This window comes from Poecile atricapillus, chromosome 3 (assembly GCF_030490865.1).
Source record: "Poecile atricapillus isolate bPoeAtr1 chromosome 3, bPoeAtr1.hap1, whole genome shotgun sequence".
Lineage (NCBI taxonomy): Eukaryota > Metazoa > Chordata > Aves > Passeriformes > Paridae > Poecile > Poecile atricapillus.
The window spans coordinates 83,454,176-83,525,533 of record NC_081251.1 but is presented as its reverse complement, the minus strand read 5'-3'; the positions used below and the strand labels follow the sequence as shown (position 1 = coordinate 83,525,533).

The following is a 71,358-nucleotide window of genomic DNA, read 5'->3' as shown; positions in this document are numbered from 1 at the left end:
TCACTTCGCCAGAAACTCAAATACATCTAACTTGTCGAGTGATGACAGATCTCCCAAGACAAAGTGCCTCCTGCCCTGAACGCTTGCACAGCCTGGCCCTGAATTGTATGTTTGTATGTTTGTGACCATATGTTTGTCGAGATCACACGTGGCCCTATGACTTCATCATCAAGAATATTCCCAAGCATTAGAGCAAACTATTGCATTTGGGGAATAACAAAACACCCACAGCCCTCTACAAACACCATCACTGCTGGGAACCTCAGCAGCCAAGCAGACCATCATGCTCCCTGCCCCAGATGGCCCAGCATGCCTACAACACCATCCAGAACATGTGAGCAGCTCCACGTGTGTGCATCTGCACCCTATGGACTCTGTCTGGAAGTCCTGAACAGCCCCATGATCTGCCTGCCTTGGAGGAGCTGGTGTTCAGAGAGCCTGCGGAGCAAGTATCTGTCACTGTGAGGCATCTTCTGTCACAGGGGCTGCCAGAAGGTGTCACAACAGATTGGAAAGGTACAGTACACCATCTTCCTCAATTATCACTTGCAGCGAGCCTGAGTCAGTGACCGAGGTGATATGGGTGCCCAATGTTACCAAGCAGCAGCTGGCTCCCTAATATGTATGGCAACAATCAGAACAGCAGTGTGCAGATGCCCTGAGAAATATACCCAGGTCTCCTTTGTCCCTACAGTAAAGATCACCTTCTGCTTGCCAACAATGCCCAATCAAGCACAGGGCTCTCTGTGTCCTGTGTCTGCACTCTGCGTGAAGGAGACTCAGTGTGGCTTCACCTTGAGATCCTGAAAGCTTCAAGACTCATACAAGCTAATGCCAAATACTTCTTTGTGAAAACCAAACCCTTTGTGTTTGGAGTGTGAACAGCTTTTGAAAATTCTTGCTCTGGGTTTTGTTTGGTAGATAAATTCATATACAAGGAGAATGGTCCCATCTGTAGCCTTCAGACAGTAACAAGCTACCCAATGTCCTGTTGGAAAGTTCTCAAAAGTGATTTTATTATGGGTGGGTTAAAAGTCTCCAGAGATGAATCCTGAACCCTCATTCCTGACTAGGTAGGTCTTTCAGAACAAAAATAATACTAACTTTTCTTTAGACAAGACTAGCAGTCATTCCCATAGAAATCTGGAATAGATGTTTCAAGTCAGCGGAGAGGGAAGCGGCTTTTGCATTGACCTATGCATACCTGTATGGCTGCACATCACCAATGCTACAAACTGGCAGGGCTGTCAGTGCTGCATTTGCACCCTGGATTCTGGTTCTCAGCTGTATCCCCTTCACCTCCAGCCCAAGAAGCGCACGCAGCTGCTGGGATTTTCTTTTTAGTAACAGAGCATGCCCAAAGCTTGTTAGCAATCCCTTGAGATCAAGTATGTAATCAATCAATGATGTAAGATTGAGTATCTGCAGAAAGGGAGTGTGTGGCAGGCCTGTAGGTGCCCTAAGGACTGCACACACTCTCGGACAGGCTTGCCTCAGGGCATGGTTGCAGTGTAGTTGTCACCTCCACTGTATGCTGTTAGGTCCACCTACTCTGCATGGATTTTGTGCGGTTGAGTGACTTAGAGTTTTTTTCGTAGCTAAGGATGTTTCCTGTGTGTTCCCTCTGCTGGTATGTTGTTAGAAGGGTCAGGCATTAATTTGTGTGGTTTTGTAATTGATGTGCCCGCACCTGAAGGTCACAACAACAATTTGCACCAGGAAAAATGGAACACTGAGAGGAAAGCCTTGCTCATTTTCTGCACCACAAGGGAAGTCTCTAGACCCTGCATGTGACTCAGACATGGTCCACAGCAACTGCAGGATTCTGGCATGAGCCTGGTGATTTTGTAGGACTGCCTATTGTACTCTAATCACCTGCTCTCATGCGCAGCTGCGCCAGTGTGACAGGTTTTCCTGCCTCTTCAAAACACTACACTGGCCGATGGATATGGGCAGAACTTACTGTTTACATTTTTCTGCATGGCAGACATGTCCTGTTTTTCTGTGGGAAACTGCTGCCTGGGAGGAAGTAATGACTTCCTTGTGTTACCTTTTCATTCCATCTTCACGCTAAATCTCAGAACTGAGATTTTACAATTGACCAAAAGGTTTTGAAATTCATGCTCCCAGCATCTTCATGCAAGAACCACAAGCTAAAATGCTCCTTAATGCTTCTAACGTGCTTGGTTGCTTCAAAGCATGCTTCAGAGTGGGGATTATATCTGACAGCAGTGACCAGAAAAGCCAGTGTTGGCAGTAGGCACAACCCAAAGGATTGTTCACCCAACTTTGAGTAAAGCAGGTCTCGAGAAGAAGAAATCCTAACATGTATGTGTAGTCTGTCAACACCCAGAGGGTCCAGCAAGCCTCATTACCAGGGATCAGTGGACCTGGTCATTTCCTTGTCAATCACTGAACTTGGGAGCGAGGCCCAAAGGAAGGCACAAAGGTTCCATGGCAACTTTAGCCTCTGTCTGCTCACCAGGGTCAGTAGATCAACGTGCTGCAGTGGCAGTACCATGAGCAAACCAAAGGGCCTCTTAGCCTGCTGCCAAATACATGGTGGTAAATTAAATTACTCCAGCCCAAAAGCCAGCTTCATTTGCTTGGAGATTTTATGCTGATGCCAGGAAGCATGGCGCAGGAGATGGAAAGTTCCTCCACAGCCCTCAGGAAAGCCCCATCTTCCTAGACTACTTCCTGAGCTTCTCTGGGCCTCTATATGAGTGCATAGAATGGCCACCTGAGTAAAGAAGTTGTAGAGCATGGTGCTTTTATAACATCAAGGACACACAAATGCATACAAAGTTTATGGGTATCTTTCTAATGATCTGGTGTTTTCCTGCACCGAGTGGAATGTGGACGGGGAATCAGCAATCCTCTGGGGATTGCACAGACAGGGAGTTTCACTCATTTAGCATCTGTAAGGATGCAAAATGAGTGTGATAGTATCAAAAGAGGCTCTAATTAATGTTTTGTCTGCAAGACAGAACATTTCTGAAACTGAAAAGAGAGACCTGGGAATTCCAAAAGGCAAGGATGATACAGGGTGACAGCTGGAGAGAGAAAAATCCAGTCGACTGTAGACCTGATTTGTACAAGAATTGCACACATCCACTACCTGTCTCCAGCCAAGGAATGTGAAATTGTATGGGATGCCTGGCTCACCCAGCCTGATCCTCAGTTCTCACAGGCACTACATTTCAGGAATATATTGGATTCCATCTTAAAAGTGGCTTGGTATTTGCTTGGAGGTCTGTTTCAGAGCCGTTACTGAACACAACCCCTCCAGGGTTATGGCATGTTTAGCAGAGCTTACGAGCCTCATTGAAAAAGTTATTGCAGAAGTGGAGCTTTGGCTAGAGGTTGAAGAATGTCAAAGATATTGAGCTTCCTTCGAATTTCCCTCCAAATTTGCCATCATGCCCTCACATGCATCACCTTCATGCCTTTTAAGATGGAAAAGGCAGCATGCATGCTTCAGTAGCTACCCAGTGTTTATTTATTTTTTTATGACCCATTTGCCTTAAAATTATCTCAGTCTATTCCCAGTCTCCACAGATCAGCCTTAAAGTTGCCATGTAAGTCACAGATCTCCTCATTCTATACACAGAGACAGGGAGCAATAAAGAAGCTATAAAAAGAAATTTGGCACTTTTTCAGCTCATTATCTAAGTGTAATTGGTTGTTGTTTACACAAGAAAGAAGTTGATCTCTTGCCTATGTTATTTGCATGGAAGAAGTGAAGATAGATTGGGTTTTAAGGTGGAAAACTCCTGCAAAAGCAAGAAGTGAATGGCACAGAAAGGTCTATTGGCCCAGCTGTCATGTCTAGGTTTCACCTTGCTTCACCCCTGCATGGAAAGGAAAAACATGCCTCCTCTCTATGGTGGCTGGGTGGACGAAAGAGTTCAGAGCAGCAGGGACCCTGATTTACAGCCCAGCTGTCCTCACTCAGAGGACATGATCAAAGCATCCTGCAAACCCCCATTGAAGAGATGGGAAGAAACGGCCGACTGGCCATCTGCTTGGCATGTTCAGCTCTAGCATGAGGCCAAGGCAAGTGCTTTGTTTTCATGGACCAGAGCTTCTCACAGTGGCTGCTGAGAGGAAGTGGCTGAAAACTAATTCTCAATTAAGTTGTGGAACCAGTAGGTGGGAAGTTCCATGCAGGCCAAAAGCCCATAATCTCGTCTAGAGATGACTTTTGTTAAAAAAGAAAAGGGTTTGTGACGTCCTGTCCACAAATTTCCTGGTGTACCCTGGAGGAGGTCATGACCCCTGAAAACTTGTGCCACTCTCCCACTGAGGAATGATGCAGCCATCTGGAGACCCAGTTACCAGAACATGAGCAGGTCCCTAACCAGAGGTATAAAAGAGCAACATGGGATGCTGCTCTCTGCGTTGAACACAGCACCAGGCCAAGGCCCTCTGTAGTCATGGGATAAATGTGTACAAGGTCACAAGTCACAAGCCCAGGCTGAGCTCAGAGCAGAGATGACTGTGGTCTCCTCGGGCCTTCACTGCAGCATGAAGTGTGAGGTGTCTCCAGAAACATGGCCTGACAGGGACAGTCAGTTTATCATCCTGGAGAAATGGCGTAAGGCATAGGGCATGCCTGGTGCTGTACTATTTCCGGAATATAAGGTCAAAGGGGTTCCTTGGGATTTGAGGGTAGGGCTTGCACATATGTATACTGCCAACCTGATTTCCATGGTATGATGCCACAGAGCCCCTCACATGCACTGATGATGGCTGGGCCACCAGACCTGGCTCACCTTTTGATGCCTGCTTGGAAAAGGAAGGGTACTCATAGTAACCAGGTAAGAAAACTGGCTGAAGAGACTCTTGTGAGAGCAATCCCATCCCCTCCCTGCAACCCCAGCAGCACTTACTCCACCACAACATGATGTTGTGTGTGCAGGATTATTTGATCTTTGGGACTGTCTTGAGGGGAAAAGCAAAGAAGGGCCTTAGTGGAAATGTTACCCAGCTTGCCACCAAAGGGGCAGTTCTGGGGCAGCCTCAGGAGGTGTCGCTCTGTGGCTGGCGTGGCCACAGAGCATGTGGGCTGCACAAGGATACTGGGTCCTCCCACCTGGGGAAGGCTGCAAAGGAAGGTGATTAATGCCTGGAGGGGTGATTGTCCTTCCCTTATGAACCTGGAGAAGGGGTGGGTAGTGGAGAAAGGCACTGTGATTTGGGAACATATTTATATTGGCTATGGGAAATAAGGAATCCTTAAGTCCCTAAAATGACAGACCTGGGCAGAAGGGATGTGCAGAAGACAGTCACTGGGGCATATGTGGTATGGAGGTGGACTTTATGGACAGGAGTTCCATAACTTTATGGGCAGCTTCCACTTGGGTCAGTCCTACAAACCCAGCTGTGATTCCTCAGACTCATGAGTTGGAAAATACAGCAAAACAGGAAATTCCACCTCCAGCATGTTTATTCCTTCAGTTCCTCCAGCCACTTCCTCACCCTACTCTCTTAGCCCTAATCTTCAGGTTTACATCACACTGCTTACCAGGGGGACTAACTCTTGGCCTATCCAGGAGATTGCTTCTTTAGGCTTGCTCTCACCATTGGAGTCACACCCTAAGGCCCAAGCCACCTGCATGGCCATCCTTCCCTCACACTACTGCCAGCCTGAAGGAAGTGGTTTGAACCTGACATCCACACTCGGTCTTGACCTCTGGTGTTGTTACCATTTCCAGTTTTATTCAGCATGGCTTCCTGGATAAACAGATGAATTTTCCTCTCCTGACCCTTCATAAATATTATTTCAAGGGTGCCTTTGAAATTCTACAAACAATCACCTGTTTTCCACTTTCACACAATATTTTTACAGTCCTTCATTATGCAGATGGGTTTTTTTAGTCCCTGCCTGAGTTAACATTCCTCTCCAGTGGCTCTCACTTCTGTTTACCTCATAAGAAACATGTACCTTTTAGCCACAGCCCTGAATTTCTTGCATCCCAAATAATTTCACTGTATTTCAGTCACAGCAATGACTGAGGGATTCTTACATCATTGGAGGCCTGTGACTTCCTCACAGAGATATCAAGGATGCTATCAAAAAGGCCCAGCCTGACAATATTTTCTTCCTTGAAGAACTAAAATGCTAAATTTGGATGTCTTACATTACTGTAGAATATGGGCAAGTGAGGGAAAACCTGCCCTTACGTGCCTTAAAGCTAGTATTTTTTCCTAATTGTGTGTTTTGGTGCAAGCAAAAGGTATACTTTCTCCGCATGACACTTTATTTATATTATCTACCACAGATATAGTACAAATATGGAAGACTGTAAACGTGAAGGGCTGGGGTGAGGCAGCAGAAGCAGTCACCCCATCTGTATTTCAGAATTTAGTGCAACCATAAAAACCATTCCTGATAAAATACTGGAAGGAAAATCAGCAATGAATGCATCATCACCATCATAAAGGCACTGAGAAGTCAACCACAAACAACCACAAAGGGGAGTCTTGGAGGCCTCCAAATTTTGCCAATTTACTGCTACTGCTCTTTTTTTTTACTTAGTTATTAGCTGCCACCCATCTTGAGTAACACCTCTGAAGCAAGCCCTGGAGAAGTGTGGTAGCCAGAGGCTGTTTTTCCTCTGTTCTCATCTTCTGCTTGAAGACCTTTGCTCCCTCAGCAAATCCTAACAAACTTATATGGCACTTGAATGAACAGCTTAACTGTAAACACAGAGCAGGACCAAAGGTGAGATAAACAAAGGCCCAGCAGCTCTCAATGATCCGGGAACAAGGGGCAGAGTTGACGTTCAAGAATTGGACTGAGACTGATGTTTGCTTGCCCCTGAGATCACAGGATGTTGTTTTGAGGACCTTTTCCATGGGGTTCCTGTAGGAAATTCACTACCTCTTAAAAGCAAAGTGGAAGAGAAGAACAAAATGAACTCCATAGCTCAGACCATTGACTGACCCTTTGACGTGCTCATCCGCTGCCTGGTCATCCATCAGACAGACCTCACTAGCAGCAATGGGGTCCTCCTGCAGTTTATGCTCCCTCTGCTAGTACAGCTCCCTGGGACAGGAGTTTCCCTTCACCAGGTTTGCACAACACACAGAGCTGAGGAGAATCAGTGGAAATACAGATAGATAACCACTGTTTTTCTAGGAGCAGACTTGCATTGCTTTTGGCAACATTTGACATAGCCAGCTTCAAAACACTTGCCCTGGACCAGGAACGTGAAAAAGCTCAGCAGGATTGCACTAAGACGGTGTCTTGTTCCTTGAAGAGAAGACTGGTATTAGTTACTGCTTCCTAACAGCCAGCACTGTCTGTGAGACCTCAGCTCATCTGCCTTCCCCCAACACCTCCAGGAATGCATGTGGCTTCATGGTGCAGGGAAGAGGGTGCCAAGAGCCAAACTGTAAGGCCAGAGTGACTTCACCAGGTGACATGTGCTTGGAGTGCTGTGCTGCACCTGTCTGCAGATGTGCCAGAAGCATGGTGGTGAAGCTGCTTCTGCATTGTGTTATTTACCTTCACACCCCACCCAGCATGGCTACACCTGAAACCCGTATCTGCAGACAGAGCAGGCTGAAATGTTTTTAAACACAGCTTTTTGCCCTAAAAGATTTTTATATTAAATGCATTGCTTTTAATAAACAGATATGAATATTGGTGGAAATTCTCCTGGCAAAATATGTCAATATGGGCATCTTCTTTATTGCTGAAAAATACATATTTATAAATTTTTTAAAAAATCTAAATTTTATTGCAGTTCTCATTGTAATGCTTTTTAACTTAATGAGAACCCCAGCATGCACAGCACCATATGAAAGACTTGAAATATTGCTGGTTTATTTCCTTTCTTAAATCATGATGGACAATTCTATTTAGTACCAATTAAAACACCTTATCTTTTTTTCACAGATCAAAGTGTCTCCTGTTTGTTTTGTAATGAAGCAGTGTGACACTTTCTTTTTGTCAGACTGTTTCATTACAAACAAAAGTCACTTTGATCTGTAGAGAAAGATTTTTTTTAATTAGTACTATATAACATGCTGCCTTTTTTTTGTCCTAAAACAGGCAGCAAGCATTGTAAAACACAAAAAGGACATGAATTAGGACTTTTAGCTGATGCTTTGAAATTCCAAGATGTAAATGAAATACAAAATGTAAATCCCCAAATCCCCAAACTGGAAACACTATGAGAATCAATTTTGTAAGAAAATAATAATTTAAAAAAAAATTATTTGATATGCAAATATCTTTCAGAATTACTCTTCACATGAAAAAGTTGAGGGTCTTATCCTGAAAATCAGCAGACAAGGGCTGAGAAGAAAATCACTAATTTTTTGACATGTTAGGACAACTTGCAGCCTCGGTGTTCCCCTGTCTCCTCTCCACTTCAAGACACTGAAATAGCCACATCTGTTAGATTCGTATCTGCTGCTCTGTGTGAACATTGCCTTGAGCAGCAGTCCCATTCTTGACTGATCATACTGCAGATGAAGAGTAATAAAGCATCTTTTGGCAAGGAGACAGCACTTCTTTCCTGTTGCACCCACATTTTGAATCAGCCTTTCCAGAGATGACTGCTCACAAATTTATTGCCCCTAACTCAAGGTCAGGCACCAGCTTCAAATATCAGAAGCTTTGGTTCTCTGCACTAGTTCTGTACCAAATTTTGGGCCAAAGCCAGACTTCCAGCCCTTCTCTCCAGACCAACTTGCAGTCTGGGTGCTGGCTGCCTACAGGAACTGTTTCATGCTATCTGGTGGTGGCCGCTCACCGCAGCAGTGAACCCTAGAACTTTCTGTCTCAAGGGAATACCGATGTCTGCAGCAGATGGGCATCTTCTCTGCAGCTGACTCCTACCCATGGAGCTTGCTGCTGCAGGCAACCAGAGGAATGACTCCCAGCTTTCCCATCTCCCAAGGCCAGAGGCATGTCTCATTTCACCCAACTCATGAGAGCAACACCACACATGCCAAATACAGCCCTCACTGCTGTGAGCACTGAAGAAGGTGGTCTATCCCACTGATGCAGAGATCCCAAGCACAGCTAAAGGACCTGCTCCAGAGAAAAAGCTGCAGGGTAACAGGAGGGATGGCAAGGGAAAACAGCAGCCTCCCTGCCAGCAGCACATCTCTACCAGCAGCCAGCACCACATGCTTCATGGGAGGTAGTAAAACCCTCGTAGTGGACAGTTATGCAATAAGCTTCCTCATCTAGCTCGTGGCAATTATTGTCATGCAAAATGAAGATTTATATCCCATGTAGGTTTTTAGCCCAGCTGGTGTAGGGGTGGATGATATTTTTATTGCTTCTGTATGGAAAATGTGAGAGTAATGTCTTCCCAAGCTCTTGGCCCCAGTTGTGCTTTCATACAGCAAATTCCACAGGTTACATACTGTGTAATGCAATGTGTTCCTTTATTAGTATTTCAGGTACAGTATTTTAAGTCATGATCATTTTCTTTCTCATTCTGGTATTTTAATAAAGAATAAATGCCAGGATTTTATGTGCCTTCTCCCTGCCAATATTCTTTTCATTCCCATGTCACATCTCTCTCACTAAATTAATAGTCCTAAACCTTTCTTCATTAAATCCTTTTAGGTCTTCTAATAATTTATATCAACTATCTTTAGACATCTTCTATTTCTGATATATCCTTCAGAAAAGTGACAAAATCTGAGTACATAATTTCTAATGTAGATATAATTTTGATTCATAGGAAGGTATCATAATACAGTATTTTCAGTGCTAGCTATTGTGATTGCTACCACTTAAGGAGCCTGAAAAGGGCATTGATGTTTTCCTGAGTAAGAAATAAATTATTTAGGACCTGTCATGTTACATAAGTTGCTTCAATTGACTTTTCATGTTGCATTACCTTCTACCTACCCCTGCTGAAATTAAACTGCCAGCTGCCTATTCTGGAGATCCTCACGCCCTCCTCTTTTTGAGTGCTCTCAGCAACACCAATACCGAGGGCCCAGGCAGGGGCAGCAGATGCCACACAGCCCTCTGGCAAGTCTTGTGTGGTGGGTAACATACCCACCATCCTCCACCCACTGCTGAGTGCTGCTGCTACACCACAGACGGGACTGCAGAGAAGGTGATGTGAGCCCACAAAGAATGGCTACTGTCTGAGGGGCTAAATACTTACCTCTGCATGCCCACAGGACTCCTCAGGCACTGTTCATCCAGCTTTCTTCTTAACACCTGCTCAATACTAGCCAGAACTTTTCTTTCAGTCATCTCTTCTGCAAGCCTTGGTGATTCCTGAACAAGGTAACACCTTGCCTTGGGATGAACACCTATCTCTTGGAAAGACAGCCAGTCCCAAGTTGGGAGCATAAGGCTCAGTGATCCCATTCCATTGGTGTATTTCTCCGTGGATCAAACTAGAATTTGGCACATGACCCTAGCTCCATACACCGTCTCTCACCTGATGCAGCTGCTTGTGGGAATATCCATCTCTTTATGATTGCAGCTGGTTTTTTCATTGTGATCAGTGACTCAGCACAGGCTGGAGGAGGTGCATCAGTAAAGCTGAGAGCAATGGAAAGTGATTTGGCTGAACCTGGATCAGGAAAGCTCCATACATTCTCTACAGTTACAAGGAAGAACAGAGTTTGGAAGTCAATTGGCAAGGACTTACAGCTCTTCAAGATTTATCTCTTGGTACAGACTCTTGGTGCCTTGAAAGGGGCATCATTAGAGCTGTTTATGTAGAATTGTCTAAACCCTCAGTTATAAATCAGCATTGCTCCAATTAATTCAATGAAACTGACAACTGACACCAGATAAGCACATAGTTTGTAATACAGCCATGAATTCAACCAGATCACCTTTTCTCATAAATACCTGCCCAGTAATTTTCCCTCCAGGAGCCCTGCAGACCTTTCCTCCTGGAATCCAGCAGACTCCATGTCCTTGCTGTCTACCTGGGCACAAAGTAACATTTGAGTGTTAGCACCACTAAAAAAAAAAAAAAAAAAAGCACCCATGGGGTTTCTTTTTCAACAGGGACCTATTAGCAAGTCAAAGCAACAGCTTGGAATGGTGGAGGCACAAATGTAAGGAATCTGTGGTATTTGTAAGACATGCAGATAGCAGATGATTTGACTTATTTCCAAATACTAAGGGAAATGTTCCTCTTAATGCACAGGGCTGTGCTCAGGCTACTGCACTGCCTGAAGTAGCACTGTATTTATGGACAGCCAGAGGCAAATACACACACCTTCTTGTAAGAACTTCCTGAGCCATACAGCAAAGGGATAATGTTCCTCCTTTCAGCAGCAGATTTCTGGGCATTTGCAAACAGCAAATTCAGCATCAAGGAAACCCTCTGTGAGGCAACTGATTGCAGTTGCTGTAATAAGAGAGTGATTCAGTAGGTTACTGCAGGACAGTGGAAAAGGCAGAAATTAAACTCTACTAACCCACATTCAGGCTACACAGTCAATCACTTCTACAGTCTTGAATTAGAAGCCAAAATCCTGATTGCACTGGCTGCAGTCTTCCCTTTTCATTGGCAGAGTAATACCTACATCTATTGCACCCCTAGCCCACACTCTAAAGCTTACACTCTTGGTAGAAGGTCCTGCAGAAAGACTCACTTACTTTCTTTACAATTATGTAAAAGCAAAGTTCCCCTGGTTCTGTGACAGAGTGCGTTTTTCTGCTCTTTAGTTTCCTTTGGAAGTTTTCAGTGAAGATTCTTGAGGAGAGGAAGAAGTCCAGTTCTTAGTAAGAGACTTCTCAAAACTACTCTGCTCCTGCTCAGGCAAAACTTGGCTAAATCATTGCAGTTCAGTCTGAATCTCTGCTGTGTTTTGGTGGTGATATTTCAACTCAGCTCATTATTTCAAAACACTAATTCTCATTCCAGGTGATTTCTCCTTTGCCTGCCTTCCTCTTTCCTATTCTCTACATCACAGAGATATTTTTGCTGTTTTCCTACTGTTGGTTGCATATATCCCCCAGGTATTATCCATCTTATTCTACCTTTTTCCATTTTCTTTCTCAATATTTCTTCAAGTTCAGTCTGAATTCAGTGTAAACTCTCTTTCCCGACTCTAGGATGTCTGGATATTTTGTTTCTCCTGACACTGGTTGATGTATCTTTTCTTTCCTCATTGCTCACTTAACTGTAGGCGGCATTACCTGTGTCTGTTCTCTGAGGTGTAGGAGCATTTTCTGCCCTTACACATCTAAGTCCAAACCCTGGCCACATTCTGATTGCCTGGTGGGACAAATACTGGATATCCTTGATTCTCAGTCTCAGTGTTTCTATGGTGTGCCTTAATGTCCACAGGAAGAGGATCAAGGTGCCTTGCAACTTGCCGTGCAAGAAGACACATCTAAACCACCTCTTTGCTCTGGAGAGTCACAGGGCATGGAACCAGAGCCTGTACCATAGTGTACCCCTCTACCCAAAATGTAAACCAGGTTTTTCTGATTGTGTTCTGACTGAAAAATGCTGCAAAAGCTCCAGATATCCAAGTATCTTTACCATACCTTCTTACAGTAACTTAAACTAGACATTGCATGTGAGAAGTGCTCAGCACCTCTAAACTTACAATCAAATAGTTGCTGAGCCAGGTAATAAGATAAGAGATAAGAGAAGGCTTCCACAACCAAAAAATATGTGCAGAGATGGAGTCTATAATCACACAGCAAGTTGGCCATAGGTTAGGTACAGCACTAGGTCTCCTGATTGTCTCCACTGGTGCCCTCACCACAGACTATATGACATTTCCCTCTCCTCACTCCCTTCTCATAATTTTCTCCATCCCCCCTTAAGCCACTCCTTTTATTTTAAGAGCTGACTGTGCCATTTCCCATCTATAAGGTGACATATGAAAACTTTCTTAGAAAACAGTCATAAAAAGAAGAACAAAATGAAAAAGAAAGGCCCAATAGAGAGCAGAAAATTACAGTGTCTGGGCCGTATTTACAATAATTATAATTATTATAATGCACAATGGGGTATAGAAACCTGTAATTCTCCCAATGCTTTCTGATTTTTAGATCTATGTTTAGAAAGCACATGTCAGAGCAACAGTCAGAAAAGGAATGCCATGAAGTCATTTTCCTCTCTGTTTTGTAAAAGCATTGGGGAGAATATTTGTGTCTGCAGGAATACAGGGACAAGCAGCTTCACAAATGAAAACATCATTGTCCTTCCCAGGATAATGTGCTACCTGCTAAAGTGAAAAAATAAGCCCTCTCCTGACACCATTTCACAAAAAGAGGCCCTCCTTTTTCTTCCCCATCATGTGTCATTTTAATAGGACCAAACATTTCTCCACTTCTGAGGCTTTGATGACTCTTTTCCAAATGTCTGACTCCACACCAGCAGCCATGACCCCCATCCCACAGTAACGCAAACATGGAGTTGCTCCCTTCCTTAAAAAAACTATGGTGGTGGTATCTGAAGACCTTCTGGTATCACCTGAGGCAGTCTGACTAATATCTGCCTTTCCTCATTCCTCTCCCACAGGCAGAAGCATGAATGTAACACATTTTATTTTGCTCACCCGGTATCACAGGCAGAGAAAGCAGCTTTGAAGTGCCCTCATGTGTGAGACAGAAGATGGGAAGGCTTGTGATGCTCTTTTGCTCCTGCAGACAGTTATCTAGCCCACCAGACAGCTCTCATGGAAGCCCAGAGGAGCTCTACCTATTTGGCAGCAAATTCTGCTGCTCATTGCTGCAGTTTTTCTCTTAAAACTCATGCAATCTCTTTAAGGAAAGGGATGAGATCTTCAATTCTAGTCAGAGGTCTGTCATGAGAATAAGAGCTCATATTTCTACCTAATCCTCTACAGAGGCTAACCTTGGAGCCAAACCAGTCCATTCTGGTCTTCTCCTCAGATGCAGTGCGAGTCTTGTATCTACCAGAAGAAATAAAGAGGTGTCTCCATAATTGTAGTTTCTATTATGTCCACATGAGTCTGTGTTGGTGCGTATTTGCCTTCACTGGTCTTTGCACCCTCTCCTGGCTCAGACTCTGCCCTCTGTACTCTGTCTCTCAAGCTCTGTTTTCTGTTCTCCTAAGCATCACATTGCAGCTGCTGTGATATATGCCAACATCTCCTGCAGGGACACTTCCCAGCCAGTAGCAAAAGTGGTGTTTGAAGTGCTATGGAAGTGCCCACATCCCTTTCAGAGAGCTTGGGGCACCTTCTTAGGCTATTTAGCTGGAAGCAACTACCACACCATAACTTTTGCTGTGCCAAATGAACACTGAGGACCTTCTAACCAGCAAGATGGGTTAGAGGCATTTTCACTGGAAAGAGATTTATTTCTAAATACAGGCCTTTAGTTGTCTTTATTAATACATGAATGGGTGATAACAGCACCTGAATGTAAAAACCCTCAATGAGTTATTACTGGGAAAACTGTCTGAGTAGCAGAACGGTGCTTAGTGACATCTGGGTAAACAGGAAATCAAATGGGACCAGCTGTGAAGGAAGAGATGGTCTGTGGTTTTGGACAGGAGTGAATACACCCTGCCCTCAATCTCCAGTTGCTCCAGTTGCATTTGGGGATGGGTATATGGATCAGTTCTGTGCATTGCACAGGTGTGTATGAATGCGTGTACATGAATGCATCTGTATGTGTGTCTCTCTTTCTTTGAATGTTACACATTTTTTGCTGAAATAAGGGAGAGTGAGACTGCAGCATGGATATTCATAAGAAGAGAGCAGTCCATGCAATATTTATTCCAGTATGCATAACCCCTCCCAACACTGCAGTAAATGTCAAGATCAGGCTCAGATAAAAATTCACAGGATTATCCCAAAAGTGGAGTGTTTTACATGCCTTCCCCAGGCAACCCCTCTGCTCTAGTGCAGGCCTAGTGGAGAAGGTTGAAGAAGCACAAAGAATTCAAAGGAGTTCTCATCAACCCTTTTCAACCCTTGCTGTTTTCTAAGGGGCAGGTGGAGACTTTTGCATGGTGCATTCAGCAGCAAAGATGAGCTCTCTCCCTGACAGTGTGGAAGGTTGCCAGAACAAGGATTTCCATAAAGAGGGCTAAGAGTCACACCTGGCCAGGTGTTGCTCTCTTATAAGGCCAACTCCTACCCCACCTAAAATGAGACAACCTGAAGTAGAGAGGGAAGGTGATCAGATAGATGCACATAAAGGTATCCCAGATATGCACCTTTCACTCAGCCAGCGCCAGAGAGACGCCAGGCACTGAAGGAAAATTTTTTTTCCCCTGACATTTTTGGTGTGGATAACAGAGTTCAAGCAGAGCAGAGGAGCCCAGCAATAATGGCTTCTGTTGCCTTAAGCTAAGCTGCTTAATTGCATTGGACTGGTTCATCTTTCAGGGAGAAAGGTGAAATCCCTTGTTTCTTGCCCCAGCTGACTTTCCTAAATGAACAAAGCCCGTAAGCCAAATGCTGGGTGATCCCAAATATCAGAAATTGCTGAACAGGGCAAAAAAAGAGTTATACTAGGAGTCCTGTGGGCAATGATGCGTGAGCATGCATACACTGAAATGGCTTGCAAATCAGGCTGAATCTGAAGGCCTGTAGCCATGATCCTCCCAGCCTGCTGGAAACACATTGTTCCTAACTTACCTCCTCTCCCATTCTCTGGGCTCTGGGCAGCAGCAAGCAGCTCTCAAATGGTTATTGGTATCTAGAACAAGCTCTGTTGAAACAGTTGAAATAAGCATCTTTTTTCCATTCATTGTCTCCCAGATCAGGGTCATTTTCTCTCATTCCTTCCCTTCTCCTCCTTAGCAAGACCTTGGCTTGCTGTTTAAAGAACTTGCAGTCACCGTAAGCTATAAACTGTTCCTCCAGGATGTTAAACTAAAGATCTTGATGTATTCCAAATAATCATGGGTAGAAGGATAAAATCTCATCAAGAAGGGCCCTAACCTGGACCGGTCTCTTTCCATGTCCTGTCACTCAAACATCCCAACTCTGCAGCAAAACTGGACCATATGGGTCAGAGCCTTGGCGAGTGTGAAATTAGGACAGGACTGGGGGTGTCTCGGTGACCTATGAGAATGTGTCCCATAGCATACAGAGAAGCATTGGTAGTCTAGTTAATTTTACTTTGGAGCCATTCAAGGCAAGGCAGGTATCAAAGGAACAGTTTTGGTGTCAATCCAGCTTCTGTCACCCATGAAAAATTCCACATTAGGCAGGGAGAGAGTACAATGAAATCAGTGTCATATGTGGAGCCTGACCCTGGTCTTCTCTCTCTGGTGACTGATGCAGCATCAGACACCACAGCGTCAGAGAGGTGACCTCAGTGATCAGTGCTGTGATTGCTCTGGGAAAGGGACCCACCACCAGCACACGGGAAAGGCTCACCACATCACTCCCGTGGCTGCGTGTTTATCACCAGCATCAGCCACACCACCTTCAAGCCCTGGGTTCCAGGGCCACATATCTTTCATCTGCCCAGATATCACCACCCACTGCAGATAATGCTCCAAACCCTCCATCTGCTCTTGAGGGCTGCTGGCTGGCCAGGGATTACCTCCGTGTCCTTCCACCCACGCTCCCAGACAAGCCAGGGGTTTCCCTGCCAAGCTGGGGTTTGTGCCAGGAGAGGGAAGCTACCCTTATGCAGACCATGGGTGCAGGGGAAGGTGGACTGGAAGGTGGACCCTGGGATAGCTCTGATACCACACAGTGCCTGATCCCTGTGGTGGACGTAATGTGTATGCATAGTGCAAACGTCACGAGACCTGGCTGCACATCCTGCTGCCACAACTCACCCAACACGTGGCCCTGGGCAAGGCTTTTGCCACTTCCTTCTTTCTGTCTCCCTGCCTATCTGTCTTGTCTAATTAGGTAAAAGCTTTCCAGGGTAGAGATCGTTTCTCCCTGGGCAGTGACACAGAGTGGCTGGAAGTACTCCTAGACACAATTAACACCCTAGCAGAGCAGACCCTCTGGATATGACAGTGTCAGCAGGAACAGGCATCCCTAACACAAACTTATCTTGTCTCAATTAGCAGGCAGCAAAATGTGAGACCTTTTGTGGTTTGGTTGGAAAGTGAAGGGTCTCCCCTACAGAACCAGCCAGAGTGGCTCCCTACTCTCAACATGCCAGGAAAAGCATGGCTTTTGCAGACAGTGCAGGACACATATCCAAAAAGCCTTGCAGGCTTTACTCAAGCACAGAGCAGAAAGGCTTTCTTGATCTTTGTGCTGCTAAAGGAAAATCTTTGCCCACTGGCTGGAGACAGCTGAAAGACTTCTGAAGCTTAGCTTATCTTGCAGGTACACAGGCAAAGGGGAGACATTCAATACTCCTGTACAGGGCCAGGAGTAGGACTTGATGATCCTTGTGGGTCCCTTCCAACTCAGCATATTCTGTGATTCTGTGACCCTGGCATAGTTACCACAAGGGCTTAGGGCTGCTTGCCTGCGTCACAGTGGAGATAACATCAGCCTACTGAAGACAGTCTCAAGCAGCCTAATTGCTCCTGCAGAAGGAAAACATGGGCCACAGAAGCTGTTCTGGCTCTTGGCTAATTGTCAGGCAGTTGCGCACAGGGATTCTGTATCCTGGAGGAAAGGCTGCTGAAGATGGATGCTGTGGCAGCCAGCATGGAGATGAACCTTGTGTAAGCATCATGAGGGATGGGTGGACAAAGGAGTACACAAAGGAGCAGGCTCAGTTCACTGCCTTCTGCTCCTCCTTGGGGCTGTAGTTCCAGGTTGGGGTGTTATGCCAAGGATGGTGGTCACCATCTCAGATGAAAATGGTGAGGGCTCTGTTGAGGGCCAAAGGGGAGTAGGGAGCAGGGGTATGTCAGCTGCTGGGAGTTTAGACAGGGGCACTGCAAGGGATTCAAAAGCAGGGTCTTACTCAGTCCTTCACTACCTTATAATTTCACTGTTGTTTGCCAGCAGATTGAAGATATTGAGAAGAGAATGTCATGAGTCTAGCACCCCTACAGACATTGCTAACCTCAAATGCAATCACCACAGACAGCATTGCAGAATGGCAAACCTGAGGTGTGTGGACATACCAAACCCAGACTCTCCTCACTATAATCCATACGCTCAGGATGTTTCCGACATGGCTTATAAATAACACATTTGCCTTAAATATTCAGAAACCCACAATTACATCCTCTAGAATTCAGGCCAAACAAAATAAGCAAACATTTTGAGATAATATAAGGCAGTCTATGTGCTTGAGAGCTGGATACTAAAAATGGTAGTGGCAACAAATGCAGTGTTCTTACTCTTCCTGATGCACACTGGAAAAGTAAAGTGTGTGTCAGGTAGGGTTTTGGCTAAGGTGGAAACTAGGACTGGCTTGAGCATATGGTTCTGGCAGCCTTCTTCTCCTTCTGCCTGAAGTCTTCTCCTTTCTCTGAACACTTCATCAGTTTTGCTCATCACCCTGGCAAGAAGCGCAACAGAACCCAGCTACTCTGATGGGGATCCATCTACACTGACCAGGCTGATTGCAGGAGAGGGAGCCAAGCTTTGTGGAGTTTGAGAGGCAGCAAGAACTCAAGCAGTCTTCCCTTGAGCTCATTCACAAAACGGGAGCCCAGATCCCTGTGAATCCACATGCTCACCAAAAGGAGCCTGGAAATGATCTGAGTGAGAGCGCAGATGGGAATCATTGTCATCAGGGAGGCCAAGAGCTTTGCAGGAAGCACGAAAGGATAAGATGTTTCAATGGATAAAAAAGAACATCCAGAGCTACATGAGATAGAATAAAAATGTAAGAGATCTAAGCCCTCTTCCTCCAAAATACAAGACAGCCCTGACTGACAGTGACAAAATGATGCATCTGAGCAGGTTGTTTTGTAATTACCTGCAGCTACATTTCATGCCCCTTTTCCCTGCAATGTCTGGCACTGGCCCCATCCCAGATGTAACTCTGAATTTAACCACTGGGAAACTGGCAAGAGTGGAATGAGGTTCTGTGGAGGGGAGCAAGGAGATAAACTGAGAAACCTCAACTGAGGTAGAGTGCACACATCACCCTCTTTCTCTTTCCCTTATCCCCCCTTTCTCCCCCACCACTTCTGCCAAGAAAAGATCTTGCCTAAGCAAAGCTCTGAGACAGAACAGCCTGCCTTGGCTATTTAGTTAGGCAAGGGAAAAAATTAATTTTCAGACCATCTGTCCTGTCCAAAGAATATCAGTCTTTCCCAAACTGAGCTAACTACATGAAATGGCAGCAGTAAGCAATATGATATTAAACAATAATAAATCAAAGCTGACATAATTTGGAGCACATCCTGACCCTCCCCTCTGGGGGTATCACTCTTCTGTGTGTCAACAGCAGAAAGAGAAAAGCAGAAAGAAGCTTAATCTGAATCAGATAAAAGACAGTGGGCCTAAGATGGTATTTCTGAGAAAGAAGACCCCTCCAAAAGACTTGCTGTGGGTACTGTGAGAATTGAAAAGGGACACTGGGGTGGAAGGATGGGACAGGATTAACTGTCTCCTTTGCAGCAGCTAACGGTCTAGAATAGCAAAGCCACTCTCAGCTCAGAGGGCTGGGACCATCTGTCCCACACAGCACACCTCCAGAGCCTCTGCCTTTGCAGTGGGATCCCTTCTTCAAAATTGCAAGAGGGCTGCCCACCTTCATCCAGAGCAGCTAGCCCAAAAGCTCAGACATATTGGGAGCAGCAGGTCAGAAGGGGAACACTTGGGGTGGATTTGGAATAGAGGATGCAATGAGAGTTTGACAGTGACATAAAGTGACAAAAGAGCAGTTCAATATCACAGGAATGGCTTGAGAAGACATTCCTTTATCTTTAAACTAGATGGAGACTAATGGTAGAGTATGGGCAGCAGCAGACAGTCAAGCTTGGTCTAAGAGGAGTGTGCAGTCCAGACATCTCAGTGACATGCCACTACTGGGATCCACGCTGTGAGGCAGAAAACTAGGTTAAAACTCAGATTAAAACCCAAGCTCATCAGGGTGTGTTTACCAAAGTGCAATTCCCCTACCGGAATGCAATGCAGACATATGCAAGGGATGGTTGGGTTTAGCTATCACCCTGTAAAATACTAATGGAGTAGTGACTCAAGGGAGTTTTTCTCCACAGCCAGCACTACAGCTCTATACTAAGCACTTCAAAGCACATAAACCTATGTTTCATTGACTTTAATAGGAGCAGAAAAACGAAGCCATTTTCCCAGTGATGTACCAGCATGAGACACCACTGTCAGGTGTACTGCAGACATAGTTTCTTCTCGTGTCTCCACTCTGCACACATCCCCCAGGTCAAGGTTTTTATACCTAGACAATAGAGAAGTCTCCTCCCTCCCTAGTTCGATGCTTTCTCCAACAGTATGTCCAAGAAATCAGCCAGGAGGCAAGGGCAAGGTGGCAGGTGGATGGTGTTCAGAGAGGCCAGCTTGAACTCAAAAGCTGAGGGCATCTCCCAGGTGCGGATCTACACTTGCACTACCAGCCCAGTGCAGGATGTTTCACAGTGCAAGGGCAGTGCCGTTCTGCAGCTGCTTCGGCCTTCATAAGAGGCTGCAGACATCAGAGTGGATGGCTCTAAAGAAGGTAGAGTCCGCGGCAGTGGGTGAGAAATGGGCTTTGGATCACTCCACTGGCAAGTCAGTCTGGGGCAGCTCCGTGGGTCCCGGAGTTGGGCTTATAGGGGCCGTGAGGCAGGAGAGATGGGCCCGGGCAGAGCCGGGAGGTGATTACAATGCACGGTGCTGTTCTCTCTGGTGCCGACTCTGCAGACACCGAGATGTGCGTGTGATAAAAGAGATTATTTACAACAAAGGGAAGAAATACGGTACTCGAGTTTCTTCCTTTCAGTTTTAATGGGTTTCTCGCAGGTGTGCCGCTCCTAATGAGTGTCCAGTCATGCTGGCCAGAGCTTTATCTTGCACAACTTCTCCCTGCCTCCCCAGGTTGTTCTGTATCTGCCCACTGATAGCACTCTACCTGATGACTGGAGCAAGCACCACTGCCAGCAGCAGGTCTTACGCAGTATTTGCTGAGCTTTAGCAGAACGGGACCCGATTGTTTCACATTGGCCGCTGTTTGCTCGGCCAGCTCACTGTTTGCACGGCTATTCCTCTCCCACCGCCCCTCCAAAACCCTCCACGGCTGCTCTTGCGGGCGAAGCAGCCCGGGGGTGCAGCCGCAGCCAGCCCCAGAGCCCGGGGCCACACGAGCAGCAGCAGCAGCAGTGCTGGGGACGCCCTGCTCCCCTCCGGGATCACTTGCACCCCTCCCTGCCCCTGAGCTCTGCCTCACACCCACCACCCCGGCTCTGCTCTCAGGGCAAACACTGAGGCTGAAGGTGAAACCAGCCCAGCCGTGCAGGCCCGCCGCAGCTTGACACCAATGCCCTCCAGCACAGCCTGGGAACAGACTAACCCCAGCAGACAACACACCGGCTTGATGCAGGGATGGCTCACGCTGCAGCCAGCTGGAAGCAGCCAGCAGCTTCAGCACAACATGATCAACCCCCATAAACACTTCATTTTCCTTTTTCTTTCTATTTTTCTTCCAGGCTACCGGTGGAGAGGTCTCATGTGGCAGGCGGTATCCATGTGCTTCATTCAGAGGCACCAATCTCATGAGGGCTCTCTTGACAACCTCGGTGCACTGGGGAGCACTTCTCAAGGTCCGATGTGTGAAACCTCCTAGAGCAGGACTGTGAGTCCAAAGACACAGTGTGAGTAGACGGCATTCCCTTGCTGATTCAGCTGAATGTACTGGCACATTATCACTGGGAAAAAGCTGAAGTATTTTCACTGACTCACACAGGTCCAGAGATCCTGTTAGATCTATCCCAGCCTATGACAGTGGGTAGAGCCTGTCTGTGAGTGTCAGTGCTCTGGAATTGCAAAGGACAAGAAGGGAAATCCCTTGTGGGAGGAACTTGGATCCTGTCTAACACGCCAAGGAGAACAGAGACCTTCCACCCTGCAACAGGCATAAGCTGCAAGGCTGCACAATGGAGAACCTCGCTGCAGTTTAGGTTCATCTCTGAATCCGGCCTTCCGTCTCTGAGTGGCTCCACATGCCAGGGCACAGTGTCCCAGCATTAAAAATACCAAGGCTGACAGATAGTGTTTATTAATAGCATGAGTGGTGTTTATTGCTGAGCAACAGTCAGCAGCTTGGAGGTTACTGCTGTTACAAGCCAAGGTCTGAGAGCATTGCCACATTGCTCTGTTCTCAGGGGAGAAAGGCTCCATCTCTGGAGGCAGAACCCATGGGAAGAGGGGGCCTAGCTGCCTCGAGGACTTGCTGTGAATGCAGAGGAGCAGGTTACAGGTGTAGCATCCTGGCCTGCGACACAGGACAGCCCCCAAGGACTGGGGGACCCCAGCATCCCAGAGTGACTGCTGTAACAGCCAGTGCAGTTTGTGCAAATGGCCGCAGAGCAGACGTCAGCACTGAGCACCCACTTTCTTCCTGACACCTGTGCACAGCTGCCCTTGAGACACCATTCCCTACCTGTGAAGAGTCTTGGTGTCCTAGGGCCTCTCTCAGACGTACATGTGGCCCCCCTGCTCTGTCCCTGCCCCTGGCTCCTGCCCCATAATCCTTGCCAGGCTCTAGGCACCATGCTAAAACATTGGTTTTTAATATCCTTGTTTCACAGGAAAGGACAATTGAAGTATAGAGAGGAGAAATTATTCACCAACGGTGATCTACTACTTGCATTCTAGAGATATCCACAGATTTCATGACTACATCTTAGTGATCCAGAAGAACTGATGAAGTAGGACACTTGGCTGGGTGTTCTGCAAAGATCTACATACCCAACTTCCCTGAAAATCTCTGAAACAGCCTTGAAAGAGGGGCAGAGGTTCAGAGACTGAAAAAACTTGAAACCTAATAAGCTGTTGTCATTCCCCAGACTCACAGTGCATACTCTGGAGCTGGAGGCCAAATTCACTTTTCAGCAGACATTTCTTTCCAGTTTTTGATCTTACTGTCCCAGCAGACTTTATGTGATTCTTCCCACTCTCCAGGTTTCTCTCCTGAAGAGCTCTTCTTCCTTGTTTTCACCAGTTTATGGTTAAAACACTATACCATGAGTGCGCTGCAAGCAACATCCCACTTCACTCTGTTTCTCCTAATTTTTTCCCTTTCTCTTTGTCATCACAGGCAACATGCAGAGGTCTCCCAGAGAATGTTGGCCCTGGATTATCTCATTACATATTTCTTCAAAGGAAGATGAGTTGCAGCTGGGAAGCTGTTCCACCCTGCCCACACAGCCCGCAGCACACCTGGAAATAACATTACGTGACTGATGAGTGCTTGTCCTAATCAAAGCGTGAGTTTCCTTTGGAGTCAGGCAGCGAGGAGCAAAGGCCCAGGGACAGGCTGTGTTGTAAGTGGAAGTTGTGCATTGCACAGCACACAAAACTTCTGCTTGCCACTCACTGCCCGCTACTGAGGAATCTCTGAGGACTCAACAGAGGCAACCAATTAATCCTTCTTTAACTCCTCACTATTAATTCACTTACAGATCATGCCCCAGGGCAGCTCAGTACTGTTATCGTCACTGTACTTTTATCACCACTAACAGCTGAGGCACAGACCAGAGTAGTGATTGACACCACACTTATTAGGTGTGAAGGGACACCTAATAAGGGACGGAGCTGAGAAGACAACCCAAGACTCCCAGCTCTGGCAGAATATCAAGGTACGGAAACACCTGTAATGTACAACACCATAACTTTTAGTGAGCATCTTTTACACTAAGACAAAACAAAGGGTTTGATAAAAAGAATCCTCCATGGATGCTGAAGCTTTGGTTTGTCTTGGCTACAAGATCCTATCCAAAACTCCTTTCATTCTCTATAATATCCTCCAAGCAGGTTTCCCATCCTTACACTGCCTTCCATCTTTATTCATACCCTCTGATCCTTACTGAGTTAAAGATCAGTCATCCAGTACTAGCCAGCACCCCAGACTCAAAGGATTCACTGTTTCCTGGTGTCTTCCAAGCTGCTTGGACTGAAAGAGCCAAGGATCTAATTCAGAGGTATCCACAGAAAATATTTTTGTCGCTAGCATATTCACAGACTTATCATCTGAATGAGAAAATTATGGATGCATTCGCATCTGTTCACACAGGCAGGTCTGTGTGGAGATGCTGATCAAGCGCACAGACCTCTTGTGCTCTCAGCACAGCAAAAGCAAGGTGCCTTCTCTCCTCCCTCAAGGACCCTCAGTCTGGGTCAGGGAGCTGGCCCATGGATGTTTAGTCTGGAACGGTCTGTGGAACACGATTTGGTGGTGTTCCCGTGATATTTCACACAATAAGCTTAGGGAGGACAATGCAGTTGCTTTGTGAGACTTGGTGATGCTGTGTCTTGTGACACAGCCTATTAGCAGATTGGCTAATGCTGGGTGTGCAGCTGCTTTCTGTCACGGGAAAGGCTGAAAGCAGCCAGAATATACCTGTGAATCCTGCCTCTAATTATTTAGAGCAAAACACACTCTGCTCCCAGTTTTCCCTCATCTGTGTATCTTGCACACACATGAAAAATAACAGCCAATAACCTGAATAGAATTTCCCCTTTATGCCTTACTGAAACCCTGCTCAGTAAGCAGGATTACATTTGAAATAGGCTATAGTAGAGATACAAGAAAAGACACAAGGATGCCCACATTTCTTTTCATGAAGAGACTTGCTAACCAGCCAAATTAATTTTTCTACTTCTGCTTAACCTCAGCTGCCTCTACAGCCCTATTTAAAACATTTTGCCTCTTTACAGGATCTGTCTGGCAGCCCTCCATCACTGCCTAATTGTGCTGGGGTGGGATGTGAAACAGCCTGATGAGGGAACATAACATTTTTCCCTCAATTTCACCAAAGCAAAGATTTCCCCTTCTTGCTAAGGGTGGCTTGGTGCTAGCAAGAATCTCAGCAGTGAACTTCCTGTGAACTGATGGAAACAGCCCTTCTCCTGGAGCAAGGAGACAATATCTGAGAGCTGTGGATGGAAAAACGAGGTAGTCAGCTCATAAAGAAAATTAACCCAGTGGACATGATTTGCCTACATTCTCCAAGCTGGAGTTCCTTTATAAGGCTGGCCGCAGAAAGCTCTTAAGGATAACAACTAATCCCTGGATAAGGGTCAAAGTTCTTGCTGGGCATTAAAACTTGGTGATGTGATTAAAGAAAAAGTGAAAACTTACTGCTCAGAGCAGAGCCTCCAGTGAGGAATCTGCAGGGTGCCAGCACTCTGGTCGGTTCTGGGTGATCCCAGGACACTGGGGATGAGGAGCTAATGGGTTTGGCTCATGGTGCTGGGATGTCTGGGGTGCCTGAAGGGGATGTAAAGATACTTTGGTGTGAAGCAGTGTAACAGCCCTCTGAAATGGCCCCAGATAGGCAAAAGGTTAGTACCCTGGCACAGAACATCTGGAACTTCACCTCTTCACCAAGTTTCTTGAAGGTCCCCTCTGGAAAAACATACTTAGCAGTTGCTTTGGATGCTCCTGATTGGATGTCTGGGGTTTGTGTGTATTTACAGCCCAAGAGGCAAATAGAGCTCAAATGACTTAAAACTAGGTGAGAAACTGTAAAATATCCACAGGAAGACAAGGATGTATTTACAACTCCCTTCCAGGTATAGGAAAGGTCTGAGATTGACAGCACCAGAAGATGGGAAGTGAATTAAAAATAGGGTGGAACCTGGATGTAAAGGGATACGGCAAGAGCCTGAAGAGCAGAGTTTGAAGCATGCCTGAGGGGACTCATTGGCAGGATTCAAGGCAAGGAAGGAAAGTCATTGCTGCCAAACCACTTGCCCAGCTGAACCTCACAGCACTTTGAAAACTAATGCAATCTGGGCATGTTTGCCTTCTGAGCTTTTAAGTATACTTGGATCATACTGGATTTCATATCTTCAGGGGCATGAAAGACCAACATTTTTTTGGTTTTGCTAAAAGCAGTTCCTTTTTCACACCACACTGGTCATTTGCTAGCACAAGATTCTCACCATTTGCCATCTTGGGCTCTAGCAGGTGCCTCTTCATCTGCATAGTCAATAGCCACAGGATCTCATGACCCCCTTGTCTAGAGCAGGGCTCTCATGCCCTCTTGGCAGGGGGAGGCCAAGGGGCTGCCCAGGGAAGGTGCATCAGGTGCTGGGGAGGATGGAAGTTCAGGCCCTTCTGCAAGCCCTCACTGTGAGTTTTCCAGCACTCAAAGCAATTCACACCAGTGAGAAATGTGTCCATGGGAGTGCAGGAGGTTTCATAACTGGGAGGGTTCCCTTCACCTGGGGCTGCCAGATAATCTCAGACCTGCCCCACCCCACTCCTGAGACACATCCAGCCTACTCCTCCTCATCCTCCCACCTCACCTCACAGGGCATCCCTTACCTTCCATCCTCATCAACTTTGCACTATGTCCTACCTCTCCCAGCCAACAAAGCCCCTCCTGAGCTGTGTCTTGTTGTTCCTCCTCCCCCTCATCCCCCTATCCTGTTTGCTCTCATCTCCTTCCTAAATACCAGATGGAAGGAGATGCTCTTGGTACCCAAATACCTGTTGATGTTCTCTTTCTAACAATGGAGAGGAGCATGGAGATGTGACGGCCCCTGGGACTGAGTGGTGGGGGGCCAGTGACTTACCTGCTTTGGGAGAAGCTATACAGAGAACCCTAACCATTTCACCAAGATGGGAAGCCTTCTACTAACTGGAAATAAAATAAGAATTAGTAAATGGCACTTGGTGTCTGTCAAGGGTCCCAAAAAGAAGGATGGGATTTTTCTTATGCATGGAGGAATCAAGGCAAGGGAGGGAAAGCAAGGTATCAGTGATCCAGCTGGGAACTGAACTCAGCTCCCTCTCTTCCCACACCTCCACTCTGTTCTACAGACCAGGACTCGTTGACTCCCATGGTTCCTTCAGCTGTACTAGGCAATCCCTATCTGATGGTGAGGCAGAAACACAGCTCACCAGATGACTGAGCATAGCTACGTGCAGGACCGCACTGCATCCACTCTGTGGGCACCACCACCACTATCCCAGCACTGGCAGCCACAGCACCCTCCTGACTCAGCAGGACCAAGGAGAAGGTTCTCCTATGAACTCCCCCAGCTGGCACCTCCAGCAGAAGTGATTGCAAATTCCAGAGCAAACTGAGAAATCCTCCAAAAGGATTTAGAGAGATTAGAAATGAGCAGGAAACAAAATGAGATTTAACCCGGGAAAAGATAAGCTAATGTATCTGGGGCAAAGCTGCTTTGCAGTGGGAGGGGACACCCTGAAAAGCAGAACTGCCAGAAGAGGTTGAGAAAGAAAAACCATAGAGAGATGCATCTACAGAGAGACATAAGGGGATATGTTCAGAGTCAGCTGCCTCTTCTATGTTTTTGGAATTATTCACCTTTGAGCATGTTCAGCAGTAGACAACTTTTAAGGGAAAAGGAGTATTATTTTTATATATGAAAGGTGTTGGGATAGAAGAAAGAGAAATTATAGAGGGCAGAGCTTGGTGAGCTGACACCATGGGATTTAAAGATCCATTTTATGTCACTGGCCAAGAAATTACTCCAGAGGAGACGTAATCAGACTCGATAATCATATGAGGGTCTACGTCAGAGAGAAAGGGAACACACCTACTGACACATTTGCAAACTTAAGGGTGAAATTAAGTCAGAAAAGAGAAGGTAAAGATAACGATAGAGTCCAGGCAGTGCAACAGGTTAGGCTGTTCAGGACAGCAGCACGTGATTAACAAGACAACCTAAACCCACAAGTAGTTCCTCTTGGGATGTCTCTGAGTCTGTGACTGGTCCCAACAATTCAGCAAGGGTGTGGATCACACTCAGTCCCACAAAGTGACTCACAAAAGTCACAGCCACTTGCACTGAACATCCAGCCACCCCAGTGGGGTACTGGTGCAGAGGGCAGTGCCACTCCCTGACTCATCAGCACCTCCTCCAGCAGCTCAGCCAGTTCTTCCAGGTGCTGTGTATTGACTAGGTCTGCACTGCACATCCAAAATACAGAGCTCTGGGAAGCCAATGCTGCAACAAAAAATTGGCCCGCAGCCTCAAGACCAGCCTCAGATTAGTCACTGAATAACTCAGGATGATCCTATGACTCATAATTTATTATGCCTATGAAGACTGGAAACAATCAAATCCTGTGCCATTGACCCCCATTCACCACACTACCAGTAGTGAGATAAATCAAAGTAAGTAGGAGTTAGCTTCTTGTCCCCACGAGAAATAACACTTTTGAGCAAACATAATCTGCTCAGGAGTCTTCAGGCTGCTTCTCCCAGATGTGAGGTCCTTGGAGTGCAAAAAAGAGGACTTTAATCTTCCAGCAAGCTGCCCAACATAAGGAAGGGGACTTGGAGGGGGAATGGGCAAGTTGAAGCCGTGAAGAAAAAAAGGAGAGATGATCAACAGGAAGTTGCCTTTCCAGAAGTTAGTGTCTGCACAGGCATCTGAGCAACCAGATGAGGGGTCTCTTCGAAAGGAATAAGTCCATCATAAATCTCTACTGGGGCTTTTGCTTCTGAACTCATGGTGTCAGAGGACAGAAGGAAGGGCAGAGAGGGATGCTGGTGGGAGTCTTGCTTCTGGAGGAGAGACCAATGACACAAACATATACTCCCTGGTATCCTTATGTTTGTGGCACAGGCTGGATCCAGTGCCAGCAGGTTCTCTGTAGGTGAGAGGGACAGGAAGGCCACATAGTGAAATGGCAGCTTGTCCACCTTTCCAAAGTCTACACCATGGCTCAGAAAGGAGTTATGGGCAAATGAAGGTGAATTGCTCAGGCCTTAAAATCTCTGAAGAGGTGATGGAACTGAATTACTTGCATAAGTTGACCATTTTGCTCATCTTGTGCTGCCTCTTGTGAGCTGTCAGTAGGGTTTGCACCTAAGGGGTGAGGTCTCCCCCTTTTTATTTCCCCTTAGATAATGCTCCCACTGAAAAGTGTTGCAAAGGCACAAGGGTTTGCATCAGTCACACCCTTCCTCCACTACAGACCCATTTGACCAAGATTCAGACGTAATGCCATCTGCGGCCAAAGTTTTCACCTTGAAGCTACCACACAGCAGGTACAACACAGGTTGGGAGCAAGGCATCCTGACTTGCATCCCAGATTGTTTTGGGATTTTGTGAGCCTCCCTGGGGAATGTTCAGCAGGAACTGACACTCATCACCAGTCCTGGTAGGGGTCTGAGCAGAGCCAGATGCCCTCCCTAGCCTGGGTCCCAACACTCTCCAAGCATGGAGCGCACCAACAACTCAGAATAGCTGGCAAAGGAGGTGTCAAAGCAAGCCCTGAAGTAAAGCCCTCCTGTGCTGGCATCAGGCTTGCAGGATGCCTTCCCCCTGCTGCAGACACCAGGCTTGGCCAGGAGATGGGCAATGTGGTGGGCTGGGCAGCAGAGGCACCTGAGTGCTAAACACACAGAGAATCCTACAGCAGCTGGCTGTATGTAGTGGGCAGCCCTGATGCCTGAAGAGATGCTTGGGCAGGCCAGGGAAAGATGGGGCTTTTTTTTTTCATTCCCAATGAAGTGTCTGGGGCATCTGAAAAAGTGAGGTAAAAATATAGAGCCCAAACCAGCAAGATTAGCCCCATGTCACAATGTACAGGTATAGCCCAGAACTGCATCTCTCAGCTGTGGGCAGATAGCACTGCTTGCCTGGATGTATGGAGGCAGCTCAGGCAGCAAGTTTAAAGAAATCCTTATCAAAAGGCTTTTTTGGCCTTGGGAAGCCAGCCTTGGGCAGGTAAACAGGTGGCACTTGCCCAACAAGCCCACTTCCCTTTTGTAACTCTGTAATCACTTCACACAGACAGCGAGTTGCACCTCTGTAGAGATACTATCCTGAGGTAGGCAACCAGCAAACCTCTGACATTTGAAGGGGAACCTGACCTTTCTCCCCTTCATGATTCAAAGCCCCTGGGATCCTCCCACCTCCCCACACCAAAGGGCAAGCCTTCCCCACAGCTGTGGTCAGGCACTCTCTGCATTCCTTTTGCACTCTCCTTCACTTCTGTGCAGGGAATATTGCCTCCCTGCTCTTATCCACAGCTTGCCACCTCTTATGAGATATGGGGTACTTGGCTGCTCTGGGATGGCCAGCAGCTCAGCCACCCCATTGTGAAGGGTGTCAGGTGCTGTGGGGCACAGCAAGGGCCAGCAGCTGCTTGTGGGGTGGCACAGTGCCACCAGGGCCACCCTGGCCTGGCCCCAAATGGGGAGCTGGGAGCAAGCACGGTGCTTGCCCGGACCAGGACTGCAGACCTTGTGCTGGATGATCTGGATTATCCTTGAATTTCAGCCATCCCAAGCATAGAGAGACTGCCTGCACACTCATCACATGGACTACTATAAAAATACCTATCTCTCACTACCAAAGGTCCCACGAGCAGACAGTGGAGGACATGGCCTGTGAAATTAATTTCGTTTGGGCTTCTAAGGTCCTCTGTGGGACCATCCTGAAGGACAGGAGATTTATAGGGATTTCTAACACAGGCACTGTAGTGGTGGTGGAGCCCAAGCAGAGCCTGGCTGACTTACAGACCTGATAAGCAGTGCAAGACATCAACAACAAGTGGTTAAAACAGCTAGCAGGTGCCAAAAGGGAGAGACAGACAGGGTTTCCAACGAAAAGCACCCTTTATTCCATTGCTAGTGGGATTTTCTGTTGTGTCTCCCCAGGGCACCCTTTACCGCCTTTCATGGTGTCTCCACTCTCTGAATCACACAGTAAATGCAGCAGGCACGAGGAAAGCATCAGCTGGCTGCCTGAAGATAGCATTTTAGTTAGCCAGCAACCAAAACGTGGACGTGACCAGAAGCCTTTCAGGGAAAGTTCTCGTGCACAGGGTGAAAGGCTGTATGACGAGATCAGAGTGCCAACCTGAAAACCTGGCCTCCCTCCATGTGTCCTCACCTCACCTTGCGCCAGGGCACAGGCAAGCCAGGTGCAAACTCTGAGTAGGGTGAGGGGCAACTGCTCTCCTATGTCCCAGCCTCTCCAAAGGGTTCTCAATCATGTACAGCCTCTCCAACCAGCCTGAGCTCACTTCCAACACCAAGTTATGATCACCTTACTCACAAGAGATGACAGCCCAGTTACACTCACCCTGGAGAATAGAGTTGGACTGCTTCCAGGGCCCCAGGTAAACCCCATCAGAGCTGGCTTGGGCAGGGCCTTGCTGCAGTTTGAGCAAGCTACCTCAAACATCCAGCATCCACACAAACAAATTCTATGAGTTGTCCCATCTGAAATATGCTATCCAGCCACTGTCTCATGAAGAAGTGGCTATCAGGTCACCTTGATCTGCAGATATCCTACCTCTCATGAGCCCTTAGAGGAAGGAAAAGAGAAGAGCACCAGGAATAGCCAGCCCAGCTTGCCATTGGTGGGACAGGGTTTGATGCGTTGGGTTTGATGGGTTGATGAGGGTTTGATGTGTTGTGACTGACCGGAACATGCTGACTCATCCATCCAGGAGACCTGGGTCACTCCGTGCTGAGATTTCACATCCAGCTTAGCTCAGGGGAGAAGCACGTACCTGCTGGTTTCAATTTTTCCAATTTGATGACTTGTAAACATTTCCCAGGTCACAAACAGGCAGTGCAGGTCTCCTGAGGATAGGCTTGCTGTCTTCATCACCTTGCACAGCCACAAGCGAAAGAGCCCACAGATCCACACAGAACAAAAGCCAGTGATGAATATACAAGGGAAGCAACTCCTTGGGTTCTTCATGCAGAAACATCCAGATGGCTCACATTCTCACCTGACTGCTACAGTCCACAGACATTACTGAACACAGTGAACCAAAGTGTCCTCAGGTACTCATCCTCTTTCCTTCGCTCCACCCTCCTCTGAGGGAGTGACTGCAGGTCCACCTGTTGAGCTACCTGAGTCCACGCTAAATAGAAGCCAGATTCTTTACCTTTGCAAGAGCAGGAATGATGCAGCCATGAATTTAGTGGTCTGTATTACCCTATGTGAGACGCCTCCCAGACGTCCAGGAAACATCCTGCATGCTCCAGTGTGGATAGATGACTGATGCATGACACATTCATCTCCATGGATGACGAGGAAATTACACCACTGCCAAAGTTTTTCCTCCTAGACCCCAAAGGACATAAAGATGCAATGGTATCAAGATCCCTCATGAAGTCATAAACACTGTCAGAATTAAACAGTTTTTTGTTCAATGTTATCCAGAATGGCAAGGTCTGGCTGAGCCATCCGTGACAGTGAGTTACATACACACCAAGTCCATTACCAGAAAGGGCAGGCTCACAGCATTACTTTCACCTTGGATTGTAAATTCCACCAGGATTGCATCTACTCGTGCCTGTACAGTACCCAGCTCATGGGTCTTGGCTCCTGACAAGAAAGAAGCAGGGCTGGCACCATCACCACACTGCTCAGCATCAGGATGGGAAGGAACCCAGGAGTCCTTCCCCCTTGGTCCTGCCCATCACACCACCCTCTTCTCACCAAGCAGGGAACTTGGGCTGAGCACCATGCAAGGATTCTGGTGCCTACCTCCCTTTCATTTCAACAGGTTTTAGGTACCTAGATGCTTTTGGAGGCTCTGGGCCCAAATCTGAGAGTCCAATTGGTAGGTTGCTGATGCCCTGTAGCCTCCAGAGGCAATGCTGGAGAAAATGTCACACAATGGAAGAAAACCAGGATGCAAGGCAGAAGGAGAAGGCAAAGGAAATCAATGTCAGAATTAAATTCTTTAATACAAAAAAAAGTTTGTTTGTCGTCGTTGTCGTTGTTTTAAGATATATCTGTAATTTCTTTGTTTAAAAATAAATATGTACTAAGGAATATCTTGAAAAAATTCACTAGACACAATATGTAGTGTTAATATCTTTTTTCCCCGCAATTATTACAGATAAACAGTAGCACCAATAAATAAAATGATAACAAATATTAAAATTAAAAAGGAGAGAGATTCAAGATGTAGAATTTTCTATTTTTTCCTGTTTCTTCTTTTTACATATATAAAAAAATCGTAGTGTCTATTTAATCCGAATCACACATATACATAAACATATATATATATACAAACACATAGCCAAATATATATATATATAGTATGTAGATGTATATCTAACCGTTGTCTCAATAGGAATGTGTAGGGGTAGGTGTTAGAGAAATTAATTAAATAACTGCCCATAACATGCTACTGACTCTGCCAACAATTGGGGAGAGACGGGATGGGACAACAGGAAGGTTAAATTTATACACAACCAGTACAAAAAAAAAAAAAAAAAAAAAAAAAAAAAAAAAAAAAAAAAAGGTACGGCTTATAAATAGTTGAAATTAAATATTAACAAAGAATACTGAAAAATCCCTACTCTTTAATTAAATTATCTGTTTAATTTCTAATTTAAAAAGGGATATTAAATAAGTATATAAAACACTTTCTCTTCCCTCCCCCAATCGGAAGCCTCTGTCTTGCACACGATGCAGCATGAGTATTCTACATTGCAGATGCAAGCACCCACCCGTGTGTTTTCTCTCCTTCTGAAAGCCATCAGTTAATAGGGGAGATCCTAGTGGTTAGTAGTCACTTGTTGTGAGTCTGTTTTTAGACTGTCTTGTCTTTTTGGAAGCTTTCTGTGTTATACATTGTCAGGTGTTGAAAATTCAATTGCAGATGATGTTTGGCAGCATTCTGACACAGACTGAGTACCTTTTTGATTATTATTATTATTATTAATAATAATTTTAATCACAGAACTAGATTATATATATCCACATAGACGTACAAACACACTTTCAGGGGCGTGTGTGTGTGCGCGCGTGTGTAAGGTGGGTTTCACGTACACCACAGCCTACACTGCAGATACACACATAGCCAAGAACCTCAGGACACAGCTAAGGGACTCCAGCTGCCTTCACATTTGATTCCCCAGACCAAGACATGGAAAAGGGGCCTGATATTTACAGTACATCATTAAAAAAAAATCTTGACGTTCTTAAGGGTCATTCACACTGGGCACGCAAACTGAAGGCAGCAAAAGTTGCTTTCTTTTTTTCCCCCTTCAATCTTGGCATACATATATATTATTTTTTATATATATATATGTATAAAAATAAATATATATATATAAAAAAGAGATAAAAACACATACATACATATATACATACACACAAATTCATACATTCACATACATACACACACACCCCCACTACTGTGTATATACTTTTGATTAATATCCCTTTCCAGAAATGTTCCATAAGCATCTTGGATGCTCTTGAGTGGCAGCTCTGTGCATGAAGAAAGCAGACAGTGCTGAACAACTGTGTGGCTATGCACCGGTCCCCGTTCTTGCTTCAGCACACTGTAGACCTTGTGTCCTTCTGCAGCCACCAAGGGCGGGAAATCTAGACTCCTGTGATTATTCCTTGAACAGAAAGTCAGTGCGCGTCAGCTGCCCACCATCCTTAAGAGAGGCCAGCGTGTCTCTCTGGCAAAGGTTCTACAGCGAATAAAGTCAACGCAAAATGTACACTGACATCCCATGTCCCAGCAAGGCAGGCAGGTTATGAGACGAGTAAGGGCGAAGGTTGGGGGAAGAGAGGGGAGGAGGAATCCTTGATCACGGAGATGGCCATTTCCTTGGCCTCTGACCCATCGCACCCTAGGATGCCGCTCTTTGGAACTCCCTGCCCATCCTCTCCATCACCTCTCCTCCCTGTCCCAGGCAAAGAGAAGGTGGTTTGTGGTACAGCACACTCTACAGAGAAACAGCGGAGGCCACACAAGTCAGTTAGAGTTAAGAAGTTTACACCCAGCGCTTCTACTCAAGTCCAGTATCTTATGCCCCAAGTAGCCCGCTTGTGTCCACAGCAGTCGAGTATTATCCAGTGAAGACACCAATAATATTAGCAATGTTAAAAAAAATAATCAGTATATATATACATATATATATATATATTATATATATGTGTGTGTGTGTGTGGTTAAGATATACATATATGTATATATAGATGTGGTTAAAATATATATACATATATATATATGTATATGCATGTATACACACATATATATGTATGCATGGGAAAACCCATCAAATACACCCCTATAAGTCTTCCTGGCTCTGTTATTTAGCAGCATAAAAAGAGAAATAAAATAAAACAGTTCAAAACCCAAAGGTGAATTCTGTGCGGCGGGTGCCTTGGGGAATGTTCCTTCCGGAGTCCATCGTCCGTACTGAAAGTGCTGTGCTCTACCGATCCTTCATTTTTAGGGTTCATTTGGATTAGTGTTTTGTTTTGTTTTATTCTGTCCAGGCGAGAAATCAGGCTCCAGAAACAGGGCTGTTTCCCCTTCTTTTCCGCTACTCACCGTCTTGGTTTTTCACATCTGTCAAAGAGGAGAAGGAAGGAAAAAAAGAGAACAGGGGTTAATGTTTGTGATGGGAGTGCAACTAGGGCAGGGAAGGGAAGTAAGGGTGGTGGCTAATGTGTTTAAAAGCACATGGTGTTAAGACATGGCATGACCATCACTGGTGGGGTGAAGTGCTGTGCAGATGGGCAAATCAGCTGAGAATCTCTACCCCACAAATGGGTCAATGAATTGTATTCCACCAGGCTCACCTAGACAGAGCAGGGGGAATACTCAAACGGGTAAATTTAGGAGCAGAATCAGTGGCTTCCTCACAAAAAATCTGAGTGTCTTGTTTGCACCTTTGCACACCACACACACAAATACACACAAACACAGAAAAACAAGGCTAAGCAATACATGCAGAGACACACCCTCAGCTCTCCACCTAGCCTCTTGTTTAGAAGCAGTGCAGACAAGACCTCATGCAGGCAAGAAGTGCTTTTCATTCCACTAGCTGCTGTGAGTGGAGGTTAGCACCAGAGAACAGCTGTGCCCTGAAGAAGCAGCAGGAGAAATGAGAATTTACCCTCCCCTGTAGGTCCCAATTCTAATTCTACAAGAAAGAGCAAGACGAACTTCAGTTTAACCAGCTTTTTATCTGGAAACTGATAAGCTAACCACTCCTATCACTCCTTCCCATTTTTCTGGCCAACATATCACCTCTGGAAACCTCTTTTAGTGCCCATTATCCCATCACAGAGAGGGAATAGTAAGAGAAACTAGCAAACCCCTTCTATCATCATGACTTTTTCAGAGTATTTTTTGGCTTTTCATTGTATTTGTTACTGTTTCTCACCCTTCAAACTCTGTGGGGTAATTATCAGTTTCTCTGGACTTTGGAAAAGAAGAAGGAGGAAAAGGCCAACATTAAGTCTGGTCTCAGACTTCAGGGGTTTTGCTTGCTAGGAGAAGTTTAACTCTGGAAGTTGCTCTGTTCTGGCCCCTCCATCAATTACTTTCCCACTGAAATTAGAGCACCCCAGAAAAATTCTCTGTATACAGAGCAACTTCCATCACGCTAACAGTGCCAATGCCTCTCTGGCTTAGACACAAAGCATTTTTACACCCAAAGGAAGCACTTGCTACTTTTATCAGCCTTAGCCACCTAGCCAATGGATATCTCCTCTTTTCAGGATACAGCCACAAAGGACTCTGGATCTCTCCCTTGTATTCTCCCCTTGAGCTGCTGCCACTGCAATACTGCAGAAACAGGAACAATCTCCTAGACCTCTGTGAAAGGGATCTGAGCTCAGAGTCACAGCCAAGTGCTCATTAGCAACCCTATTTCTATATCTCACTCTATACAGGTAGGATGATCTCACACCAGAGGTGCACACATAGCTTGTTCGAATCAAGACACCCCACTGAGCTCACCAAAGTGCTCAGGTGAGAACTGGGAATCGGTTTTTTTATGTGTCTGTGCCACAGATGGTGTGTGACAGCATTCAGATGACACATGCACAGCATCGATCTCCAAACAGACACTAACCCCACAGTGCCTTTATGTCTCCCACCTCACACCTGAAATACGCACCTCTGCCTCCACCCAGAGTCAGACTTAAATCTGCTGTATTCCATTCACAGTCCTGAGTGCAGCCTCTGAAACCACAACTCTGGACAGGACATGGACAGGGAACTGTGACCACAGTACAAGAGGACAGGGTGCTCTCCCTGGCTTTTAGAAGAACAAAGAGGCAAAGGAGAATGTAGGCTCAGCCTTGAGGGAGGCTCCTACTGGCTTTCTTCATTCTGCACACACTAGAGCATCTACAAGCCACAGAAAAAGGGCTTGGAAGTCAGGGGTGGTCAAATTCTAGTCAGTTAAGGATTTGTCTTTGTCCAACGGTATGCTCAGAGTTGCGTACAGGTAAGGTGCAGAGGGATACAGACCCTCCCCCTGCCTACCTCAGCAACATGAACTCCATTATCCTATTGTATGGTAAAGAATACCTGAGATACGAAGGGCCTGTCTCTGGGAGCCATTCCCATTGAAGTCCTGAGAGCACACCTGAAACGCACAGCTGGCCTCTGACACAAGGAAACTGTCCTCACCCCAGTTAGCCCCTCTGCTCTCCGGCCCATGTAGGACAGAGAAAAGTAATCAAATAGCACTGGTGCCAGAAGTCAGCAGGAAGCAAGCTCCCCCCATCTTTCTCTTTCTCTCTCTTTCTCTTTGTGTGTTTCATCCTTCAGGACACAAACCTGCAAGTGCGCTCGTTTAACTCAAGCTGCCTCGACTTGCAACGTGAGTCTGTGAATTTGCAGGAACATTTACAGGTCTGGGGATCTTGTACAAACAAGTGCTTTCTCCTCTCTGAGCAAGGCTCACAGTGACTGCAAAAAGGCAAAAGGAAAGATGTCTAAGCTACAGCGCTTCAGCAGAAAGAAAATACACATGCAACACCCTGAACATCAAAGCAATCCCCTTGCCCCCTCCCGCAGCCCCCATGCTGCCCACTGGAGTGCCACGGGCTGATGGATTTTCCAGCAGCACCTCGACAGCCCCAGAACAGCAACCCCTTGCATTAGCGTAGAGAAAGAAAACAGGCCTTCTGCACAGTATTCACAAATGCTGCATTGGATCCATTGGCTCAGGCCAGAGGGAGTAAGAAGGGGAAAGCAAAGATGGGAAGGTGAGAGGTCCCAGCCAGCTAATGACACATCAGTGAAAGAAGTTCTCTGAAGTGGACTATTTGAGTAGAAAGAGGCCAGCAGCTAAACAAGTTTAAATACACAGGGTCTATCCTCCCCTGGAAAGCAGCTGGGCTCCAGTATCATATGCTAATCTCTGCAGCTGGCACTGCCCTCCTTTCTGTAAGCCCCATCCCAACTTCGCCACTTAAGCATCTCCTATGGAGGGGCCGTGAATTTACAATGCAGAATTTTGTGAACCACCATGAGAGAGGCAGAGCGAAAGAGACAGGGAGACAAGCCACCAAATCCAGCAGAAAGAGAGAAAAAAAACCAACAGACAGAGAGCCCCCCTGGCTCCCCAGCACCCCCTCTCTGGCTTCCCGCTGTCCCCCTTCTCCTTTCCACCTGTGACTCCACCAGACACGCACGCACATGTGCACACGCGCACACACACACATACACACATGCATGGCAGATGTCAGCCTGCCTGTCACCAGTCATCATAGCAGTGAGGGCACGAGACAAGTGGTGGAAAGCAGAAGACAGAGATGCAACTGAAGAGGTGCAGGGTACTCGTCCACCCACCACACTCTTGTGCCTTGGGACAATGGTCACCACTGATGATTAGAGAGCCAAGCAAGCTAAAGGCAGCTTCCCTGAGATAGCCTTAGTGCCAGAGCAGTGCCACCACCAGTGCTGCCCCTGCAGGATCTGCAGCCCACCAGTGACTGGGAGGGGAGGGTGAGATTTGAACGAGCAGCAAGCAGGCAGACTGGTTTGGGGAGAGGGAGGGAAGAGAGTCTACAAGCAGAGGACACAAACGTACAAGCTGAGTGGTTTGTACCGGCCTTTCTTGCGCTTTCTCTTTTGACCCTTCCCCCTTCCTCGCTTTGATTTTCTGGAAGAAAAACAAAAAAAAAAAAAAAAGAGAAAGAGAGAGAGGGGGAAAGAAAGGGAGAGATAGAGAGAAAACGGAAGAAAACGCAAGGAAGAAGAGGAAAAAAATACAGCCATGTGCCTTGCTGGGAGGGGAGAAGCACATGAGGCAGGACTGGAGAGTAAATCCCAGGGCCGAAGCACAGATCTCTACCTCGCACACACATTCACCGGCTCCGGCGCTGCTGTCAGCTCCGCAAACAGCCTGCCCACAGCCAAGCCAACACCAGGGAACTCAGCAGAGACTGTGTCCTGCAAGGCTGCTGCGAGCAGAGGTGGATCTGCTGGAGCCTCAGAGGGACACCTGCCCCCTCCAGAGAGGGGTAGTGGGAAAGGGGCAGGGGGTGAGAGGGAGAAGGAACAGAAGGCTTTGTGAAAGCATCACGCCACCGCAGTGAGTGCAGACAACCATTCCAGGCGACAAGCACAGGCGCACAACAACTGACAAAAGGCAACCAGAGTGAAAGGGCTCTCCTCAGGTTAGAGGAAACCACTCTGACCTGATGCATTGCCCAGCACTGGGCCTAACTGAAGGGGCAGCTGAGCTCCAACAGCTCTGCAGGGCGGGTGGCAATCCTGCCCTGAGATGGGAGCACTCCGCAGACAAGGGAAGAGATCTGATCTACACAGCACTGCTGTGTGGGAGAGGGTTATCCAACCTGAAGGTTTTGCTCATTCACCTCACCTCCTGCCTGTGGTTCAGAGGACTCCAGGAGACCTTACTTGGATGACTGTAACATCTCCTCTGGCAGCCTCCATTCTGAGTACTGAAGAGTAAAGAGGGGGAAGAGGAAGGCCTGACCTAGTTATTTTACCCAGGAGAAAACCAGCAAGCAGCTTTCAGTTCTTCCCTCCTTTCCCTCCTGTCACCTTCCACGTGGATCTGCCATACAAACAAGCAGATGGAGCCAAAGCACTGACTCCATTCTGAAAAATTCACCAGTTGCCTCATTCTTGGGCAGGAGCTGAGCAGGCAGGGGCTAGGACATGTAGTCCTGGACACTAACCATGGATCCCTATGGGCCATTGAGAGCACAGGGAGCGAGGGAGGCTGGAGCCTGTACTTCTCCTTGAGCCACATTAGCACAGGAGCAAGAGAGAGACATGCAAAGAGAAGGCCCTAGGCAAAGCACCAGGGCTTGTCAGGCAAATGAGTCCCATCTCCGAGGTGGTTCAGCAAAGGCTCCCTCGTTCCCTGGTGCAGCCCACCTCAGGAGAGAGCTGTCAAAGGGAACTGGGGGGACAGAAGAGACCATAGGTGTCTCCTAGGCCCTGTTCAAGTCGTCTCACTGGAACAAGCGTCAGAACATCAGCTCAGTCCCGGTTCTGCCCTACATGTCAGGCAGGAGTCACAGGGAGACGGTGAGGGGAAGAAAATCAACCTGAAGGGAGGAGAGGGGTACCAATATAACAAGACTTTCAATCCAGCACAAATCAAAGCACACCAGTCTCTCCCATCCCTTCCTTTCCCTTCCTTCCCTGGGGAGTGCAGAACCAGCAAAGAGCAGGCAAGGTGCTGTTAGAAAAGGAAAGTGAATGCAACACAATCTGAGCTGGCTGCTACACCCACACCCCATCCTCACCAGAGCTCACACAGACCAAACTCTCACACACCTTCAAACTACAGAGCCACACAGACCGACCGGCCCCGACCGGCCCTGTGCAGAGAGGACTGTTGGCTGCACGCAGTCTGATGCAGCCAGGAGCAGATTTCCAGGGGGAGGAGGAGAGGCTGGAAGGCAGCTAGAAACATACAACCACCAGGAGAGGGGTGAAAGAAGCTCTCTCTCTCCTGTTTGCTCCCTCTGTCTCAGATTCAGTCTCATCTCCAAATATTCACTCCTTCCTCTCCAACTCTGCACCTCTAAATGGCAGTTGCTTTCCCAGTCATGCGCAGTCCAGCTGATCCTCTCACTCAGAGAGATCATTCTTTCTTTATAATGTTGTTTCATATTTTATGCGCGTCCCTGCAACTACTGAAGGATTAGACTTATTTTTCTACTTTCCACAACCTTTTTACTTTGGGAAGGTTGTGACTTAACCTTCTTCAGGCCACCAAAGCAAATCTATCAGATTCAAAAAATGCTTCATGAAAGCTTTCACTGAGACCCAGCTAGGACATCCACCTCCCTTTACACCCTCCCAGGTCCCCTCCCAACCAAAACCAGTGTCACATCCTGCATGGCATCAGTCCTGCCTCCACCAGGCCTCTACTTCCACCTTTCCCTGTAGCCAGCGGAGTTCCTACCAAAGTTGCTGTGAAAGAAGCCAGCAAGTACTCACTCAAGCAGCAAGAAAAAAATTAATAATAAAGAAAGGCAGCAATTTGCAGTAACCAGAAACACCCCAGGAAGAGGGAAGGGGAGAATGGGGGCTGCACCTTGAATCCATTCCAGCAGCACAGACACGACGGGACTTCCCTGACTCGGGAAAAAGCATTAGGAGTGACTGCCATGGCCATGGGTCATGCAAGGTCCATGTCTGGGGTATGAAGGAAGGACCATCAGATCTGAGTTTCTGTGACCACCTGGAATGGATTCAGAGCATTGCCCCATGCAGTACCATATGCCATTTCCAAAAACACCTTCTTAAATTGAGTATATCCAACCAAAGCAAAGGGCATGGGGAAGTGGGGAGAGGAAATGCCAACCAACCACCAAAAGAGAAAGGAGGAAAGGCTTGTCACTTACTTTTCTTGTTTGTTTTTGACATCTTTCTTTGGTCTGTGGGGAAAGACAGAACAAAGGCCTCATTAGAAGAGAGTTTATCACATATACTTCTGATATCATCCCCAGTTCCCACCAAGTCCAGGGAAGGACATGTACAGGCAGCATTGCGGGATGCCCATGGCACAGGTTAAGTGGTCCATTTCAAAGTGCTTTTGCTCTCCTGTTGACCCTTGCTGGTGGCTAGTGCCAAAAGATCCCAGGATGTAGGTTAGCACTGTCCACCTGTGATAGCTAGAGATGGAAGAGCCCTGATAGCAGAGGGCTTTTTTTTCCCAGGCTCAACCATCCCGCTGCAAACCAACCAAGCAGGCTGCAGAAGTGTCTGAACAAGAGTCCCAACCCAATGGCAGAAAAAAGGAAAGGCTCAGAGTAATTTTATTGCAAGAGGAACCAGTGTTGCTCCATTCTCACCTGCAGTCACATTTACTGTGCTGTAAGAAGCTCATGTGTGATATGTGCTGACTCTGATGGGGTTTAATTCTCATGATCTGGAATGAAAGAAACAGAGAGGGTCACTGCCTGCTCACTCTCCATCTTCAAATCAGGCTGTTGTACAGCAAAGCACTAACACCCCAGGTGCTCCTGGGAAGAGCAGGGCAGAGTTCGAGCTAGCTCTGAGGCCCTGCACTCCCAGTCAGAAAAGGCCTTTGATCACAAGCGAGCAGCAACACCAGACTTGTGCCAAAGCTCTGTTTGCTCGTGCATGTCCGGTGCCAGCTCTGGTGGACTGCCTTGGAGACAGGCATGGGAGAGGGTGTACCACCATAGCAAGGCTCTCAATGAGCACTCCCTGGCTGATGCTGGACAGACAGCAGCTGCACATCCAGCCTGATCATGCACAAGCCATGCTCAGTCGCACGCAAAGGTCCCAGTTGAAAATTCCAAATCCAGCTCCTCTTCCTTACGCCACCACTCCTTCCCAGCTGACATCTCACTTTCTCAGTAACTTGACACACAAAAGAAATCTGGAGATTTGTGTTTAAAAGAGTCCTGCAAAGCTAGACATCACCCAGACCCAAGCTCCAGGTACCTCCAGGGAAGTTATTTAGAAGCTATGGAATATTATCTCATTCTCTTAACCCAGAACACAGCCGGAAAACTACCTCTAGAGACCTGCTTAAGTGCCTCTGACTCTTTACAAGCATGCAGGCATACCAGTCGAGAACTATAATTCAGCAAGGAATGGTAGGAAGAAAACCATCCCTAGCTACATCAAGCTACTATGGTCTGGCCCAGGCTGGAGCCTGCAAGTGGAATAGTAGTATAGGGAACCATGAGAGGGCATAGGCAGGTTCTCCAACTGAGTTCCAACACAGTCCAAATTTCAAGTAAAAGGACCTGCTGGTAAATCACTCAGTACTGCACAACTCTCATCAATATTAAAAAGTGACAGCAGTATTTACAGTGGCCATTCAAGACGCTAAGGGACAAAAATAGGTGAGGAAGCCATGGGTTACAGATAAGGGGCACCAGCACGATTTTGGACATGAGCTGGGATCCAGCCTCACAGTTAAGGGCAGTAACAAAGCTCTCTAAAGCAATCTGCATTTTCCCATAGGCCCAGCCTTTGCTATCATGGCCACCTCTGTCTCTTCCAAGAAATGAATTCAGCAGCCTCCAAACAAAAGAGGAAGACGCCCAGAGGCAGAAAGGCTTTTCCAGCTGACACAGAAGCAGATTGTTTCTTAGAGCCCCTTTAACCCCTACTCTGCCACGGTAGCTAATGACCCAAATTCCCCGCTCTGTTGGTACAGGCTGACCTCACATGCCCTTCAAGAGAGAGTACCAACAGGTTCTCCCATTTTGCCCTACTCAGCTGTGTCAGAACAGCAGCTGTGTGTAGAATTAAGGTGGAGCAAGAACCAAGGAATATGTTCTTTGGGAACTTGGGAGGTAACACCACCAGAAATGCTCCTTTGCATTCTCTAAGCACAAAGTGCTCGTTTGCAGAAACACTCCTTTGCATGCTCCTATCTACTGTATTTGGGCAAGAGCCAAAAAAAAGACTTTCCTCTTAGCCTTAAAGAGACATGGGCGACTCATCTTGTAACCCTGTGTGGTTTAACACAGAGCACCAGAGTCAGGAGACAGGTTCCCTGGGGTAGGCTGCATTTCCTCCGAATTAGCTGCGCGTTGGGACTTGGGGTGGCTGTGATGGCTGACTTGCTTCCTTCCAACCATGCATGGCAGATTGCAAGCTGGACCCTCACCTCCATTGTGACGTTGTACACATCCACAGGGACACATTCTAGGCCCTCATCGCCGCAGCAACCCGCACATCTCATCAGAGGCACACAGGATGGCTTGAATATGTACTCCACCTCATCAGGGTACTCCTGGAAAATGTCCACCAGGGTCTCAATAGTCCTGCAGAAGCTGCGTTCGTAGACTTCCAGGAATTTGATAACTAAAAGAGGAATGGAGGGAATAAGTTAATGCAAACTTAGCTCAAGACTGTCTAGTGCTTCACCCCTTGAAGTGAGCCAGACAGTTGCAACACAGCTACCCTATGCTCTTCACTAACAGTCTTGCACGCCTAAATCCTTTGTGCTCTACATACACACACATCAAGTGGGAAGGGAAAAAATCTCCGCCTACGGCTGCTTCAGGGCAAAGGCAAGATGGACAAAAGAGCCTCACTGTTTGCCTCCCTGGTACCATGATGCATGCCACAGGTGACTGTGCCCCAAACCTCTTCTCTGCTCTTCCCCATATTCCTGGCATGCTGCCACTAAGAATATCAGATCAGCCAAAAAGCTGCAGGAGATAATCTGCACTCTGGATTAAGGCCCTTCACTGGTTTGCCCTTTACTCCTTTTCAAAACAGCCAGTGGATGCACCATTGGGTTTTAAAGCCAGAAGCATCCTTTGTACAGACCTCAGCACACAAACACTTCTAAGAGCAAGCAGAGGCTCTGAACCATGGAGCTATGCATCTTCACCCTTCCTGTCATCTATGTCTTTTGGCCATGCAGAACATCCACCTCAGCAGGTCATCACGGAACCATGACAGCATCCACTACAAGTGACAGCCTCCATGTCTCCACACTGACCATTATCCCACACTGAGGAACCAAGACACCCACTGAAAGATTCAAAGTAGGCTCACAGCACCCCCAGGATTAACCAGACTATATATTTGGCTACTGAACCACAATGAGACAGTGTGGGAGGGGGAACAGGGTGGATCTGCCATTATCCCATGCCTTCCCTACAAATGGAGCACACACTAACTGCTTGCGATCTGCACTGATTTCACAAGTATTTCTCAATGTTTCCCAGTCTCTTGCCAAAGCTTCACTCTCCTGCTTGGTCAAGGGTTGGAGAGGTTTTAAAGAGATGAAAGATAGTATAGATAAGTACACACACATACAAACCCTGGGTGCTTAGTACAGTACTGCAAACAATGAGTACCTGGAGTCCTCCAGGCCTCCTAGCTGTAGCACCACACTGGCAACTGAGGATGTCTCACATGATCAGAGGGTAAGAGTATGCACAAGGAGAGAGTACCTGCCCCATGCTGTTATGCACTGTAATGATCCACCTGTACAGTATGCAGAGTCCTCTAGCACCAAGGTTGATAACTCAGAGTGATAAGAGCAAACTGCTTGCATCATGGAAAATCATGGTCTCCAGTAAGCGTTTCTAAAGTGCCCTGAACTTGTGACAAACTGGCATAAAGGTTACTTTGCCACAAAAATGCAAAAGCGGCAGGGCTTGGAGCTCACAGCCTGCAGTTAATTGTTGAAAGTTAATTCTAGGTCATACAGGGTTGACAGTGCCATAGTGCTGAAGTGCTGAGAGTGGGTACAAGAGGGGAGGAGCTTCCATCCAAGGAGTTTGAAGTGTCAGAGAGAGTGAGCAGCTATTAAAAGAGAAAGTGGCTAGTGAAAGGGAAATGTAGCCTGGCAGGCATAGACTGCTTGTTGGTATTCCTTGTCTAGAAGACATGTTTCTATTCCTTGTTCCTTCCTCTTCCCTCCTCCCCTAACTGCCGTATGTCTCCTTCTCCTGTCTGCTCTCCTATCTTGTCTGTGACTACCTCCTTCTCCTCCTTTTTCCTGTTCTCCTTTGGAGTGACTTTAGTCACCGCCTATGTTCCAACAAGTTGAACAATTTAGTATGTGGGAAATTCTGCAGGCACAAAGATAATCGCTGAACTGCACTGTTGATTATTCACACTATGCCAGACACAGGATCTGAGAACTCTGGCAGTAAAGGCATAGTTCAGGATAAAAATGCTTACAGACCTACGTCAAGGGGAGGGACAGAAAGTAAGAGGGAGGGAAAGCAGCAGTTACCTGTGCAGATCAAATGCTGCTCACCACACTGGTCTGGGGCATAAAGGAGGCAGAAACCGAAACAGAGTAGAAAAGTAAAGTGAAACTGACCAACGTCTGCCACACTTTTCTAAGTGTTTGCACTACCCAAGCATTTGGATTACACCAGAGAACCCAGAATTACAGATTGGCCCCAGAACAGCACACTCACCTTCTTTCGCAGGGCCTTTACTTTCACAGCTGCACCCTGACAACTATACTTGAGAACTGGGAGATTTGACAGGACTTAAGCCTTCCCATGAACAATCTGGGAGTTTCTACCTTTACTTTAACATGTGATGGTTTTGCAAAGTCTGAATCAGCCTTTGAAAAGGAACCAGGGAATCTTTCCCTAGCTGCCAGTCAGAAAATCTTACCACACAAGGCACCTTGCCTTATTCTGCTGGACACAGAACATTCACATGGAGGCTGTGCAACACTGTAGTTCATTTGCAGAGTTACCACCCAAACCAAACTGGAGCACATGACTGAGGTACAGTCAACCTCACAGCAAAGCCCTGCCCCTTTTATCATATACCTACACTTACTCCTGTCTACTGGGAGTTAGATTCCACACTTTGCTGGGATGATTCTGCCTGTGCTTCCTTTCCACTGGTTGTGTCATGAATGGAAGAAAGTCTCTTTCATGGGGAACACAGGAAGGTCAGCAAAGGACTAACTGCTAGGTCTGCTCCTGTCCTGTAGTCCGAGTTTCAGACCACATTAGAAGTTAATCCCACAATTAACTCACACTCCTACTCTGCAAAGCACCACCAGATTTGAGTCAGGTTCTTTGTTGTGAATGGAGGGGAAGTAAGGTTAAAACCAAGACAGGACCCACATTAACTCTTCAACACAGAGTTTAAGTTCAAGTAGTCAAGTGAAAACATGCTGGACTAGAAAAAGGAGAAAGTCTGTGATCATTTTGTCTCCCTCCCCATCAACTGTTAGCAGCAATACAGGCACACTACTATTTTACAAATAAAATGCAGCCACAAGTGGTGGTGGTTTCCTTTATTTATACCAGAAGAATCTTCTCCTGTGAAACAAAGAGTGTTTGTCTGACTCCTCTACAACTTCCTGTGCCCCAAAACATGTGGAAATCTCTCCTGAGCACAAAATGGTAGAGGCTGAAGCTAAAATAACAGTCTCCAACTAGAATTAAGTCCATCCCAAATAAAAACCTGTCACAGCTTGATGTGTCAGAGAAAGCATAAAATGGCCAAAGACACAAACCCACTTTTCACCCAAGCCCTAAGAGCTTCAGTGGAAGGGACTACAGGACTGTCCTTGGTTAACAGAAGCTCATCATCATCTCTTCACAGATGAGAAACTGAGCTACACAGAAAGGACCTCTAAGGTCAAACCACAGAAGCAGAGACAGGAAGTGCCAGGAGTCCTGATTTCTATTTCATAGATGTATCTACATAACATAACCTGAAATAGCAGCAGGACAACAACACTAAAGTCTCACCACTTATATTGCCAGATCAGCTTCTACTGCAATCCCATCAGCCTTCTTGTGACAGAAGTTAATTCTGATTTATTCTTTCCCACCACAGGAGGGATTTGTTGGACACAACAAATGGCACAGATGAGGACACTATCTCTTTTCTACCAACAGCAGAGGACTGGTTACCAAAATAAGCATCACAGCAGGCTCCATCTTGATCCCTCTGGAGTCACTGAACCTTCTTCTGTTGACTTCAGCAGGAGCAAGGGTCAAGCACAACAGGCAGCAGCCCCCCAGCAAATCAGAAATTTTGGCTGTGCAAAATGGACACCTATCCCAAGCGCAGTTTGCCACAAGCCTCTGGCGACACACATGGAGTCTGTCACACCAATAAAGTTACAGAAATTTAAACTGACTGCTACGAAAAAAAAAAAAAAGCCAATCTCGGCCCACACTGCTGGAGCCCTCTGCTGACCTCCAGCTGGAATAACGCTGAAGGTCACAGTCCATGGGGACCCTGCAAGACGTCTGCCAGACCCTGCTATGCAACAAGTGATCTGCTCTGCTATGCAGGTAAGGGGAAAATACGCTTAGGATGGTCTTAAAACAGGTGATGATCACCTCAGCCTGAAGGTTCCGAAGTCCACAGCCCTTTTATCCCACTGCTGAACTGAGGCGTGTGGAGGGAAGCCAACCTCCTGACACACAGGGCTTCACTAGACAGGGAGCTCGCAGGAGGCGTCTCTGACTAAGCCAGGGGCTGACTGCCCTTCTGGTCTACATTTACTTCCATGAACCAATGAGGCAGGGGACACCGTCACAACCTGGCCTTTGGGCAACCAGAAAGACACAAGATCACAGCACCTGGAAAGGCACCACCTTGCTTCACTGCCAGGCAATGGTCCTGTCCATACTGGACCACCAGGAACAAATCAGTAGAACCTATCAGATCACAGTGCTGTTCCCTGAATCGGCAAAGTCTGCTAGCCCAAACCAAAATAAAAAGGTGCATTTTTCAAGCCTGGCTCTTTACAATTTCCTGACTGCAGGGGTATCTGACAATTGCTGGGAGGCATGAACCCAGAAAACCATCCTAGATTGTCCCTTTCTCCTTCTCTTACTCAGAGACCTGCCGTCTGGGGGCTGCTCCGGCCTTTGTTCGGGGATCAGCCCTGGCCACCCAGCTGGGCATCACCAGCACCACCGGGAGAGAGGTGGGCAGCAAAATTTGACAAATCCCTTCCTACAGCACTGTGGCGAATCCCGAGCAAACTGCTCACCGCTGCTCAGCTCTTTGTGTGCCCCCGTGTGTGCGCAGATAAATATATATACATATATATATATATATAAATGAGCGTGCGTATGTGCACCAGCGCACGCACGCAGTTTCTCTCGGAGTTGTGGTAAGCCAGGGGCGGGCTGGGCCAGCCCTACTGCCCGCCCTGGCACCGCGGCCGCCCCGGAGCCCGTCCCCACGGCCACCCCCGGCCCGGCCCGGCCCCGCGGCGTGGGGCGGGGACGCTGCGGCCGCCACGAAGGGGTTGATGGCGGCGGCGCCTCCCGCCGGCAGCCCCCGGTCCCGCTGCCCGGGAGGTGGCGGTGTTGGCCGCCGGCGACTCCGGGGGCTCCTTCCCCCCAACCCCGGGTCGTTCCCGCCCGCCGGGAAGCCGCCCGGCGCTTACCTTCATTGGGTTTCCGCTCCCCATCCCCCAGAGCGGGCGCAGCTTTCGACAACTGCAAAGACAACAGAGAATCAGTCACAACACGGAACTGTGATGAGGACCCGGGGCGCGGGGGTTCCCGGGCAGGGGCCCCGGGGGTCCCGGTCCCGCCGGGCAAGGGACGGAGGGAGCCCCGGCGGAAGGGGGCGCCCCTGAGGCGGAGCCGCTCCCCCCGGCGGACACAGAGGAACCTTTTGTTCCGCCGTCCCCGGGGGAGCCGAGAGGGGCACGGGCAGCCCGGGCTGGGGGACGGGGCTGGCAGAGCGATGTGGCGGGCCCGAGAGAGGCCCTGAAGGGAGAAACGCGTCCCCGGGGAGCTGCTGTCAGTGACCGCGGGCAAACACCGGGAGCAAATGCGAGGCCGGTGGAGAAAGTAACGGGGTGACCTGCTGCTGCCGCCAACACGACCGGCGGACCCGGGCACCGCTTCTACCCGTGAAGGTGCATCTGGCCCGGGAGGGCAGAAAGGGGAGAAGGGCGGCCAGGCACAGAAGGGCATCGGTCCCCTCTCAATGTCACAGATGTCTGTCACCCAGCAGTGGTGGCCACGGAGGTGTCGGCATCTGGTCGGGTGTCAGGGCGATTAACTGTGACAGCACCACTTTGCCGACTGACGCCGCCAAACCGCCCGGGTTTTCTTCCTCTCTGATGGAAGGGAGGGGGACGCGCGCCCTCACTTAGTGGTCCCAGTCCCCAGCCCCTGCATGGATCCCGTTTCTGCGCTCCACAGCTTCCCCTGGGCCAACAATGAAAAGGCTGCAAGCTCTGCAGTGACTCCTGATGCCTTTTGGGACTGGGGCCATTTCCAAAGCACTGATGCAGGCAGGAGTGGTGACAGGTAACCCACCCCCAAAATGGTATGAAGAAATATTACACCACTTTACTAAGTAAGTCTTTTTAATTCCAGGTGAAACAGGAACGCCACTCCTCCTGCTCTTCATGAGGGCTTTAGCTCTGACGTAACTTTCCAGCCAGGTCAGGCTTTCCCCTGCTCTTCTCTTCTGAACCGAAATGGAAAAGGCCCAACTTTTCTTCACTTCTCCGAGGTATGTTGGCACCTGTGTGATGCCGTCCACCACAGAACTTGCTGCCTTTCAGCAGAGGCCCATAAGAAGCATGGGGATCTGTACAAAATACTGCTTTGTCAGCAATATGCTATGTTCAGGCTTAGAAAAAGGCCCTTTGATCTTCTAGATGAAGACAGAACTGAATTAAGGTCAAGTCCACCCCAAACTCACAAGAGGAATCTGCCACCTATGGTCTTCTAAGCAGTCCTGTGCACAGGGCAGCACCACCATCCAAGCAGTTGAAAGTGTCAGCTTTTAAAAGAAGGGGGCAAGAGAGCCAGTTAGAAGCCCCTCTCCCAGACATTCCTTTGTGTCTGTGCATAGTTTCCTTTGTCTAAGGTCCCCCTGACCAAGCTTCTTTCTCATTTCAACCACAGTCTTTCTATACCTGGGCATAACTTACCAACCCAGATCTGAGCTGCCCCATGAGTGGATCTATTTCCTCTCTGGGGACAAGGGGGCTGTGTGCTCAGTCTCAGTACTCTGACAACACTTTAAAAAGCAGGTTCCTAGAAACAGTTTCATTCCTGAAGTGTGAAGGTCACTGCAACAGCACAAACAAAATGGAAGCGGCAGAGACTGCAGCGGCCTTCCAAAGCCACTCAGTGCCTGACAATCTATGGGTAAAAAGAGAACCACTTCAAGGGCAGAAAAGTCTCAATCTTCCATGGCACAGGAAGAGGATCATGAGCCAAATCAGTTTATTCAAGTCACAATGTCCCCAAGACTTTTCACAGAGGGATTTCTGGTTCACACACAAAATGACATGACAGACTGAGCAAAATTAGCTTGGAGACACTTTGAGGGGCATTTTTACCCATTCTCTATGCAAAACTACCCAGCCAGCTGCCAAGCCCACTGCCTCCTCACATGCAAGCACACAGGCTGCACAAGTGGTGAGAAGCAGAAGCAAGCCACATGCTTTCGGTACTCACCTGCGCCTTGCCAGCACCTTGCCCTGCCCCTGATGTAGTGGAAAAGGAGCCAGTGCTCACCTGGACATGGGATGTGATCTGACCCCAAAGATGGGAAACAAGATCGGTGCAAAGTGGGCAAAGAGCTTCTGAGCTTTCCCAGGGGAGCTCTCAACAGAAACAAGAAAGGCTTCCCAGAACTATCAGTAACACACTCGGCTCACTATTCCAAGAAACTTTCCTGCCCTTTCAGCAGTGCTTTTCACCTGTGCCTAGTGCCCTCAAAGCATGTCCACTAGAACAGCAGGTGAGGCAGGGCCTTGTGCTTCACTTCAAAACAGTCTGCTATGTATCAGACATGGGGAACCAAAAACATTCCTCAGGACAAGCAGGCCAGCTGTGCCCTTCGGTAGGAGCCTGAAGGTCATGCTCTCCTCTGCTGGCTTTTGGCATTACCCAACAGTTCTGTAACACAGTTTCCTCCCAATAGATTTTCAACATTTCACAGTAGTGTGGAAGCAACCCCTGGCCCAGCCTTGAGAGTAGGAAAAATGAGCCCAGGAGTGGGGCTGACAGAGGAAGCTCCTTTCTTGTGCTCTTTTCAGGTTGTAGCAAATGCACATCCCTCCCTCTGTGGGGTAAAACCTTCCCTAACAAATAAACTCACTTCACACCATCTGTACCTTCCCCATCTCCCTTCTCCCCCAGTCCCTGTCCAAAGCAAGCTTTTCTCTGAAGGGAAAGAAAAGGTTAATCAAGTCATTCCTCTCTAACCATCACCCCCCCTCACCACCAGCACTCTTTCTCTCCTTTCCCCTCCCCCTAATCTGTGCAGCCTCATTAAAAGAGCTTTGTAACTGTTTAGGACTGGAACAAACAATCCATCCACTTTGAGAGGGACTCTGGGACAGGAGTTAAGGCACTTTTCATCTTAGGCACTAGAAATTCTCAGCGTATTCTGCTTAGGAGAGGGGGGTAATGGGACTCACTACACTCCTCCATTGTACATGCATACAGAGGTCAGCAATCCTGCAAGCTGCCAGTATAGCCAAGGAACCTCTGACAGAACAGGCAGGAGAATGATTTTGGGGTTGCTCAGGAATCAGTGAGCCCCTCAGACATCTCTCTCCCCTGCTCCCAGAGGAGTGCTTCTCTTTCCAGCCTGTCATCAGAGCACAGGAACAGCTCTGGAGAAGGTGACCTGCTGTGTCCCAGCTGCCTAAGGGCTGTGGAAGCAGGTTTTGGTGGTTCCCCATCGTGACGTGGTACAGAGGCACAGCAAAGGCAGGCAGCCTGGTGGGTGTGCGATCATTAACAGTCTAGTCACAGGCTTGTTCTCCCTCCCTCAGTGTCTGATCACTGCCTCTTCCTATGGCAATACAGCTGCTATATCCAGGTCCCTCTGCTGGTTCAGGGCAGGAGGGGAAGAGCTCCCAGACCATCATCAGGAGTGACCTGTCACCAGGCTGGCAGCAAGACCCCCAGATGAATGAAGATGGGCAATAAGCAGCTGCCCCCCATTCTCTAGGAAAGGGAGGACTGGAAGAGGACAACAGTGCAACATCTCTAATCCCGTAGTGCGTGAGGACTGTGCACGCCGTTCAACGCAATCAATCAGCTGGGAGGGTGGCAAAAGTGCCTTTCCCTCCCTTGCCTGCATGGAAAGGCTATCGCCACCAATGGAGGCAGACACCTGTAGCATCAGTGCTGCCCAGACCCAACCATGAAACAATTTCCCACCATTCATGTCTTGCTGCAGGAGCAACCTTAACAACTACCTCAGTAAGGAGTCATCCCCCTGAACCTTCACCAGAGGAGCACCGTGATTCCTTCATCGCTTCTCCTTCACTTCCAGGAAAGCTGCGCTGGATCCTACTTCCCCAACTCAGACTCTGTCAGGGCTTTTATTTAATGCTCTCTAATGTGCCTGGCTAGCTCAGATAGATCAGCCTGAGAGCCAGATAAATATTATCATCAAAGCACAAACCCTAGTCCTGTGTGAAGAGTCATGCCTTCTGCCATGCTCAGTCATCATCAAGCTGCCTACATGAGATCTGCTGGTATTTCTAACGTTCCTATCACCGTGGTGCCCAGACAACCAACAGACAAATAAGGACAGAACCGTCAATCTGCCTAAGCACTTATACAGCCCACATCATCCAGGTACCTGAACCCATAACCATCCCTCTGCAACATTTCCCCCCAAACTCCTGTAATTCTCTCCTACCATTTTTTCCACGTTATACTGTTTCCTTATCTGCACCATCCTCTGGCCTAGGAGAAAAGGCAGCATGAGGCTTTTATGGAACTCTTGAGGACAGACAGATCTCAACTCTACCTGATCCGCTCTTTCCTCTTCTGGGGAAGAGGAAGGGGAGGGGAAAGGAACAAGGGGAGGGTTAAAGGGTGTTGTCACTGGACACTGATACAGAATTGTCTATACTATAGGTGGGGAACAGATGCTACTGTACAAGTTTATTGAGGAGCTGGGAGGCAAAGAAACCCCTGTTCTGGTTGACAGTGGAAAAACTCCTGGAGAGCAGAAACAATTGTCCCACCAGCCAAATCTGGCAGGAAGGCAGCAGGGAGTTGCTCTGTGCAACACTCAAGTGACAGTGCGCCTCAGTTCCCATCGAGCACGGCCGAGCACTGCCTAATGTGCGGCTGTCACTGGATAAAGTAGAGATATAACAGGCTAGAAACAAAGCGTGCAGTGCTTGCATGACTTCAGTTACAGCTGAAATGGCTCCTAATTGGGGAGTTGCCTTCCAGCACTGGTGCTGAACAAACAATGTGAATAACTGATTAGTTTGCAAGCGACGTTTATTTTCACAATTGTGGGAGATGATCTGGCCCGCGCTCTCTCCAACTGCAGAGAAGAAATGGCAGGAGAGAACTAACCTGTTATAACCTTTAAAATGTAATCCATGCCTGCCTCGTGAACAGCCACTTTCACGTGGGCACTCTGTCTAAACCCCTTAATATCTCTTGGCAACACAGCCCTCTTGACTCTTTAGAAAACAGATTTATAGGACAGGTTTGCAAAGAAAGCTGCCCTTCTTTTTTCTTTAAAAAGAGGAAAGGAGGAAGAGTTGGTTTCTAATTCCTCAAGAATGACAATGAGGTAAAAGTGACTGAAGAGGAAGAGAAAAATCCTAGGTTTTGTAATCGCGGTGCAGGAAATGTATTTTGATTAATTTTTTTTCCAATCTAGAAGAAATTCTGGATCCATTTTGGTCTCTTTGATCTCTTATTTGTTTTTCCAGCTAGGCATTTTGAACTCCACTCGGCGGCACGAACCCGAGCTGGGACCCAAGGCAAATACCGCCGAAACAGCCTTTTGCAATGTCAGGAGACCCGAGGCTGATGCAAGAAGGCAGCGCGCTGCCTCCCTGCCCCGCGCCCCGCCGACCGCAGCGCCCCGGCCCCAGCGGGACCCTCACGGCCGCGTCGCGCCGGGGCGCGTTCATGTGCGCGGGCACTCCGCACGGCGCTGCCGCTGCCCCAGGGCCCCGCGGAGCTCCGGCCAGCGCTGTCCCCCCGCCGCAGCACCGCACGCACACACGCACACGTGTCGGTGCTGGGGGCACCCACTCGCACCCGACGCCAGCGGCGCGGCCGCACCGCACCGAGCAGGTGGGAAGCAAAAGGGGGGGGGGGGGGGGGGTTAGGGAGGCGCAAGGGGGCGAGAGAAAACAAAAAAAAGGGGGAAAAGTATTTTCGGCCGTCTGCCTTCCCTCCCCCTCCGCTACGCGGGGCACAAAAGCCCCCGTCCCGCCGCTTACCTCCGCGCTCTGCAGATAGAGCAGCGCCGCCAACCCCCAGTGGATCCAAGTGAGCAGAAAGTTCATGGTTGCCGGCGCACGCCGCGAAGCGGGGCCCGCCGTGCTCCGCCTCGCCGCCGCCGCCCCGCCGCCGCCGCCCCGCCGCGCTCTCGCCCGCGCCTCCTCCGTGCCCGCCGCCGCCTCCTGGGGTGCCGCCGGCCGGGCGCTGCGAAGGGTTCCGGGGGAAGGGGAGTTCCTCTTCAGGGTCTCCGGTTTCACCCCTCCATAAGCCCCGGCTCTCCGCCGGTCCCCGCTGCTTCTTTCCTTGTGCACTCCGCCGGGCCGAGCGCAGGCTCCGCGGCCGCCCTGCCGCCGCCCGGCCCCCGCCGCCAGGCAGTCCGAGCTCCACAGCGCGCCCGTCCGCGGCGCTCTCCCCGCGTCGGGGCAGGCAGGCACCCGCGTCGCGCTCGCTCGGTTTCGCGCACTCACGGCAAAGTTTGCGCGGAAACTTTCAATGCATCTCTTTTCCTGCGCCCCCTCTTCGCGGCGGCTGCCTCCGGCGGCTCCCCGAGCCGGGGTCGCCTCCCCAGGGGAAAGGGGCTGATTCCGCCGCCGATTGGTTCGACCCCTCTCCGCAAATCGGGGTGGTGGTGGCGGAAAGGACGAACAGAGCGTTTTCCTCCTGTCCTCTCTGTTACTGTCTCTTCCTCTCTCTGTCCACCGCTTTAAAAAAAAAAAAAATCAGAATAGTAATATATGGAAAAAAAAAAAAAGAAAAAAAAAAAAAAAAAGAAAAAATCCAAGCTGGATAGAGAGGGAGGGAACTGGGGCGTGGGAAGGCTCTGTAGGAAAGGGAGGAAAAAAAAAAATCCCAGCGGATCAAAGTATAGGTGGGGAAAAAATAAATTAAATGAGAGGATAAAGCAAGGCGGCAAGCTAACAGCAGGTCCCGGTGCCCGAGGAGGGCTGCTCCCGCGGCGCGCTGTCCCCCGCCGGCACGGCGTGCGCTCCTCGCCCCCGGCGCGGCGGCAGCCCCGCTCCGCGCACTCCAGCGGCGCCTCCGCGTAGCGCCCGCTCCCCGCGCAGCGCCCGCCCCACCGCCCGCCGCTCGTCAGCGCTCTGCAACTGATCACAGCGGCCACGGGGAGAGACGCTCCGGCAAGTCCCACCTCCTCGGCGATGGCCCGCCCTCCAAGCTGGCCGCGGAGGCTGTAGCCCCGCGGTTCCGTACGCCGGAGCCGTAGCCCCGCGGCTCGCGCATTTCGAACCCAGCTCCCTTCCCAGCTTTCTCGCCGCGCTTTCTGCCGTGCCGATGGATACGTGTTCGGGTCAAAATTCACTTTGCCCGTGGGAATTGTTTCAAAGTCCAGCAGAGCCATTTGGGGAGAGGGGCGGCGGGGGACAAATTGTAATCACAGCCATCATCTGACTACCCCCACCACAGGACTTGACTTTTCAGATACAGTGATTTCTTAGCACCTATGTGTTAAAGGGCTAAAGGAGCGTTATCCTCAGGTGGGTTTTATTTTTCTTAACCCAGTGCTATTCTCCGGTGGCTCAGGGGCCTGCCTGTACTGGCTGAGTGATGCCCGGGTGTGCAGAAGGGTGTCATATGGAAGGGGTGAAGGTTTTGCCAGACAAACCCCACCCTGCTTTCTGAGAAGGTATTGCAAGGGCAAAGAGGCAGCTTTGTCTCACTGAGTTTGATGCGGGCATTCCCCAACTGAGCTACCTGGTTCCCGTCGCACAGAAAATTTGTTCATACTGCATACAAAGTAACAATATGCGAGCGACAACATACATCTTTCTCCTGCTTTCATCCTCCAAGGACCTTATGTGGCAGATGGAGTGGAAGATCCCAGGCTGGCAGATCACAGGGCTCACCATGGACTGGTGGAAGGGGTAGGGGGAAAAGACACTGAAGAAAGAAAATGCTATATTGTCATTTAAAAGCAGGTATTCCAATGCTCTGCCACAGACTCATAGTTATCCAGGCAAAGCATTGGCTCTATAGAGGCACCTGCTGGCTGAGAGAAACACATGAAAGAACCCCACCCCCTCCGCCACCTCCCCCCCCCCAAAAAAAAAGAAATCTTTGGTTTTGGTAGATCTTAGACCTGTTTGTCCCTTTGTTTAATTTTAAAAGATGTTGTGTCAACCCTTGGTGCAGTATGTGGGGATGTTGCCCTGGTCACACTGATCCTGAGGAAGGCTGGGAGATGAGTGACAGGTCTGCCTGAGCAAGGAGCAGCTCCCATCTGGCCCCTCTACTTCCCCAGCTGCAGGTCACACCCCACACCCCTTGTACCCACAGCCTTCCATCTGGGCAAGGGTAGAAATCCAGCCCAGGTGAAAGCCTGAAGGAGAATATAAACCCTTTCTCCTCAAGGTTCACATTCCTATTGCAGTGTGGTAGGTGTTGTTCAAACATTGCAAAATAATCCCTTTTCCTTTGCTTTTTCTGCAGAGGGTTTCTGAAGAAACAAATACCCATCCAAAATAACTGGAGTTCCCCATGTTCAGGATGCAATTGCCAAAAATGCCTTCCAAGAGACAGGGAGAATTCAAACTCCCCCAGGAAAAAGAGGGGATATTTCATTAACTGAAGGTAAAGCAAATTTAAAATTCCCAGAGGCAGAAACCCTGTCCGACTCTGTCCCTGTTCACTGTGAACAGGTCTGTCTTTATGCCTGGCCTCTGCACTTCAGACCAGCAGCAAGCAGACTAACTCACTCAATCCTTTTGTTTGGTGGAAGGTCTTAGGTGCATTTTCCCCTCATGATAGATAAGCATTCTATGAATTACTGCAAATAACTTCCAATTATAACACTTCTCTGGATGGACAAAATCCCTCCAGCTGCTGCTTTGAGGAAAGTCCCCCACAGAAACCCCACAGAAAACATTAAATCCATGAGTGGCAAAGGGCAGCCTTATCCCCGTAAAGCTACAATGTACTGTAAATAATGTACAGAACTCAGCTTCTAAAATTACCACTACGGGATTGCTCATCTCGTTTTATGTTTCATCTGGATCCTGTGATCTTCCCACCTGCCAACATCCTGTTACCAGGAGAGCAGTGTGTGTGAAGTTTGTGCAAATGGTCATGTACTTGCTGAATTCTGGCACCAGCAAGGACATTCATGTGCCTTCCATGTTAGCTGTACACCGTAATAAATACTGACATTGCTATAGAATCTGCAGTGTTTGTGCTAAGAACTGCTCATCAAAAAAGCAAATCTATCTGTGTCCTAGCTATGCTTCTTTATTAGCCTTGTTAGGTTCCCATGTCCATGGCCCCTGAGACAGAAATCATCAACAGGCAGGATTTTAAATATGGAACACCTAAAAGCATAAGCCCCATGTTTAGGAACTTAAGGAAAGATGTGTGATTTGCAAAGAGGCAAGGTGATGACTTATTTGGAGCTGTGAGGCGCTGAGGACTTTTAAGAATAATTTAGGACTTCATCTTGCAGATTGAACTCAGTCAATGCTTTGGCATTGACTTCAAAGGACATAAGATCAAGCCTTATTTAGAGGCACAAAATACAAAATTAGGAGCCCAAATTTAGGCATCCATGTTTTAATACCTTGACCTGTGTTAGTAATACACTTCATCTAATCTATTTAACCTAAAAACAGACAAATGTCAATAACTTTTTACTGACTTGCCTAAGAGAACCTGTGGCAAAAAACACATTACCCACACTTCATTTATTTTTAATCCCCTCTCTCAGATCCCCAAAATAACAGCCAGAGCAATGTTAGTGGAGGAACTCAGGCTCACTTTGAATTTGGAACAGGAAACGTGAGAAATGTGGACATCAGAAAACAAATTAAACAAAACAATATTTTCTTAGTATTCCATCTTGTGGGCAAGTCTGGGGGATAATCCAAATTAGGAGAGAAGTCAGAGAAACAAAGAGCAATTTTAAGCAATTTAGTGCCAGAGCTATTTCTTAACACACAACTCACTGATTTCAAATATAGTCCCTCAGTGCAGAGCATGGAGGACAGCACTAGAAAAATCAACATCTTGGTATGGCCTTCTAGCAGATACGGAAAAAAGGCCAGAATGAAGTGAACTGTTGATTGAAGCAGCCAGGTGAATGGATCCTAAACATTCTGAGGTATTTCAGGTGTTTCTTTCCCTGTAAGAAATCACGGGAACACAAGCTGCAGTAGCCAAGCTATGGCCGAACTGGCTGCAATGGTCACAAAATGGTAGATCAATTAACTGCATGAGCCTTATTATTGTCATTATTTTTGTGTTGGTTGCACTAACAGGGAACAGCTGTAGGTATAACAAAAGGTTGCTCCTCTGAGATGCTTTGCTGACGCTCCCTCTGCTGTGATGCAAATAGAATACATGGGATGGGTAAAGGCAGTGCTCAGCTCAGATCCGCAAGCATTAGAGATGCCCATGCACCACCCACTGGCAGTTTCACTTACCTCTGTCACTCAGGAGTTTCCCAAAGATCTTCTGCTTCTGGAAAGAGAAAAGTGCTCATGAATGCACAGCACCATCACTCATTCTGTCCTTCTGGGCTGATTTTGTACCCTGAACACTTTCCCATAGTCAAAATCACATCATGTTATGAGGAATTGCATCCCTTTCCTTACTCTTTGTCTGTTTTCCTATGATTGACTGGATCTTTGTATCATCCTTTTGCAGCAAGAAGCAGAGGCAGTGACAAGTGAGTGGAGGTAACAGGACTGGTCCTCAACAGTCAGCAGGATTGTTTTAACATCTACGGAGACATCAAGAAACTCAAAACAGCTCATCCTGCCAAAATGATATGTAATGTCAGCTTCAGGGTACAGTCATCTTGACCCTGACTTATATTTCCCTGGCTAATAGATCTGGTAGGAATATACACACACGGTTTTTGTGATAGTACTTCACCTTACACTTACATCACATTCCCTGGAGAAGTATCTGATGGGGGAGCCTTACTCATTAAATCATTTCCTGGAGGGGAGAATTCATTTGGGCTCATTTATTATCATTTGTCCTGGAGCTCATATTTTACATTCTGAGCATAAGGAGTGGGTATTATTCATGGCTATGTGTCTAAGAAGCAAATGCTAATTTCAAGAAAACTGTTCTATTGTCTGAGGTTGATCACTTGATGTTTGTCCCAGGTGCTATACACATGTTGCTTGCTGAAGGAGATATGGCTTGATCTCAGATTTTGACATTTTGGTTACTACCAAACAAAAATAAAACTAAACTGAAGTATGCCTATCCCTCCCCTGAAAATCAAGTGGCATTTAGCAATATTGATTTGAACAATAAATAAATCTATTCAACAATCAAATCAGAACAACTTGAGTGGGGGACCTAAATGAGTACAATAACAGAGACACAGAAATTTGACAGTCCTGTGCAAAGACAAGCAAACAGGACTTCAGTCCAAAGGAACCCACAAAGCACCTATTCTGCATTCCATGGGCCTCAAAGTCGCCCCAGCACCTCTCACCACACTTCAGAGCTGTAGCAAAAGCCAAATACCACAAACATAACTCACCACAGAAAGGGAAGAGGGCAAGGCTCTCTCCAAAGTCGTGGCAGTGGCAGGCTGTGGCTTGCACCCATGCCCCACAGAACTGTCACCACAATTAGCGCCAAAGAAAAAGTAGCAAACACCAACCAGTGGTGTCTATCTGATCCAGAAAGAACTCCCTCCTGCCCACAAATCTGAGAGCCAGAATAAATTCTGGGGACACAGGGATGGGATCACAGGCACACCTTGCCACAGGTCACATCTTTTCTCTGCCCACTCACTCACCAGTGCTCCCCTAGAAGGTAGAAGCCACAGAACGCCTGCCACACAGGCATGGTGCCAACAAGTGCTGACCCAACCTCCTCTCATCTGCTTGGTGAGACCCAAAAGCCCCTCTACAATGAAAGATGGGGGGTGTGTGGGTGTGGGAGGTATATAACTTCCCTAGAGCAAAAAGCCAGAGAGCAGCTACTGGCTAGTTGTGGTTCCCCATTGCAGGGTACCAGAGGGGCATGAAATGTTTATGTACCAAAACAATACCTGTGCTTCTTCCCCAGTAATTAGGGTCACAGGTAGAGAATCTCCCCATCCCCAAATACCATTTCCCCACAGGTAACTGTAGACCTCTTTGCACCATTTCCACCTCCCACCCCCTTTCCCACAAGTAACTCATGATCATACCAGTTTCACCTCCACAAATGACTTGGGACCTGATCTCTTCAGGAAATCCTGCCCTCTCAATTGTTCAGGCTATAAACCCCAACCAAAGGATGCTCCAATAAAATCTGCAGCTGGATGCCAGTTAAATATTTTCATACTTATGTCAGATTATCTATGTGTAAACCACAAACCATATACACAATTGCAAGGCTTCCATCTCAGAGGTATATTAGTGTCTGACTCTACACTCTAAAAACATGAAATTTTTTTTAAATAATAGACCTGACAAATTGTTTTGGATAAATGGAAATTTTATAACTCTTCAATTGCAGTTTATACAAGATTGTATTTCAGTTTTTGTGAGGATCTTAAGTACAGCATATTGAATACAGTTCAGTGAGCAATTTCATGAAAGCATGTTGGGTTGGTCAGAGCAGGGGAGTTTTCTTAAATTTCTTCTGTCTTTAGAATCCACAGATGCCCATACACCTTGGTGGCTGTCTGCCCAGAACCACACCTTCACACCTCAGAAAAGGTTGGGCAATACCCCAACTAATTAAAGATCAAAATAAGGGCAAATAGTCTGTCAGAAGGCTCCTAAATTCTCCAGCTCTCAGTCTCCTGGGGGACCACTTCTCAGCTCTAGAACTGAAATGCAGGGTGTACAGCATTTCTTGAGAAAAGAAGCTGAGAGCGAACCTTCCTCATCCTTGGGCAAACTCATCAGCCTCCTCCTTTCTAACTATAATTTCCCAAATTCTTTTTTCCTCTTAGCATTTCAAAACTGAGTTCTGAGGCCAAATCTTGGAGGAAAGAACTTTGGTCCAAAACAGCTTTAACTTGAGACAACAGTTCAGTAGGGTCATTTCTGGGAAAACTTCACTTACACCAGTAGGACAAAATGTAGCCAAGGCTTAGAATGACTGAGATGTCAGAAAGGCTCCCTCCTTACAAATACAATATTCATAAATAAAACTACTTTTGAAGAAGATTGGCAAAATCTGAATTGGGTAATAGGTTTTCTGATGTCACCAATTCACAGAAATGTCAATATTAAAAGCCCAAATGATTTAAAACAAAAACCATAGAGACAGCTACTCGTAAAAATGCCATCCATCAACAAAATTAAGTTCAAACACATAATCAGTTTTGTAATTTCCAGCCTATTTTCTGCTCATCTGAAAAGAAGTGGTATTTCTGTAACTAAACTATAGGTCAAAGAGCATAGCTTTTGACATCTATAGTTTGATAGAGAAGTTGTTTTTCAGTATTATCTGTATTTCCAAAATATACAACATTAATTCATTTAAAGGCCCATGGACAGAGGAAGGGATGTGAGTTTGTAAATCATGAGTGAATCTAAAATATTGTCTCCATCCTGGAAAGTGAAAACACAGTGCAGGTTTACCCCTTCCCCTTCCTGGACAATTCACAAAAGTTGAGTTGTGGCTGGACAAGCATCCATCTGTATTTGTATTGCAGGACAGCACAGGACCATCAGGACAGTGCTCCAAACCTGCACTGGGAAGTGCTCTCTTGTCATTTCAATGTGAAGCAGCAGCAGTCATAAAAGAGCAAGCCACTTCCCTAGCAAAGGAAAATCCACACCTCTTGCTCCAAAACCATTGGCTATGAAGTACCCAACAGTTTGTCTTCACTGAAAGTGACTCATAAACCAGCTTTTACAGGAATACATTTATATGTGGAGAGCCCATGTCCCAAGCCAATCAGCTTTCCTATACAAGAGAAACTGGCCAGTTAAAATAAAGTTTCACTCACCCTTTAGAAACAGCAGCGTGCCATTTATTTCCATCTTCCCTTCTCATTTACACACTCAAAAGTTGCAAAAGCCCCAAAACACCCTCTCTACCCTGAACTCAATAAATATTTAAATCACTTTACCTTTTAATGCTCATGACCCTGAAGCTTGGATGGCAAAAAGCTGTCCTTGCCCATCCAAAATGTCTTTATGCCACAGCTGGAGTTGTGTGCCACTACCTTTGAGGAGGTTCATTTTTATGTCTCCCAGAGCCATGCACAGTGGGCAGGACACACCTGACACTAGGACAGCTGTTCTCTGAGGCAACATCCCAGGTACAGTCACTGGCTGGGGACCAGGGCTGTCAGCAAAACAACTTTTGCTTTACTCAACAACAGCCCAGTTAAATGAAATAACATGAGCTGAATTCGGTTTTCAAAGAAAATGATTGCACAAACCAGTGCTATCTGTGAAAACAAACCATTAAGCAAACAAAGCCATGCAGGAAACTCAATGCAAGAATAAGGGTGTTTCATGAAGTGCCATGCCTAGCTAGCTAGCCTGGCTCTGGAGACTAGCAGTCCTGTTTCTGAAGACTAGCAGTCCTGTCTCTGACCAGTCTGCTCACTCTCCTCTTGGAGCACTGACACATTTCACTGCATTTAATTTGGGGAGTTTGATCTTTCATGGTTCTCAGCAGAAGGACCCTGCAACGGTGAATGGCTCCAGCTGCAAATCTCTGCTGAAGCACCATTTGGGCCTGTGATTTAGCTGGCCTTTCCTGCTTGAGAGGAAGGTGGCTTTAAAGTCCTTTGAGGGAAGAGGTGAATTCTGGAAGAGAAATAACTTACTTGTTCTGTACTTCAGTTCTTTCACTGTTGAGCATATCCACTGTGTGTGTACCCTTGTTCCTGCCCTTTCTGGGGCTGAAGAGAGGTCTGAGCACACAAGACTGGGCTGGGCAGAGTGCACGATGAGAAGATGATGCAGAGCCTGCTAGAGGAGGTGCTGGTAGAAGGTCTGTAGCTCTTCACCCAAGGGATGGTGCCTAGAGAATTCCACAGGAAAAGGACAACCTTTCAGTTCACTATGTAACACGCCTTTGATGAAATAAGAGGCACTGAGCAGCCCAAGGGATACCACCTTGAAGACTGAAGTGGTTGCCAAGGGAGTTGGCTTCTTTAATAACATGCATTCTTGACCCAGGTGCAGGCCATGTGCAGACTGGTCTCACTGCTGGACAGCATCCTGTGTGACAGAGAGCTGATGCTGGTGACTGGGGGCTCATGCCAGGTTTCAGTCAAAAGCACTCGCCTTTCATTTTGTTCCAGACTGAGCAGTGTAAATGAAAAAACTGCATCAGCCAGTGCCAATTTCATCCAGTCAAAAGTTTGGCAAATTAGTACGACTCAAAATTCATTAAGCAGCTGCTGAGGTTGCCTGAGCTGGCTGCATTTTTCTCCAATAACGTGCATACGTGCTTCAGAGAGCAGCTATTGGGTCAGCTACCTGTTCTCCCTTGTCCAGGACTCATTCTGGCAAGGGGAGGATTGAGAGGATCATGCTGGTACTGCTCTCCTGGTGTCCCACCTCTGTATCTGGACTTGTGGGAGAATGAAGGCCTCTGATGGGATTATCACTAAGGCAGGCTCCCAATACAGGAGTAATCTCCTCCTCAGACATGGCTAGGTAGCAGAAACCAGACAAGAATCAGGATGTGGGCCATATAGATGTCCCTGCACACTGATGGACAACAGTTAGATGGAGGCACCCAAACCAAGTCAGCCAGCACAGAGCCTCTGTGCCTTCTTTCAAAAGATGTACTGTGCTCTGTCATTGTAGACCTGCTGGCAAAAACAACCCAGGGTGGTTCATTGTTGGCTGCTTCTGTCCTGAAGGCACCAAAGCATGTCCAGTTCCAAAGCACTGCAGGATCAAGACCAAAACAGTTAGCAGCATCACAGAAGACTGGTATATATTTTACTCTGACCACCACTGGTCATGCCTAGGCTAACATAGAAGGTGACCCCACAAGAGTTGTACACATCTCTGCTGGCAGAACAGAGGCAGAGTGGGGCAGAAAGGGTCAGATGGACCTTCCAAAACACTTTCCTCTGGAGGAAATTCATTCCCTATTAGTATTCCGCACTAGAGCAAGACAAGTAACTACAGAACTGAAAATTAATTATTGATTAGTTAGAAGTGAAACAAGCGTGACTCAATGTGATTTGTTACAGGCAAACAGAATAAAGTCCAAACTGCTCCTATACAAACCTCAAGGTTTAAAAAGGCCAGTTTTCAAAGTGGAAAACAGTTCAGCTTTTAGCTAAATGAGATGGGAGAGAAATACAAACAGAAAATATGGAATAGTTAGGAAAGTGAATATTTTTATTGGTGCTGAAATATCATCATTGAGAAAGAAAGATGGTTTGGAGGGAAAATAAAACAATAATTAAATATCTAGATGTTGGTCTCTGTATGGATTTGTGTATGTGGGAGGAAGAGAGAAACCAGTAGCAATAATTGTCATTTAATTGATTGCGACTGTATAAAATTGACATGAGGAGGAAAAGCACATGAAGATATCAGTGAACAGGAGATTTAAGGGCAGTAAAACAGCTTTTTTATACAGATTAAAGCCAAAGGATATCAAAAGCTAGTTCTAGACAATTACTTTGTGGTACTACTAGTGAAATAATTATCTTATAGTGATACAGGGAACAGCTGTAGCCAACAAATATGGCTGTTGTAGAGTTTGGACAGCGATGACACATATTTTCTTCCCAAAAGAGACAATGGAGTTTTTTACAAATGTAACAGAAGCAAAAGAAACCTGAAGGCAGTGATTTAGATCGAATACACACAAAAACTCCAATCCGTAAAGTGCTAAAAAGTGTGTTAAGAGAGGATTCTGAGGGCTTTGATAAGTTTGGGAAAACAGATTTCATATGCCAAGAAATAAGGTGGCACTGTACTATTATCACCATGAATAACACAGGAATGTTGGGAAGCACTGCAGCAAGATACCCAGCAAACTGGTGAAGCCTCCATTACTGAGCTTTTCAATTGGGAAGAACTAATTCCAGGGGATAGTATAATTTGCATCAGTGAGTCTAGATACATAGAAAATGGACTAACTTGGAATTTTATCAGCGAGATTACAGAGGTAAAGGGGTTGACAGAGGTAAAGGGGTTGATGTAATTTATTTAACTTCTTCAGGCCATTTTAGTTCAGACCATAGAATGACAGAAAATGTAAATAGATCTTATTATTAAAAGGATTAAAAACTGGATAACTAGTAGGTCTTGGGAAGTGATACTGTGAGTGAAGAGTCATTGATAGTTGGTGCTTTTGGCCCAGCTCATTCAAATCTAACTTGAAAAGGTGTACAAAAATATTCCTGGTGAAGTCTGAAGATAGTGTAAAGATGGAATTATTAAGTGGTGAAAAGGATGTCTTTCGTGCAGATCAATACAAACTGCATGGGCTCATGCAAACACGATGTATTTTAATGCAGAAATGTATGACTCAGCTACAGCAGAAAGGAGGAGTCCTCTTACCAGAAAGGGACTTCTACCCAAGCAAGCCAGAAATCTGGAGAGGACTTGGAGGTCATGGAACTATCTGCCAGAGTGAAATACAGTGTCAAGGGTAATAAGATCCTGGGCTGCAAAACAGGAACTATTTAGTGGGAAAAAAGAGGTTGCATTATGCCAGGCTTTAGCACCAAGATAACTGCTGGGATCACTGCATGGGCAGGAAGGAGTCAGGAGAGTGCTGACAAGAGCCAAAGGAAGACTGCAGCACTGAAAAATATGCTAGGAGAAGGGTTGCCATGATGTAGCTTGGTTTTGGATGAAAGAGGTCATGGGTGATTTGGTAATGGCATGTAAGAGCCTTATACTGGAGACAGGAATGAAACAACAAGGTTCTCCTTGGTTTAGCAGTTACAAATATTGAAAGAGCCAATGGGAGGAGACTATGCAAGGGAATCTAGGAGATTAGAAATGAGACAAAAATACAACTGAAGAAAATTACAAGAAGCTCTGGTGAATTTTCTGCAAACTGGAAATCTTTCGAGACAGCTTTCTAGAAAAAAGCATATTTCTCCTCGAGTGAAACAGGGACAAACTCAGGAAGTTTCTTTGTCAGGTGTTATACAAATCAGATGAGATGGTCACCACAGTCCCTTCTGACCTATGCTTCTTGATCTATTATAGAAGTTGTATTCTGTGGCTGTACTTGTTGCTTGCTCTGATTGCAGTAGGGATTCACATCAGTCAGTGCTGTTTCTCTGCATCTAGTTGCAATTCCCCTTCTGACAGCCTCTTTCCCTCCTTCACTGCTGTAGCCAGAAGCAGCAGTCTGCTTCGTTGCCCTCCCTCTTACTTTCCACAAGGCTCAAACTCTCACAGGCCACTCCTGGCTCCTCACTACTCCATTCCTGTCCTGGTGCCCCCAAGTCTCCACATTCCTCCAACCCTACTCCTACTGTTCAATCCCAAGAGATGTGTCTGGAAGAAGACCCTCCAGACGCCTGGGAAGATGCCCTTGTCCCTCTCTTCAGCTACAGAGAGCAGCTGTGTAATTGCCTCAGACTTGAGTCACGGGCAATTTGGGGGCGGCTAAAGGCGACTTTTGAGCAGGTAAAGCAACTCCTGTGACTGTCAACTTGCCCACGTCACACTCCAGGGTTATGGGAGAGCGGGGAAGGGACCCAGGGCAGACTCCCGTGTCCTGCACCGGCGTTCACAGCCTTGCAGCGTTTTTGGTGGCCCGGCCAGTTTTTTCGCCGAGGAGCGAAGGGCCCGGCTCTTCGTGCTGCCCACACTCCCCCCTGCTGGTCGCAGCGGGCTGGACTCTCGCAGAAGCCTGTCCAATCTCCGACTCCATCCGCTTTCCATCTGCTCCAAATTCTGACGGTAAAAGATCACAGTGACAAATGCCTTGGAGGTATGTGGGATTAAATATCCCTGTGTTTCGACGGGCCATGAGTTTCAGCCTGGATGAGGGGAACAATGAGGAGTGCCTATTTTCAGCTGATGCTACAGATTTAAAATGCCCGCGAAAACACAGGCACCTGAGCCAAGGAAGTCTCTGCCTGCAAATGCCACCATAGGAAAGATTCAACAGCACCAAAGGAGGGCCATCGGGCAGGTGTGTGAACAGGAATATCATTAATGCCTTGTATGACTCATAGCTGGAAGTGGAAGTGAAATCCCATTACCTGTGCCCTCTAACAGGATGGCCATAACACCAGCAGAGAGAGATTGCTAAAAACTAACTTATTCGTGTTGTTGTTGTTGTTATTCCTAAGAAGCCAGATAGAGGACTCAAAGAAATGGCATGTCCCCTCTTGAAAGCCATCCTCTGAAGACAGGACTTTTCTGCTGAAGATAGGGATTAAGAAGAAAAATTAGTCAAGATTCCCATTTCTGAGGTAGCTGGTAATAATTAACATGCAGCTAATTGAGGGGCATGTTAGTTGGGCTTTCCAGGGAATGTATTCTAGCTGTGAGAAGATAGAAAAATTCCAGAGTGAAATGCAACTGGCCTTCATGTGGCATGCCATGTATGGCACCTCATATTTCTTGTGGTCCCCAGATCCCATCAGGCCATTAGAAGGCCTGACCCTGAGCACACTGAAGCTACTCTGAGCATTTTCTTTGTGTGTGGAGAATCTTGTGGCAAGGCTGCTAAACTCCAAAGATGAAAAACAGGATTATTACTCCAGCTGGAGAAAGCTGAGGCTCAAGGAACCCATGGGATAACCCCATCTCTCAGGCAATCTCCTTTTGCCAAAATAGGACTGTAACTCTTGCTGAAGTTCCCCCTCTACCCCAACCTAGTCTCTCTTTCAGAATTTGGTTCATGAGGAAAATGCATCTCAGGCTTTTTGCACAAAAGGACTGTGATATGCCTACCAACACAGCAGGCCTGTGGGCTGCACATCACCACAAAAACACTCTGAATAAAGCAATAAGGGAGCACAGACCTTGTCCCTTGTAAAGGAACCGAACAGCCCCACCAGCAATAGGTTAAACTTTTAGTATATCTCTGGCCTATCTGGTAAGGAATCCAGCACTGATTTCCTCTGTGGTAGGACATTTCTCATACAGTTAACCCACAAAACACTACCAGTTTTCAAGCAGGGAAGTAAAGAGCAACTTTTCCCAACAACTGGGACTAGGAACATTTATATACGAAGAGCAATAAACACCATCAGTTTGTGTTATTGTTTACTATTGCATATGCAGCAGGAATAACTCAAGATAGAGTAAGAAAAAAATAATCGTACAAACATACAGATTCTAGGGTATTTATGACTGAGGAAGGACAGATAAGGTGGTGTAGGAAGGAAAGAAAATGAGAAATTTTGCCCAAGGCAGTTGAGAACTTGAGGAAGACATGAATTTGAATGAGAAAGTTTTGAACATCAGATGATCTTCAAAGAATATTAGTATTTCTCCTCTCCCTCATAAACACTGAACAGGGGAAAGGAAAAAAAAAAAAAGCTGAAATCTTAACTCACATTACAGCATATAAAAAAAAAAGTCTTACTGCATGCAATTACTTGCAGCTCTGTACAGGCAAAGACTCACTGGGAAGAGGGGACTGAAGGTCCATTAGTAATCACAAACCCCAATCTCCTGTAATTGCCATCCAGCCTTTAAACAAAAAGTCTTCACAATTTGCCAACCATAACTGTAATTCTATTGTCCTTACTCCTGGGTCCCTTGGCTCACAGTTGCAAGATCACTCATGCAGAACGCCAGGTTATAATTGTGATAGCTGGTGGAGACAAAGAGAAAGTCCACCAGGGAAAGATAAATATTGTTCTATAAAGATCACCAACCAAATCTACTCAAATTCCAGAAGATAAGAATCGTTAATAATTTCCTGCTCGAAGTGGCCAGCCCTCGCTTTTCCTGCAACCTCTTGTTCTCATGAAGCTAACGTTTTTGAATAATAATGTTTAAAAAAATATATCCAAAACTAAATCAGTTTTCCTCTGGATAAAACTTCTGTCCCTAATTTGACCAATGTTGGCTTTAGGCCATCAGACTTTTTTCTTCTCTAGTGGGTCACACAGAGCATTTGGAGAAATGCAGCTATAGCTGAAATGCTCATACATTTTATTTTAAGCAAAACACAGTTTCTATCTACCTCCAAAAGACATAAGTATTCAGGAAGTTAAAGCTACCCATTCATCTTACCAGAGTGAAAAGTTTTTCAGATATTCCTGAAGAATGAAATAACAATAAATGAATTTTGAAGTAAATTCTGTTTTTTACGGGGTGATGAAACGCTTTGACTGCAAATATTCAGAATCACCCTCTGGAAATGTTATCTATCAGTGGATTCCAGCATTTTCAGATTCTCTCTCAAACTCCAATAGCTGGAAGTTTATAACTATATTCAAGCATTTCTAAGACCGTTTTAATTAGGTAATATATTCTCTTCAGTTAGAGAAAATAATTTGCAAGTGCTGCTTGCTGGCTCTTCTGGTTCAACAGAGCAGCTGCAGAAGTGATTTTCCTACTAAGAAGACCTGTAAACTCTCTGCATCCCAGAGCAGGGAAAACAGGACCAATTGTTACTAGAACAGCACTGTGTCATGGTCTGCAAAATATCTGTAGCTGTGATCACTCCTTATGTCACAGCTGAGCTGCCTGTGCTGGCTTTGTACTTCTTACTCTCAAAACTCCCACCCAGGGCATTTCCCTCTGTGCTATCCCCACAGGAGCCATCCATCTATGAGAGACAAAACTGGTCCTGCTCACTGGAAATGTGGCATTTTTCTTATTGCCATGCACCAGGGAGAACTGGGAACCAGATCCAAGGGAGGGCTTGCGTGGTGGGCATTGGAGGTCAGTAAGTTATCACTTAATTTGTAAACACGAGAAAACTTCATCTGGAGTCAATAAAAACACAGAGTCCTGTGGGGCCATTTTCCTGGGTCAAAAGCAATAAATTCAAAGAGCTCATCCTTACAGAGAAGGGAAATTGGCTAAGAACAGCGGCATAATAATATGTTACATTGTATATCTACAGGCCCTTTGATCCCTGGATATTTACAAATATTAATGAGTCATGCTTCTCAAGCACCTTTTTGGAAGGTCTCATCAGACCATTTTCCAGATGGGGAAACCCACAGGAGAAAGAAGTCATCCTTCCATAGCCACACAGAGCGTCTGTGACACAGCCAAAAGCAGAAACCAGATATTCTTGCTTCCAGTCCTTTGTTTTTAATTATAGCAACATTCTTTCTCTCATATTTTATGCTGTATTTTATAACAAGTCATATATGAATACACCTATATAAGACATTTGTTGCTGGTTTATTTTCCACCCGTCACGCTGGTATTTTACTCCTTGCACTAAATGAATTTTAACTGACTATTACAGCAGAAAACTCAGTAATAAATATATACTGTGGTCACACAGAGGGCGTTGCTCACACGAAATAGCAATTGCCTTTACAAGCAGCAACAGGAACAGATGCATCTTAAATTTCCAAGAAGGAAA

At 47.0% G+C, this 71,358-nt stretch overlaps 1 protein-coding gene and 1 long non-coding RNA gene across 14 annotated transcripts; one reads left to right on the top strand and one right to left on the bottom strand.

Annotated features, from left to right (window-relative positions):
* Positions 1–32,683: 32,683 nt before the first annotated feature.
* On the bottom strand, positions 32,684–56,725 carry VEGFA (vascular endothelial growth factor A). 9 transcript variants are annotated; one of them, XM_058834025.1, is made up of 10 exons: positions 55,847–56,057; positions 54,927–55,628; positions 49,122–49,173; positions 43,878–44,074; positions 42,079–42,155; positions 41,629–41,661; positions 41,319–41,465; positions 38,829–38,900; positions 37,571–37,702; positions 32,684–35,344 (listed from the first exon to the last, which is right to left on the bottom strand). In XM_058834025.1, the coding sequence occupies exons 2-10, from the start codon at positions 54,990–54,992 to the stop codon at positions 35,323–35,325; spliced, it is 798 nt and encodes a 265-aa protein (XP_058690008.1). In that variant the 5' UTR covers positions 54,993–55,628; positions 55,847–56,057; the 3' UTR covers positions 32,684–35,322. The 9 variants fall into 9 exon arrangements, with proteins under 9 accessions (XP_058690008.1, XP_058690009.1, XP_058690002.1 ...); XM_058834026.1 differs by lacking the exons at positions 41,319–41,465; positions 55,847–56,057 and adding an exon at positions 56,707–56,725; XM_058834019.1 differs by lacking the exons at positions 37,571–37,702; positions 55,847–56,057.
* Positions 51,309–60,779, top strand: LOC131576910 (uncharacterized). 5 transcript variants are annotated; one of them, XR_009277101.1, is made up of 5 exons: positions 51,309–54,265; positions 54,408–54,777; positions 56,734–57,190; positions 57,373–57,513; positions 59,578–60,779. It is a non-coding gene; the product is annotated as an uncharacterized LOC131576910 (long non-coding RNA). The 5 variants fall into 5 exon arrangements; XR_009277099.1 differs by having other exon boundaries at positions 56,734–56,807; positions 59,578–60,776; XR_009277102.1 differs by lacking the exon at positions 56,734–57,190 and having other exon boundaries at positions 51,309–53,304; positions 59,578–60,774.
* Positions 60,780–71,358: the final 10,579 nt, after the last annotated feature.

What these genes read in the sequence shown, in the direction of transcription:
- VEGFA (XM_058834025.1), bottom strand. Translation starts at nt 54,992, where the DNA reads ATGAACTTTCTGCTCACTTGGATCCACTGGGGGTTGGCGGCGCTGCTC. An exon ending in GTCAAAAACAAACAAGAAAA is followed by an intron (nt 41,466 to 41,628) that starts GTAAGTGACAAG and finishes AATCCATTCCAG; the next exon opens with GTGGTCACAGAAACTCAGAT. An exon ending in TTAAACGAGCGCACTTGCAG is followed by an intron (nt 35,345 to 37,570) that starts GTTTGTGTCCTG and finishes CCTCTTTGACAG; the next exon opens with ATGTGAAAAACCAAGACGGT.